Below are 72,089 nucleotides of genomic sequence, written 5' to 3'. Positions count from 1 at the left end.
TCTGTTATGACATCATGTGTTTATACCATCCTGTTATGACATCATGTGTTTATATCCATCCTGTTATGACATCAGGTGTTTATATCCATTCTGTTATGACATCATGTGTTTATACCCATCCTGTTATGACATCATGTGTTTATATCCATTCTGTTATGGTGTTTATATCTGTTATGACATCATGTGTTTATATCCATCCTGTTATGACATCAGGTGTTTATTTATCCATTCTGTTATGACATCAGGTGTTTATACCCATCCTGTTATGACATCATGTGTTTATATCCATCCTGTTATGACATCAGGTGTTTATACCCATTCTGTTATGACATCATGTGTTTATACCCATTCTGTTATGACATCAGGTGTTTATATCCATTCTGTTATGACATCAGGTGTTTATACCCATCCTGTTATGACATCATGTGTTTATATCCATTCTGTTATGACATCATGTGTTTATATCCATCCTGTTATGACATCATGTGTTTATATCCATCCTGTTATGACATCAGGTGTTTATACCCATCCTGTTATGACATCATGTGTTTATATCCATTCTGTTATGACATCAGATGTTTATCCACCCCCCATACTCAACCAGGGTAGCATTAATTCTGAGATGATCTATAATGTATTGTTAGTAATGGGTTCACATAGTGTATCCGTTTACATAAGTAAACGTAAGGGGATAAGTAAGTGATCTTATTCCTCAACAGTTGCATAATATGTGAGTTCAGGTGTTTACATCCCATTAGAAAGTCAAGTGGACACATTGTGAGCCGTGCTGAGAATGGTTAGACAACATTTGCTGTTATTGTAACTCACATCAGGTGTTTCCCAGCTATTGAAAGCCTTCTGGGTTAGATGTAATAAAATAAACAGAGTAACAAGTCAGAGACGCAAAACTTACTTTAACCTGGATTTCCTGAATTTTGCAAAACTGTTACATCATTATCAGTTTATGGCAAACTTTAATGGACATTCTGTGAGATACAGAATCCTGCCAATTGTTTTAGTATTGAGGCATCAGGTGTTTATGAATTGGCAGTAGAAGTTACAATGCCTGAAAGACCCTGAGCTTTATGACAATTACACAGACACCATAAAGTGCCACATCTCCCATAGCACTACACTCTGTAACACAATATTAACATCAACCTGTTCAATGTGTTATGACCCATCCAATGCAACAAGGCTAATAAAGAGAATGGTTAGCATCATTACTCAAGGGATTCATTTATATTCATACTAATTCAAATGTATGCCTTTTTTACGTGCTCTGATTTAAAGGTGCAATGTAGCCATTCTTTATATCTCAATATCAAATCATTTCTGAGTAACATCTTTACTGTGAATGTTTTCAGTTTAAAAAAAAAAGCTTCTTAGCCAAGAGCAATTTCAAGCAAGAATTTTGCTAGGACTGTCTGCGAGTTGGGAGGGGGGATCCTGCTATGGCAGAAAACTAGCTGCTATTGGCCGAGAGGTTTAACTCTCATTCTTATTGGTCTATTAACATCAGGCCTAAATTCAGTCAGATCAAGCATAACCGGCGTTAACAGACAAAGCAGATGTTTTAGATCAGAGGTGGAACTGTGTTGGAGCCGTCAAATCAGTGAGCAGATGCTCTTGCAATCATTGTCACAAAACCAACACCTGTCCCACTATGAAGCTCATCAGAAAGTGTCATTAAACTGAATAATGAGAATTTCTATCATCCTAATGGAGGTGTAGATTACATCTCACATTCCACTGTTTCAACTTGTAAACAAGGCCGCATGGGATTTCTGGTTAATGTGAATCCGTGTAGCCAATGTCCACTTTAGGTATAATGCTGGTAGCGTGTGGCTTTGACAGCTCTAACGTGTTCCACCTCTGACACCGTTGGCTAAAGCGGATCTGATTGAATCAAGCCCCAATTTACCGCCTGGAGTTGAGTTGACACCAGGCAGGCCAAAATTACATCCCAACAAAACAGGCTGACATTTTCAGGGAGGGGGAGGGTAGCATTATAGCTGTAATACTAAAAGGGCATTATCGTAATTTTCACAATTTCACAGTATTACTCCAACCTCATAGTGTGGAAGTATATAAAACACAGGGTCATTGCAATGGGCCTTTAAGGACATCAGTGTTTGGTATTCAGGCTTAGCCTATGCACCTTCTTAATGAGGTTTGCAAAGTGGCTCCTTGTAACTGAGTAAATGTAATTCAACCCCAGAAAACATATTGGCCTCAATTTGATCAAGGAGTTTTTATTCAATTTGTTTTTCTGAAAGATATACACAATACCAGCCAACTCCTTCTTTCTATATTTGGAACTTAGGTCAGCTATACCCCATTCCAGTGGGAAACACGAACTATCCAAAGATGGGACTTACAGTTACCTCATACAAGTACTTGGGAATGGTTAGACAACACTGTCCTTCTCTCAGCACATATCAAAGCTGCAGGCTAAAGTTAAATCTAGACTTGATTTCCTATATCGTAATCGCTATCTTTCACCTCAGCTGCCAAACTAACCCTGATTCAGATGACCATCCTACCCATGCTAGACTACAGAGATTTAATTTATAGATCTGCAGGTAAGGGTGTAATAAATGTTCTTTACCATTTGGCCTTCAGATTTGCCTCCAATGCTCCTTATAAAGGACACATCACTGTGCTCTATACTCCTCTGTAAACTGGTCATCTCTGTTTACCCTTTAAGACCCACTGGTTGTTGCTTATATAAAACCCTCTTAGAATTTTTTAAATTTACTGTTATCCAGGCGACACAAATGCATTATTCAGTTTATCCAGGGAACAGCCACTTTACAATAGTGCATCAAATCATTAAGGGGGGGGTGGTGAGAAGGATTACAGATCCTATCCTAGGTATTCCTTGAAGAGGTGGGGTTTCAGGTGTTCCGGAAGGTGGTGATTGACTCCGCTGTCCTGGCAGCAATGGTGAAGTTTGTTCCACCATTGGGGGGCCAGAGCAGCGAACAGTTTTGACTGGGCTGAGCGGGAACTGTACTTCCTCAATGGTAGGGAGGCGAGCAGGCCAGAAGTGCCCTTGCTTGGGTGTATGGCCTGAAGAGCCTGGAGGTACTGCCTGCCGCTTTACAGCTCCGGCAAGCACCATGGTAGCGGATGCGAGCTTCAACTGGAAGCCCAGTGGAGAGAGCGGAGGAAAGAGAGACATCTTGAACACCAGACGGGCTGCGGCGTTCTGGATGAGTTGTAGGGGTTTAATGGCACAGGCAGGGAGCAGCCAACAGCGAGTTGCAGTAGACAGATGATAAGTGCCTGGATTAACCTGCGCCGCTTCCTGTGTGACAGGGTCTGTTCATGTTGTAGAGCATGAACCTCCAGGAACGGGCCACCGCCATGATGCAACAAGAGAAAAGACAGGGTGTTGTCCAGGATCACATTCTTAGCGCTCTGGGAGGAGGACACAATGGAGTTGTCAACCGTGATGGCGAGATCATGGAACGGGCAGTCCTGGGAGGAAGAAGGTCTTGCAAGGTTCAGCTTGATTGATCCGTTTATATCTCAATATGCAAATCATTTGGTCTGAGTAAAATGAAGTACGTCTTACAATGATGGAATGTTTTCAGTTTAAAAAAGGAGAGGGCCTTCACCAGTGGTAGCCAAGAGACAGATTCTCGCCAGCCACCTGGTAGGAGCGACCTGTCAGGTTGCTAGGACTGTGGGCTGCGCCGGAGATGCCCAACTGGAGAGGGTGGAGACTGATGGTTCACAGTATCGAAGGCAGCCGATAGGTCTAGAAGGATGAGAGCAGAGGAGAGAGAGTTAGCTTTAAAAGAAGAGCAGTCTCAGTTGAATGACTAGTCTTGAAACCTGACTGATTTGGATCAAGAAGGTCATTCTGAGAGAGATTGGCCGAGAGAGTTTTGGAGAAAAAGAAAGAAGGGATACTGGTCTGTAGTTATTGGTCATTAATCGAAGGCCTTTCAGTCAGATCAAGCATAAGACGGAAGGGACGTAACAGACAAAGTCAGATGTTTTGAGGTCTCCGGAAATGGTCTGGAGAAGAGGGAACGGGCAGGTTGTTGGGCGGCCGTCAAATCAGTGAGCAGATTTCATCTGGAGAGAGAGGGGAGAAAGAGGTCAATTGTGAGCAGAACCAGCGGTGTCGTTTGACTTAGCAAACGAGGATCGGATGTCGTCCCACTTTTCAAAATGGTTGAGAAGTCATCTGCAGAACGAGAAAGTGTCATTAAAGGGAATAATGGCAGAATTTCTAGGGTTAGAGGCATGCTTGGAATGGAGTGGTAGATTACATCTCACATTCCACTGTTTCAACTTGTAAACAAGGCCGCATGGGATTTCCGCTGGAGCTTGTTCTGTGAGCTGTGAGTCATCGAGCCACGGAGCGGGGAGGGGAGGACCGAGCCGGCCTGGAGGATAGGGGACATAGAGAGTCAAAGGATGCAGAAAGGGAAGAGAGGAGGGTTGAGGAGGCAGAATCAGGAGAAAGGTTGGAGAAGGTATGAGCAGAGGGAAGAGATGATAGGATGGAAGAGGAGAGAGTAGCGGGGGGAGAATCAAGCAATGTCCACTTTAGGTAAGGTTGGGACGGCAGGCCAAAATTACATCCTAACAAAACAAGTGTTGGATGAGGGAGAGGGAAAAGGGCTAGGTAGTGGTCGGAGACTTGGAGGGGAGTTGCATGAGGTGTGGAAGAACAGCATCTAGTAAAGATGAGGTCATTATTGCGCCTTGTGAGTTGAGAGGGTGAGGTCAAAATTGAGTCAAAGGTCCCGTGGGGAGGTTACAAACTGTGAGAGGTGAGCCGTGGAAAGGAGCTTATCATCAAGCTCATTGATGAACAGGGAACCTGGAGGGCGATAAATGATAAGGATGTTAAGCTTGAAAGGGCTGGTAACTGTGAAAGCATGGAATTCAAAGGAGGCGATAGATAGATGGGTAAGGGGAGAGAGAGAGAATGACCACTTGGGAGAGATGAGGATCCCGGTGCCACCACCCCGCTGACCAGAAGCTCTCGGGGTGTGCGAGAACACGTGGGCGGACAGTGTTATCTGTGGTGATCCATGTTTCCGTCAGTGCCAGGAAGTCGAGGACTGGAGGGAGGCATAGGCTGAGATGAACTCTGGTTGGCCGCAGATCGGCAGTTCCAAGTGGAGACCAGAACTCCACGTGGGTCGTGCACGCTGGGACCACCAGATAAATGTAATTCAATGGTCCAGAAGGAGAGAACATCACATAGTTGACAGGGTACAGGCTACGCTAATGCAAAGGAGATTGATGACAAGTGGACTACACGTTTGTTAGAAAGTTCAATTTGTCTTATTGACTAAAATGATAAATGATACAGTACTGCTGGAGTAGGCCAGCTGGTAGTGGCTGCGATGTTGACACTACACTAATCAAGTCGTTGAACTCAGTGTAATAGTTTCTACAGTGCTGTTTTTAGCTGGCTAGCTAACACGTTAAAAAGAACGACAATAGCTGGCCAAAGAAAATCGGGCTACTTGTCTTAGATACAAAGACGGCTTGTAGCTAGCTCTACGATCAAACAAAACAAACCGTACTGTGGTGCTGCTATTCGGTAGCTGGCTAGCTACGTTAAAAGAACGACAATAGTCCAGCTAACCTAGAAAATCGCTCTAGGCTACACAATTGTCTTAGATACAAAGACGGCTAGTAGCTAGCTAGCTACGATCAAACAAAACAAACCGTTGTACTTGATAGTTACTACAGTGCTGCTATTCGGGGGCTTGGCTCTACGTTAAAAGAACGACAATAGCTGGCAGCTAACCTAAAAATCGCTCTAGACTACACAATTGTCTTAGATACAAAGACGGCTGACTGGCAGATACGATCAAACAAATCAAACCCTGTAATGAGGTGAAATAAAATGTGATACTACAGAGATTTAATTGGAGTTCATAGATCTGCAGGTAAGGGTGCTACGTTAAGGACGACAAATAGCTGGCTAGATGTTTAAGATAATCACTTAAGTCTACCATTTGGCAATTATCTTGGATACAGATTTGCCTGACACACGCTAATCGAGTCGTTCAGTTAGTGTAAAGGACACATCACAGTGGATGCTCTATACTGCCTCTGCTAAACTGGTCATCTCTGTTGATACAAAGACCTTGTAGCTAGCTAAGAAGAAATTGCTAAGATTAGACAAATTGTACTTATATAAAACCCTCTTAGGCCTCACTCTCCCCTATCTGAGATATCTACTGCAGCCCTCATCCTCCACATACAACACTCGCAAACAACTTTTGGAATGCTCATTTTCTGAGCAAGCTGTTCAAAAACTATGGTCCACAGATCTAATTGAATCTGAAAAAACCCTTTAAATTTTATTTGACCTTTATTTAACTAGGCAAATCAGTTAAGAACAAATTCTTATTTTCAATGACAGCCTAGAAACAGTGGGTTAACTGCCTGTTCGGGGGCAGAAAGAGAGATTTGTACCTTGTCAGCTCGGGGGATATGAGCTTGCAACCTTTCAGTTACTAGTCCAACGCTCTAATCACTAGGCTACCCTGCCGCCTCCACACTCTAACCACTAGGCGACCCTGCCGCCTCTACACTCTAACCACTAGGCGACCCTGCCGCCTCTACACTCTAACCACTAGGCTACCTGCCACCTCTACAGTCTACCCCCTAGGCTACCCTGCCGCCTCTATACTCTAACCACTAGGCGACCCTGACGCCCCTACACTCTAACCACTAGGCTTCCCTGCCCCCTCTACACTCTAACCACTAGGCTACCCTGCCGCCTCTACACTCTAACCACTAGGCGACCCTGCCGCCTCTATACTCTAACCACTAGGCGACCCTGCCGCCTCTACACTCTAACCACTAGGCGACCCTGCCGCCTCTATACTCTAACCACTAGGCGACCCTGCCGCCTCTACACTCTAACCACTAGGCTACCCTGCCACCTCTACACTCTAACCACTAGGCTACCCTGCCACCTCTACACTCTAACCACTAGGCGACCCTGCCGCCTCTATACTCTAACCACTAGGCAACCCTGCCGCCTCTACACTCTAACCACTTGGCGACCCTGCCGCCTCTACACTCTAACCACTAGGCTACCCTGCCACCTCTACACTCTAACCACTAGGCTACCCTGCCACCTCTACACTCTAACCACTAGGCAACCCTGCCGCCTCTATACTCTAACCACTAGGCGACCCTGCCGCCTCTACACTCTAACCACTAGGCGACCCTGCCGCCCCAAATGTAAGGATCCAATCCCGATGTAGGAATGTATGCCTTTCCTACACACTTGTCAGTATTTGGTATTGAGACCTGCCTTCTTCAGTCACGTAAGACACTGCACTTGCGCATTCAACTGCTGAAAAGCCTTCCACTTTACTAGTCGACAGATGTTATTGTGGAGTTTTTTATTCAACGGGGTTTTTCAGTACATTTATCTTAAGCCATCCCTTTTAAATACGGTGCACCTTTAATTATAATTTTGTCCACAGACTCAGTAGAACACATTGAGAGAACGAACGGGTTCAGAATATCAGGGATTTTAATGAAAGAAATTCTAAATATATCCATCTCTGATTCAGCACCAGCTTGTAGATTTAAATGTACTCTGATCATATGGATTATTTAGGCACATTTTAGGGTTAGGAAAGCATGATGAATAATTTTTTATTTTATTTTTACCTTTATTTAACCAGGCAAGTCAGTTAAGAACATATTCTTCTTTTCAATGATGGCCTAGGAACAGTGGGTTAACTGCCTGTTCAGGGGCAGAACAACAGATTTGTACCTTGTTAGCTCGGGGGTTTGAACTCACAACCTTCCGGATACTAGTCCAACGCTCTAACCACTAGGCTACCCTGCCGCCTCTACACTCTAACCACTAGGCTACCCTGCCGCCTCTACACTCTAACCACTAGGCTACCCTACCACCTCTACACTCTAACCACTAGGCTACCCTGCCGCCTCTACACTCTAACCACTAGGCTACCCTGCCGCCTCTACACTCTAACCACTAGGCTACCCTACCGCCTCTACACTCTAACCACTAGGCTACCCTACCACCTCTACACTCTAACCACTAGGCTACCCTGCCGCCTCTACACTCTAACCACTAGGCTACCCTGCCGCCTCTACACTCTAACCACTAGGCTACCCTGCCGCCTCTACACTCTAACCACTAGGCTACCCTGCCGCCTCTACACTCTAACCACTAGGCTACCCTACCACCTCTACACTCTAACCACTAGGCTACCTGCCACCTCTACAGTCTATCCCCTTGGCTACCCTGCCTCCTCTACACTCTAACCACTAGGCTACCCTACCACCTCTACACTCTAACCACTAGGCGACCCTGCCGCCTCTACACTCTAACCACTAGGCGACCCTGCCGCCTCTACACTCTAACCACTAGGCTACCACCTCTACACTCTAACCACTAGGCTACCCTGCCGCCCCGATTCTGCCTGAAAGTTGTCATATTCAAGTTCAATCCATGAAATATTGGAAGCTGGAAAAAAGTGTGCAATGGGAGTTGAACAATAATCCTATAAATCTCCCCTAATCCTCACTAATCATGGAACTGTATGACAGCGGTCCAGTCATCATGAACCATGCGGAAGCCTCCAGGTCTACTGCTGAGTTCCATAATGATTCAAATAGACTACATCTCCCAAATTACTACACAACGTTAGCCTAGTATGATCCACTAATGCTAGTGACCTTCAGGAACAACTACACTGATGTGACAGAGGAAAGAAAGGTCAACAGAATGGACTCGTGCAAAAATAAATGCATGTGGGTATTACTAATGGTGGCTCCCGATAGTGGCTAATAGCATCAGAGTTATCCTTAGTGAACAGTTACCACAGAGATCATACATCCATATAGATAGCATCAGATCATACATCCATATAGATAGCATCAGATCATACATCCATATAGATAGCATCAGATCATACATCCATATAGATAGCATCAGATCATACATCCATATAGATAGCATCAGATCATACATCCATATAGATAGCATCAGATCATACATCCATATAGATAGCATCAGATCATACATCCATATAGATAGCATCAGATCATACATCCATATAGATAGCATCAGATCATACATCCATATAGATAGCATCAGATCATACATCCATATAGATAGCATCAGAGTCCTCTTCAGGGAACACATTTCAGTTAGATAGTAAACATGGATACTATAGTATTATTCTATCACAAATGCAATAGTCAGTCCTCTGCACACTGTGGAGAGAGAGAAACTTTTTGGCCCCTCAGAGGGGAAAGGGCAAACCGACCCGTAGGCATTGTCTTAGGCCATTTGCCATGCGGTTGGAGGTGACAGAGAGCACATAAATTAGGGCTGAGAAATCCCCAGCCTGTGTCCAATACAGGAAGAAACTGCCTGCACCACATGAGTTTGTTCTTGAATCTTCCGTCCAGCTTCTGGAAGCCCAACCTCTAGTCCTGGGGCCAATGGCAACAGGAGTGTCTTCCGCGAGTCACGCCCTGGTCGTAGTATATTGTGTTTGTCTTTATTTATTTGGTCAGGCCGGGGTGTGACATGGGTTTATTGTGGTGTGTTTTGTCTTGGGGTGTTGTTAGGGTGTTGGGTGTGTGGCTTAGTGGGGGTATCTAGCATAGTCTATGGCTGTCTGGAGTGGTTCTCAATCAGAGTCAGGTGATTATCGTTGTCTCTGATTGGGAACCATATTTAGGCAGCCATATTCTTTGAGTATTTGGTGGGTGATTGTTCCTGTCTCTGTGTTTGTTGTCACCAGATAGGCTGTATAGGTTTTCACGGTCCGTTTGTTGTTTTTGTGTCGTTAGTTATTTTCATGTCGAGTTCCTTTTCATTAAAGATCATGAATAACCACCACGCTGCATTTTGGTCCGCTTCTCCTTCGACAGACGAGAACCGTTACACCGGGGGAGCATTGACAATGAGCTTTAGACATGCAAATGTCCCTAGGTAGTATATAGTATATATATATAAATGTATAGTAGTATGTGCATAATTAAAGAATTAAAGTTACGTTAGCAGAAGCATTAAATTGTTATTTTTCCTTGAAAAAGAGAGAGGTTTGTCTTGAAAATATTGAAACCATATTCATGAAAATAAATCACCCCAAGGTCAATTCTTGAGTTTAGATGAACAGAAACAGAACACATTAATAAAAGCTAAAAGTGACAACATGTTCTGAAAAACAGTTGGAAAACAACATGAAAGGTAGTGACACAAAAGGTTTCCTACACTGGACAACTTGTTGCAACTGTTGATAAGTCATTGATAATAATCAGCAAAACATGTCCATGTCATTACATTAAGACATATGGTGGGGGGGGGGATATCTCTATATTCAATCAAATTCATGAGTTGATATGCAAATGTTTCATGGTTGGTGTCTTGACAGATGTATCCAACATTGTGTGGCATAAAACATAACTTTTCTGTCCTTGCATTTATAGCAGTGTAAGTTGTTCTTATATCATATATTAAGCATTAATCAGTTAAATTAGACGTTGAACTTGAACCCTGTAACATTCCTGGTTATAGCTGTTGGGCAGTTTTTTTGTATAAAGAGCTCAGAAATGCAGTTTAACTATGAAACATTTCATGTCTCCTTACGAATGCTTCTTCTAACACGAAAGAGTCACTTTACCTTGATACTTAGAACCTAAATCAATAAGGTCATTAACGTGGTTCAATAATTATGCATAATACTTGTTGGGTGTGCATTTGGTGCCCAGCTGATTAGTTATGCCATAATATCATCATCTGATCCAGGAAGTAATTTTCCGAATGACAGTCAAGTTGACGAACAGCTGTTGTGATACCCCAACAACAGCCCAAGTGCTGCAAAAAAAAAAACGTTTGCGAGGAATGTCCAGAATATTTTGGTGTCTCATTCATTACACCGGTGAAGCCCGTTGTACCTGGATCCACATTGGATCTAATATCCCTCAGAGACTTGATGTTGATCATCTGTTGTCTCTCTGCTTGATTTACAGCACGGTCTCATTACATTTAACAAAGAAACCACCAAGGTAATGAGTTCATGTTTTCACATGTTTTATAAATGAATTATTCTGGATATAACGACAGCTAATTAAATAGCTTAGTAGGCGTAATCACAATATAATCTGGTAAATGAAACAACATGACAAATACATTATGTTTTCCATGTGACACCTGCAATTTTAAACAATAGAATGTTCTGGAAGGTTTCTGATGGTTCTGAAGGTTCTGGAACGTGAAATTGGAACATAAATTTAAGTACTGGAATAGGCCTACCTTGAAATTCTGACATTCCATCACGTTGGTGCTTGAAAAGTTATTGTAATTATTGTAGTCAATTTATAAGTTCCACTACTGCCGTATAAATAAACTTTTTTGTTATTTTTTGAGACAATTTTGTGAGAGATGTGGCCACTTTCCCAACACTTCAATTGAAGGGGGAACTTACTGCCTTACCTGCCTAGTCTTTCTACATTTTTATCTTCATTTAACTAGGCAAGTCAGTTAAGAACAAATTCTTATTTTCAATGACAGCCTAGGAACAGTGAGTTAATTGCCTGTTCAGGGGCAGAACGACAGATTTGTAGCTCGTCAGCTCGCGATTTGAACTTGTAACCTTTCAGTTACTAGTCCAACGCTCTAACCAATAGGCTACCCTGCCGACCCAATTTGCACACACTGTATATAGATTTTTCTATTGTGTTATTGACTGTATGTTTGTTTATTCCATGTGTAACTCTGTGTTGTTTGTGTCGCAATGCTTTGCTTTATCTTTGCCAGGTCGCAGTTGGAAATGAGAACTTGTTCACAACTGGCCTACATGGTTAAATAAAGGTGAAATAAATATTTTAAAAAGTCTGCTTTTTTTAGCCCATCTACCAATAGGGGCCCTTGTTTGCGAGACATTGGAAAACCTCCCTGGTCTTTGTGGTCGAATCTGTGTTAGAAATGTTCGACTGAGGGGCAGATAATTGTATCTGTGGTGTACAGAGATGAGGTGGTCATTGCACACCGTGTTTTGTGACTTGTCAAGCACATTTTACTCCTGAATGTATTTAAGCTTTGCCTTAACAAACTGATTGAATACTTATTGACTCGAAACTTAAAGCTTTTCAAATTGTATTATTATAATATTTTTTTACGTAAAAACATATTTCCACTTTGACATTTTGGGGTATTGTGTGTAGACCTGTGGCACAACAGCTACATTTAATCCATTTCAAATTCAGGCTGTAGCACAACAAAATGTGGAAAACGGTCAAGGGGTCTAAATACTTTTTCTCAAGGCCAAAACAGTTCAAGCGTAGAAGGGAAATGCCTTTCTTCTGTGAGGTGAGAGAGGTAGATAGCAAACATTTGCTGATGGGAAATTAGTCAAGCAACTTCTACTGTCTACTCCAACGCTTTGATGCAACAATTTCAAAATCCATTTTATATTTGAAAGGGGAAAGAAATAGAACAATTTGGATGCCCACACAATCGAAACACATAATACAGGAGGAAACAAAAGAAAGCTTTTTTTCAAATGACAATCCACCGACTTCCATTTGTTTTGTCTTTTCTGTAGACCATGCCAAAAGTACCTCAACAGATTTACAAGCACGGCTGCATTTTAAAATTGAATCCCTCCTTAGTTCTCCAATAGGGCTCAACAATATAACATGGTTTTATTCCTTTATTTTATGTGACTTATCTGTCTTCTCTTAATTAGTTTAAGTAGAAGAGCTCTGCACCCAACAGTAATAGGTCCTTAAAGACCCAATTTACGAGTTTATCAATAGAAAACTCAGTTAAAATATAAACTCCCACTGATGCACAGAAGACAGGGAACACATCTAAGATCAGCTTTACTGAGGTGAGGTATGAACAGAATTCATACTGCGTTGGGATACATACTGCTCTGCCCCGCTCTGCTTTGCTTTGCACTGCCCTGCACAGCACTCCCCTGCTCTGCCCATAGACCTAAATTGCCACAGCCCATTGCCATTATAAGTGACAATTGGTGACATAAGCATTCTAGGAACGGATCTAAGCGAGTTAGAAATGCCGCGTCGCACTGAATGTAAATAAAGTTTACAGTAACTCATATTGGTTTGAAACATTATCTTTTTTCCATTAGCTCCAGTGGATACGCCGACCACAGAGAGAGACTGCATGACGTGGCTCCCAGAAGGCTTTTCTGTCTCCAGGCGTTTTAGGATCTAAGTGACTTGGGAATGCCGCATCACACTGAATGTGAATTAGGTTTACAGTATTTTTGGGTGAAAGGAAAAAAAAAACCTATGAGTATTCAGCTAAGCATAGAAAAGTCATTTTCACACTGGCTGGGCAGCCGTAGATGATGGGGATTGTTAATCTATTTCAGATATCCCTCGTACCACCAGAATTCAGTGACAGGGAAAAAGTAAAAAAAAAAAAAAGTAGATCAAAGTAATCTGTGTATGAAACAAGCCATATATCACCGATGGCCAGAGCGGGGGGGGGGTGGAGCTAGTGAGGGAGCGCAGCCATCTGTATTCCACAAAGAGAAGGAGAGGAGAGCGGGAAGAGAGACCAGCCAAAGATAACCTCTAAGGTTTAAAGGAATGGGTCATCACAGCATGGGGAAGAGATAGCATTGCCTGGGCTGAGGTGAGGCTGAGGAGTAATTGAATTCCACAGCCAGGCTATAAGGAACAGAAACAATAGGTTTTGTCCACTTCTAATCAGCCCCCTAGTGTTTCGTCCCCTATCCAGTAACCACTCCTTCACAGATTGTTGGTCTTGAATGTAATCTCAATAAATTTACCTTTAAAAAAATAATCACACAACTTTCTCTGGGCAGTGTAATGCAAAAAACTATTCCGATATGATTTCAAAATGTGTGGGGTGTAAGCGACAGTGCATGTCTTGAGGTAGGAACATGGCAGCATTGGTTTGAATTTTGACTATTGAACCTAAGCCTGATATATAAATTATACAATTGCAAATGGCTGTGTGGGCACATTAACAACATAACGCTATTTTATTGGGTATAACTGAGGAAGGGAAAATGTTTTATTTGTTTAACTAGGCAGGTCAGTTAAGAACAAATTCTCATTTACAATGACGGCTTATCCTGGCCGGCGCAGGGCCAATTGTGAGCTGCCCTATGGGACTCTCAATCACAGCCGGAGGTGATTCAGCCAGGATTCAAACCAGGGACTGCAGTGACGCCTCTTGCACTGAGATGCAGTGCCTCAGATCACTGCGCCACTCAGGAGCACAACACACAGCGTTGGTTTTGAATTCTGACTGTTGAACCTAAGCCTGATATGTACATTTTACCATTTCAAATGGCTGTGTGGGTCTCATTAACAACGTAACACTGAGGAAGACGAGGGGACATTTCTTAAACACTTCTGTGTAAGACCTAATATCTAATTGCGATTCATTTCTAATATTCTGCCACAACGCAACTCATCTGTTCTCCCACTCCCTCCCCCGGGCACCGATCGATCCGTCTCCCAAGGGGTCATACTAAAAATACACAGTCTTTATTAAATAACTCAGAGAGGGGATAAATGGAAGGGGGAAGTCATTTCGGAAGATGAAACAGAACCGAACCTCGAAGCTCGTATCCTTCCTGTTCGTCGTTCATCAAAGCGTTATAAAATGGGGACAGCGATGGAGAAGAAGTTGTGGGTAGATGGGCTGGGCAGGGCAATGTGCGTGTGCGTTTTGTGATGAGGCTGTTTGCATGGCGTGGGAGCAGTAGAGAAGAGGGGGAGGGTTGGATTAGGAGAGGTCTGAGATGCCTTATCTATATGGAGACTTCCTCATTGGTACAACACCTTCAGCTTAGGGGGGAGGGAAGTAGTATGTTATGTCTGTGTTGAACGCCGGATGAAAGAAACCCATTTTTCCCCATCAAATACGAGATGACGAAACATTAGGAATCCAGTACTGCCTATAATAAGAGGCAACTGCCTGAAGTAGCTGTCAACCAAACTTTCTTCAATCATGTTTTTATTTTATTGATACAGAACGAGGTAAATAGTATTGTAGTCCAAACATATTCATTGTATCATGATGTAACACATGTCATAGGTTTGCTTTACTACATTGTGGAATACATGGGTCAATGCTTTTAGCCACCAGACACAGCTTTGTTTAGTATAGTTTATTAGAAGCACCAATAACTGTTGCTCATGCAGTGGATATTCTTCCTGCGGTCCAATTTATGTGACAGTGCAGCAGGTAGCAGTTAGAACATTGGGCCAGTAGCCAAGTGGTCACTGGCACTGGTTCAAATACCTGAGCTGACAAGGTAAAGAAATCTGTCAATGAGCCCTTGAGCAAGGCACTTTCACCTCATTTGCTCCAGGGTTGCAATGCAACTGGGGCTGTCCCTGTAAAAACAACACATTTCACTGCACCTAACTGATGATAAAACATATTTTTAAATTGTATTTATTTATTTATTTCACCTTTATTTAACCAGGTAGGCAAGTTGAGAACAAGTTCTCATTTACAATTGCGACCTGGCCAAAATAAAGCAAAGCAGTTCGACACATACAATGACACAGAGTTACACATGGAGCAAAACAAACATACAGTCAATAATACAGTATAAACAAGTCTATATACGATGTGAGAAAATGGCAAATGAGGTGAGATAAGGGAGGTAAAGGCAAAAAAAGGCCATGGTGGCAAAGTAAATACAATATAGCAAGTAAAACACTGGAATGGTAGATTTGCAATGGAAGAATGTGCAAAGTAGAAATAAAAATAATGGGGTGCAAAGGAGCAAAATAAATAAATTAAATACAGTAGGGAAAGAGGTAGTTGTTTGGGCTAAAATATAGGTGGGCTATTAATGAAATGAATGATGTTACCACGTCCCAGTAAAAGCCAATGCAGCTCATGGTACCGGAGTATGTCAGGTTGAGCTGATCCTAAACCCTTCACAGCACTTTGCCAACCGAACCCTGAAGCTCTTCTCAAAATGGCCGCTGCCAGGCTTCATGGGGCGGCAGTGTAGCCTAGTGGTTAGAGCATTGAACTAGTAACCGAAAGGTTGCAAGTTCAAATCCCCGATCTGTCGTTCTGCCCCTGAACGTACAGTTAACCCACTGTTCCTAGGCCGTCATTGAAAATAAGAATTTGTTCTTAACTGACTTGCCTAGTAAAATAAAAAACAACCACCAAAACAACTGTGGTCTGTCACTAACTATTTGTCTGGTCAGGTAATAAACAAAAACATAAATTGCTATTCTCTATGGGGGGAATTCAGAACCTAGTTACTCGCCCGTAAATGGAACTGACTGTGATTACCTTTATATGCACATTTCTCTCTACATGTATGAACTTTAAGGTCCTGTGCAGTTATTCCATTTCCCCAGTGAAAATAGCCTTTGAATTATATTTTTGACTTTATTAAAATGTTCAGAACTTAAGAAATTGTACCTTTTATCTCATGTCTTTCAGGAAGCCTGAAAGAGCAGGCTGAGAGGGCGCGGAGCTTATATTCATGAGTTCAACTTGTCTCACAGATCTCCCTTTTGGTCGTTGCCAGGTAACAAGGTAAACAATGGGCCACATGTCATTGATGACTAGGTAAACAATGGCCCACATGTCGTTGATGACTAGGTAAACAATGGGCCACATGTCGTTGATGACGAGGTAAACAATGGGCCACATGTCGTTGATGATGAGGTAAACAATGGCCCACATGTCATTGATGACGAGGTAAACAATGGGTCACATGTCATTGATGACCAGGTAAACAATGGCCCACATGTCGTTGATGACTAGGTAAACAATGGCCCACATGTCGTCGATGACTAGGTAAACAATGGGCCACATGTCGTTGATGACTAGGTAAACAATGGCCCACATGTCGTTGATGACTAGGTAAACAATGGCCCACATGTCATTGATGACTAGGTAAACAATGGCCCACATGTCATTGATGACTAGGTAAACAATGGCCCACATGTCATTGATGACTAGGTAAACAATGGCCCACATGTCATTGATGACTAGGTAAACAATGGCCCACATGTCATTGATGACTAGGTAAACAATGGGCCACATGTCATTGATGACGAGGGAAACAATGGGCCACATGTCATTGATGACTAGGTAAACAATGGCCCACATGTCATTGATGACTAGGTAAACAATGGCCCACATGTCATTGATGACTAGGTAAACAATGGCCCACATGTCGTTGATGACTAGGTAAACAATGGGCCACATGTCGTTGATGACGAGATAAACAATGGGCCACATGTCATTGATGACTAGGTAAACAATGGCCCACATGTCATTGATGACGAGGTAAACAATGGCCCACATGTCATTGATGACGAGGTAAACAATGGGTCACATGTCATTGATGACGAGGTAAACAATGGCCCACATGTCATTGATGACCAGGTAAACAATGGCCCACATGTCATTGATGACCAGGTAAACATGTAATTCCGAGCCTAGACAGTATGCCTCAACCCATTCTCTCTGCAAAATGTTCTCATGGTCAACAGAGCTGGTCATGGACTGTTTATTTATTGGTGCCTCTGCATTATCATTATAAATGACAATATGTTCAGAATTGTATGTATTGATCAGACATTTATTTGATCATCTACAATAGGCCAGCATAGCCAAAACATTGATCAGACATTTATTTGATCATCTACAATAGGCTAGCATAGCCAAAACATTGATCAGACATTAATTTGATCATCTACAATAGGTGAGCATAGCCAAATCATTGATCAGACATTTATTTGATTATCTACAATAGGCGAGCATAGCCAAAACATTGATCAACATGAACACTCATGAGAAATGAAGGTGAGAAATAATGGGGAGACATCATTTGACAAAAAAATAATTGAGCCTAATACAGTATAGGTACCCGGCCACGCTACAGTGTGCAGGACTCATTGACTTATACAATTTGTAACACTTCTCTCACGTCTGAATGCTCGAAAAAAAAAATACAGAGTAACAATATGATGTCATATCTCATAAAAGTGTATGCTTGGAAATGCAACCCCTGTCCATCCCCAGACAGGGGTCCTGGGATGAACTGCTCAGGTCTCTCTCACTGGGCAGACAGGGGTCCTGGGATGGACAGCTCAGGTCTCTCTCACTGGGCAGACAGGGGTCCTGGGATGGACAGCTCAGGCCTCTCTCACTGGGCAGACAGGGGTCCTGGGATGGACAGCTCAGGCCTCTCTCACTGGGCAGACAGGGGTCCTGGGATGGACAGCTCAGGTCTCTCTCACTGGGCAGACAGGGGTCCTGGGATGGACAGCTCAGGTCTCTCTCACTGGGCAGACAGGGGTCCTGGGATGGACAGCTCAGGCCTCTCTCACTGGGCAGACAGGGGTCCTGGGATGGACAGCTCAGGTCTCTCACACTGGGCAGACAGGGGTCCTGGGATGGACAGCTCAGGCCTCTCTCACTGGGCAGACAGGGGTCCTGGGATGGACAGCTCAGGTCTCTCTCACTGGGCAGACAGGGGTCCTGGGATGGACAGCTCAGGTCTCTCTCACTGGGCAGACAGGGGTCCTGGGATGGACAGCTCAGGCCTCTCTCACTGGGCAGACAGGGGTCCTGGGATGAACTGCTCGAGCAGCTTCCCCACATGCGGTGCTGGATCAGGGTACCCTTGTTGGGGAGGAGATCCAGTAGACCGTCTACGTACCCTGTAATGTTTTTGAAAAGGGAAATGGAAATGGGTAGTGAATTCAATTATGATGCTGTCAATTCATCAACGTTGTAGGCTCGGCCCTAATTTATGTCCCCTCTGTTACCTCCAACCGCACGGCAAATGGCCTAAGACAATACCTAAGGGTCGGTACACCCTTTCCCCTCTGAGGGGCCAAAATGTCTCTCCCTCTCTCTCTGCAGTATGCATAGGACTGACTATTGAATAATACTATAGTATCCATGTTTACTATCTAACTGAAACGTGTTCCCTGAAGAGGACTCTGATGCTATCTATATGGATGTATGATCTCTGTGGTAGCTGTTCACTAAGGATAACCCTGACGCTATCTATATGGATGTATGATCTGATGCTATCTATATAGATGTATGATCTGATGCTATCTATATGGATGTATGATCTCTGTGGTAACTGTTCACTAAGGATAACTCTGATGCTATCTATATGGATGTATGATCTGATGCTATCTATATGGATGTATGATCTCTGTGGTAGCTGTTCACTAAGGATAACCCTGACGCTATCTATATGGATGTATGATCTGATGCTATATATATGGATGTATGATCTGATGCTATATATATGGATGTATGATCTGATGCTATATATATGGATGTATGATCTGATGCTATCTATATGGATGTATGATCTGATGCTATCTATATGGATGTATGATCTCTGTGGTAACTGTTCACTAAGGATACCTCTGATGCTATCTATATGGATGTATGATCTCTGTGGTAACTGTATCTGGACAAGGTGATCTCTGAATTATTATATGTAGGAGTTGTATCATCCTTTCAGGAATAAGCCTTTAGATGCTGTGACAACGTGTGGGTGATCAGATTACTGTAAACATGGTATCATTTGAAAGGTCAACGGTGTTTGGTTTTTGGTTTGGAAAAGTTACACCTTCAGATGTTACAAAAGGAGTGAAGGTCTGTTGTTCTCTCTCCTATCCTGTCTATTGGAGAAAGGTTGAACGATATTTTCTCATTTCCTAGGCTTCTAGGTCTCTGGTCTCGTAGGCATCTCTTTGTGAGATAATCTTAGGATCTGTGTGCTCAGAAGGATCCTTTGTTAACGTCAGCGTTGCTCTAAACTTCTTCACAACGTGTCTCATCAGAAAGGAGTTCAAAAATGCATGTATTTCCCTTCCATTCCCGGTCTTGGTGTTTGCTCAGCAAATGCACACTAACCTCTATAATTAGCTTTTTCTCTACCTCCCTTTTATGCAAGCTAATTGTTTTCCAGTAATTAAGTTTGTAATCGCTAGTGAAATTAATATTGAAATCATCCTTTTCCCTCTTGATCAGTTTTTGAGCCAGGGCACTGACAGCCTACCCCGGCCAAGCCCTAACCCAGATGACACTGGGCCAATTGTGCGCTGCTCTATGGGACTACCCTATCACGGCCAGCTGTGATACAGCCTGGAATCAAACCAGGGACTGTAGTGACACCTATTATCACTGAGATGCAGTGCCTTAGACCACTGCGCCACTCGGGAGCCCCACGTGTGGCAGACACCTTGATGTGTCTGTTCAAGAGAATATCCTTCACTAACTGGCCTTGGACCCCTCGCATGTTAGCTTTACAAACTACTGAATTAGTCATATCTGATGTACACAAGCAGTGGGTGAGCGTTGGATCTTAGTCCCAAGTTTGATTCTGAATTCTGCTTTCATCGTCATCTAATAGAAAGTGACTTGTTTAAAGATACACACTTCTTTGAATGTGATTTTCTCAGGTTTGAAATAAATGTTGTTGCGTACAACCGCTCTGTCTCCAGAGGCAGAACAGTGACTTAGTCACATACGGTTTGAGGCATGTCTAAAGACCCAGTCAAGTCTCTACTTTCTGATTGGGTTTAAACACCTTTTACTTTTCAGACCCTGTGCTGGTTTAGAAATCCGTTTGAAATGGCAATTCCTCTTACGACCTGTCGGAGGAGAGCATGGAGATAATTTCGCAACCAAATACATTCGTTTTTGAACATTTCTAATCTTGACTAATGATAATTCTCACTACACATAGACATATGGGTCTTTCTATATTATAAATAATGGGGGAAGTGCATGACATGCTGGGGATCAACATCTCAAAATGTTTTGAAAGAGTAATGAAGAGGATGTTCATACAGATTCTAGAAGAGTTAAAGTGAATAGCAGCAAACTGGCCCATAACTCCACCTATACAATAGCATCGGACGTGAACTACACATAGACATTGGCAAGTCAAATTCAAGGACTTTCAGGATATTTTTCAGGCGCTTAATTGTGATTTTCAAGGACCTCAATGTCATACAATTGTATAATTTATATAATAGTAAATATAGCCCCTAATATAGAAACCCTCCCTCCCCCCAAAGAGCATGCATGCAAAAAGTATCAAAGAAGTAGGCCATTATCACTTTAAGAATAATGATTTATTTTTTAGGCATTGCCAATGCATTGATATTCAAATTATTATTACATTCTAAAATATGTGATTATAATGACAATATGTGTGCCTGACTAAATAGATTGGATGCATGCATGGCGACGCACGCATGAATATCGGTAGCATTGATCTCACCATTTCAATCTCACCATCGCTGTTTTTATAATGAGAAAGTGACTAAAAAAAACATTTTCCTTTTTTTAATGGAAGGATTTATTTGGAAAGTGAAGTTGAAGCAAACATTAGATGTTGTCCTCCTCAACAGAACCGCACATGACTTCACCACATCAGAGTAGTGCAACACCCTTTTAAAAAGTATACATATATTTCACTAGAAAAGTCAGTTAAGAAAAAATTATTGTTTTCAATGACAGCCTAGGAACAGTGGGTTCAATGCCTGTTCAGGGGCAGAACAACAGATTTTTACCTTGTCAGCTTGGGGGTTTGAACTTTCAACCTTCCAGTTATTAGTCCAACGCTCTAACGACTAGGCTACCCTGCCACCCCAGAATGAATATCCTTTTGAGCATGGTGAAGTTATTATTTACACTTTGGGTGGTGTATCAATACACCCAGCCACTACAAAGATACAAGTGTTCTTTATAACTCAGTTGCCAGAGAGGAAGGAAACCGCTCAGCGATTTCACCTTGAGGCCAATAATGACTTTAAAACAGTTACAGAGTTTTATGGCTGTGATAGGAGCAAACTGAGGAGGGATCAACAACATTCGAATTACTCCTGAATAAAAAGCATTGTTTGGGGCAAATCCAACACAACACATCACTGAGTACCACTCTTCATATTTTTAACCATGGTGGTGGCTGCATCCTGTTATGGGTATGCTTGTCATTGGCAAGGATTAGGAAGTTTTTTAGGATACAAAATAAATGAAATAGAGCTAAGCACAGGCAAAATCCTAGAGGAAAATCTGGTTCAGTCTGCTTTCCAACACTGGGAGACAAATTCATCTTTCAGCAGGACAATTACCTAAAACACAAAGCCAAATGTACACAACATCGAATATTTCTGAGAAGCCTAGTTACAGTTTTGACCTAAATTGGCTTCAAAAATGATGGCATGAATTGAATAGGGCTGTCTAACAATGATCACAACCAACTTGACAATTTCTTAAATAATAATGTGCAAATATTGTACAATCCAGGTTTGCAAAGCTCTTAGAGACTTACCCAGAAAGACTGACAGCTGTACTCACTGCCAAATGTGATTCTAACATGTATTGACTCAGGGGTGTGAATGCTTATGTAAATTAGACATTTCTGCACTTAATTTTTAATACATACAATTTCTAAAAACATGTTTTCACTTTGTCATTATGGGGTATTGTGTGTAGATGGGTGTGATTTTAGAAACCTGTAAAATCCATTTAGAATTCAGGCTGTAACAGAACAACGTGTGGAGTAAGTGATTATTTTTCTTTTGAATTCAATGGGATACATTCAGATTTTTTATTTTTTATATTCATTTTGTGTCGTTCATTCATTGTCATACTTTATTTGCACAGTCCATCTGTAGATGTTCTAAAGGTGGTCATACTATCAACAAACTGTTGATAAGCAACTGCTTCCTAAGGTTAAGGGTTACGGTAAGGTTTGGAATAATATTTAGCATTTTATTAGAATCCCCAGTAGCCAAAGCTGCAGCTATGTTTCAGGGGTCCACACACACACACAAAACATGACATCATAAATAACATTAATAGACAACTACAGCTGAAGGACGGAACTACATAAAATGGCAATACATTGCCTTATTAGACAGGTACAGAACTACATAAATGTATAAAAAAATAGAAAATACAATAAATTGCATTAATAGACAGGTACAGAACTACATAAATGTAATAAAAAATAGAAAATACAATAAATTGCATTAATAGACAGGTACAGAACTACATACATTTAAAATTAGAATACACACTTTCATATTCTCATGCCTTAGCAATCCATGTAACGTGTACTCATATAATAACGTCTAAACTGCAGTCATCCATTTTGTTGCAGTTGCTTACTGTTACAATTGCAGGTCCTGATTCTGATCTCTCAGAAACAGTTGTTCTGTATCCACTTGGGAGAATCTCACAACATTAGGAACCACCCGTGTCCTTGGTTCTCCCATTTAATGTCAATACTATTCATCATAATAATGTGATTCATTGATCCTACTGAATTCAAGTGTGACAATGGAATCGCAACAATTCCTTCAGGTAAGGCTTCAACCTCTGTTTTCACCCTAACAACCGTGCCATTCAGCTCATACATTTATTTATAAATATTATTTTTTTTAATTTCACCTTTATTTCACCAGGTAGGCTAGTTGAGAACAAGTTCTCATTTACAACTGCGACCTGGCTAAGATAAGGCAAAGCAGTGTGACACTAACTACAACACAGAGTTACACATGGAATAAACAAACACTCAGTCAATAACACAATTGAAAATACTCTATATACAGTGTATGCAAATGAGGTAAGATAAGGGAGGTAAGGCAATAAATAGGCCATAGTGGCAAAATAATTACAATTTAGCAATTAAACACTGGAGTGATAAATGTGCAGAAGGTGAATGTGCAAGTAGAGATACTGGAGTGCAAAGGAGCAAAAAATAGAAATAACAGTAAGGGGATGAGGTAGTTGGATGGGCTATTTACAGATGGGCTATGTACAGGTGCAGTGATCTGTGAGCTGTTCTGACAGCTGAGTTAGTGAGAGAGATATGAGTCTCCAATTCAATGATTTTTGCAATTCGTTCCAGTCATTGGTAGCAGAAAACTGGAAGGAAAGGTGGCCAAAGGAGGAATTGGCTTTGGGGGTGACCAGTGAGATATATACCTGCTGGAGCGTGTGCTACGAGTGCGTGCCGCTATGGTGACCTTGAGCCTGTGGGTTTGGCGACGAATATGAAGCGAGGGCCAGCCAACAAGAGCATACAGGTCGCAGTGGTGGGTAGTATATGGGGCTTTGGTGACAAAACGGATGGCACTGTGATAGACTACATCCAATTTGTTGAGTAGAGTGTTGGAGGTTATTTTGTAAATGACATCGCCGAAGTCAAGGATTGGCAGGATAGTCAGATTTACGAGGGTATGTTTGGCAGGCATGATTGAAGGATGCTTTGTTGCAAAATAGGAAGACGATTCTAGATTACATTTTTGATTGGAGATGCTTAATGTGAGTCTGGAAGGAGAGTTTACAGTCTAACCAGACACCTAGGTATTTGTAGTTGTCCACATATTCTAAGTCAGAACCGACCAGAGTAGTGATGCTGGACGGGCGGGCAGGTGAGGAAGCGATCGGTTGAAGAACATGCATTTAGTTTTACTTGCATTTAGAGCAGTTGGAGGCCACGGAAGAGATTTGTATGATATTGAAGCTCATCTGGAGGTTAGTTAACACAGTGTCCAAACAAGGGCCAGAAGTATACAGAATGGTGTTGTCTGCGTAGAGGTGTATCAGAGAATCACCAGCAGCAAGAGCGACATTATTGATGTATACAGAGAAAGGAGTGGGCCCGAGAATTGAACCCTGTGGTACCCCCATAGAGACTGCCAGAGGTCCGGACAACAGGCCCTCCGATTTGACACACTGAACTCTGTCTGAGAAGTAGTTGGTGAACCAGGCGAGACAGTCATTTGAGAAACCAAGGCTGTTGAGTCTGTCCATAAGAATGTGATGATTGACAGAGTAGAAAGCCTTGGCCAGGTCGATGAATAAAACTGCACAGTATAGTCTCTTATTGATGGCGATTATGATATTGTTTAGGACCTTGAGCTTGGCTGAGGTGCACCCATGACCATCTCGGAAACCAGATTGCATAGTTGAGAAGGTACGGTGGGATTCGAAATGGTCGGTGATCTGTTTGTTAACTTGATTTTCGAAGACGTTAGAAAGGCAGGGTAGGATAGACATAGGTCTGTAGCAGTTTGGGTCTAGAGTGTCTCCCCCTTTGAAGAGGGGGATGACCGCGACAACTTTCCACTCTTTGGGAATCTCAGATAAAACGAAAGATAGGTTGAACAGGCTATTAATAGGGGTTGCAACAATTTCAGATGATCTTTTTAGAATGAGAAGGTCCATATTGTCAAGCCCTGCTGATTTGTAGGGGTCCAGATTTTGCAGCTCTTTCAGAACATCAGCTATCTGGATTTGGGTGAGGGAGAAATTGGGAGGCTTGGGCAAGTTGCTGTGGGGGGTGCAGGACTGTTGACCAGGGTAGTGGCGGCCAGGTGGAAAGCATGGCCAGCCATAGAAAAATGCTTCTTGAAATTCTCAATTATTGTAGATTTATCGGTGGTGACAGTGTTTCCTAGCTTCAGTGCAGTGGGCAGATGGGAGGAGGTGCTATTATTCTCCATGGACTTTACAGTGACCCAGAAAGGTAAAGGTATGTTAGGATGTGAATACAGTTGAAATAAACCTAGGCATTGAGTGACGATGAGATAGGTATTGTCTCTAGAGACATCAATTAAACCAGGTCACTGCATGTGTGGGAGGTGGGACACGAGGGTTAGCTGAGGCATATTGAGCAGGGCTGGAGGCTCGACAGTGAAATAAGACAATAATCACTAACCAAAACATCAATGGACAAGGCATATTGACATTAGGGAGAGGCATGCGAAGCCGAGTGATCATAGGGGTCCAGTGAGTGGTTGGTCTGGCTGGAGACACGGCGATTCAGACAGCTAGAGGGCCGGGGATAGCAGGCTAGCAGAAGGGCCTTAGAGGGACGTCGCGATGAAAGAAGTCTGTTGTAGCCCCCTCGTGATGTTACGTCGACAGATCAGTCATGGTGGATCAGCAGGGGTCCGTGAAGTAAAAGGGTCCAGGCCAATTGGAAAAATAGGTATAGTAGCCCAAGAAATTGACTGATGGACCACTTCAGCTAACAGTCTGGTATGCTCTAGACAGCTAGCGGGCCACGGATAGCAGAAGGGCATTCAGGGGACGTCGCGACGGAGGAGGCTTTTGAAAACCCCCTCGGGCGGATTACGTCGGTAGTCCAGTCATGATGGATTGGCGGGGCTCCGTATCAGCAATAAAAGGGGTCCAGGCCAATTGGTAAAATAGGTATTGTAGCCCGAGGAGTGGCTGATGGACCTCTTCAGCTAGCCGGGGGATGGGCCTAGCATAGTCTAGCTCCAGGCTAATTGGTGCTTGCTTCGGGATGGAGACATTAGCCAGGAGAAGCCAATCGGATAGCAGCTAGCTAGCTGCGATGATCCAGGTGAAGAGGTACAGAGCGGAGAAATGGAGAAAAAGGAGTCTGATAAGCTCTGGGTTGAATCACGCTGTGCAGACTGGCAGGAGTTGTCCGGGCTAAAGGTTAGCTGATTACCACTAGCCGCTAGCAGTGGCTAGTTAGCTGGCTAACTTCTGTTTCTGGGTTCCGGTTCTAAAGTAAAGAAAATAGCAGATCAATACCACATTGGGTGAGGCGGGTTGCATGAGAGTATGTTAAAGTTGGCGTTAAGAAAAATATAAAAAATATATGCGAAGAAAAAAGTTATACAAATATATAAATAAAGATATATACGCGGACACGACAAGATAAAGACAAATGATGCCTGACTGCTATGCCACCTTGGAGAAAAATTTACTACAGATGGAGTTTCCTCCAGCTAAAGTTTCAATTTAATCCTTTACTTTAGTTACATATGTGGTCTTTTTAGAGATCCATCCCTTGACTCACATACCTTAAGGGAACATTTTGACAATCACCGTATGGTTAGTGAGAAAGTCCCTATTGGAACTGTACGGTCCCTTACTAGACGTCCGAAAACATTTTAAAAATTCGGGGACGGCGTCGGGCCGAGCGGCAGGGCCAGACCTACCGGGAAGTCATCAAATGAACTTTGTCGGACATTCGGTTTTCGTTTAATAAAATAAACAAATTTTGGCCCATTTTTGCGCTATGCCGGAATATCCCACAAGAGGGCATAAGCAATCATATTGCTATTGGACAAAACATCCCGAATCACGACGTGCCATATCTCGAAAACTGAAAATATTTCGAAGCCGAAACTTGGTGAGCGTAGGTTTGGCATTATGGGAAGATGGCCCCGAACAAAATGGCGTCTAGGCCTCAACGGTTTTTGAGTTATGGCCATATTTCTGGGATTAAAGGTCCAAAATGAAAATAGAGAAAAGATTTTTTCACTTCACGTCAAAGTCAAGGAGCCTCCGGTGTCAATTTAAAAAAAATCGGCCATTTATCTATCGTCATTTAAGAGAAATCGTACGATGACCAGATCGTGATGTTCAGATATAGGTGTTTTTTTTTTTCAACGGTTACAGATCCAGTTGCAGGGTGTTCATACGAATATTTTTAAAATGTGCTGCGGAGCTCTGCGACATTTCTGTGATTTTCTATGATTTTCTGAAATAACACACACTCACTAAACCCTCCGTAAATAACTCAGTTCTTAACGTAAAGACTTAAAACTCAGGATTCTGTAAAGGCATACCCCAATGAGGATATGAGTTTATTTATAGCTTCCTGTGCCAACCGGAAGTGCCATAATTGGTGTCTCAGGGGCTGTTTGGAAGGGTTAAAAAAATCAGATCTGTCCAAAACTTCATATGTGTGATTAGACAACACCCATGAACTGTAAATCAGTCATTTTTCCCAACAGATGTCAAAGAAAAGCTCTCACACACACACACAGCAAGGATGGAGTGACAAAGCGTGGTGTTTAAAGACACAGAGAGCAGGCAATGGCATAAACATAATCCCAAGGCCGTGCCGAGTCCAACGAGGTGCCCCGCTTGACCGTAGCTCGCTCGGTCTGAGCGCAGCGACCATGAGAAAAATAGGCCCACAATGAAGCCTGCACCACAATGTCATTTGATTTTGGGTGACAGCGGCGGAACCGTTAGGTTTAGAAAGACAATTCAACCACAGGAATGTTCCTAAGGTCCTCCTGATCTGTCCAAGCCTATCCTTGACCGTGTGACATTAACCCTTCACAGTCAAAAGAAGGTGTTTACATAAAAACAGTGTGCATTGACTTCTCTCCCCATAGGAATACATTGCCTGCTCCCCTAAATACAACCTGGAGTCTATATGGGTTATGAATGCTGTATGAACCTGTCTTCTATGACATTCCATCAGACCACTATGAGGTCTACCTGTGTCAATTCTAAGCTTCCTGGAGCAACCGGAAGTGGTTAAATTGACCCAAAAGGTATTTGGATGTACATCACCTCGAAAGGTGACAAGGCCTCTGCATTATTCAACCCTGTGTAGATCAGTCAATTCTCAACTTAAAGACTTAAAACTCAGGATTCCCTAGGTTTCTATGTCAGTCAAGACATGTGTGTATTTATATAGCTTCCTGTGCCAACCGGAAGTGCCATAATTGGTGTCTCAGGGGCTGTTTGGAAGGGTTAAAAAAATCAGATCTGTCCAAAACTTCATCTGTGTGATTAGACAACCCCCATGAACTGTAAATCAGTCATTTTTCCCAACAGATGTCAAAGAAAAGCTCTCACACACACACACAGCAAGGATGGAGTGACAAAGCGTGGTGTTTAAAGACACAGAGAGCAGGCAATGGCATAAACATAATCCCAAGGCCGTGCCGAGTCCAACGAGGTGCCCCGCTTGACCGTAGCTCGCTCGGTCTGAGCGCAGCGACCATGAGAAAAATAGGCCCACAATGATGCCTGCACCACAATGTCATTGGATTTTGGGTGACAGCGGCGGAACCGTTAGGTTTAGAAGGACAATTCAAACACAGGACTGTTCCTACGGTCCTCCCGATCTGTGCAAGCCTAACCTTGACTGTGTGGCATTAACCTTTCACAGTTAAAAGAAGGTGTTTACAAAAAAACAGTGTGCATTGACTTCTCTCCCCATAGGAATACATTGCCTGCTCCCCTAAATACAACCTGGAGTCTATATGGGTTATGAATGCTGTATGAACCTGTCTTCTATGACATTCCATCAGACCACTATGAGGTCTACCTGTGTCGATTCTAAGCTTCCTGGAGCAACCGGAAGTGGTTAAATTGACCCAAAAGGTATTTGGATGTACATCACCTCGAAAGGTGACAAGGCCTCTGCATTATTCAACCCTGTGTAGATCAGTCAATTCTCAACTTAAAGACTTAAAACTCAGGATTCCCTAGGTTTCTATGTCAGTCAAGACATGTGTGTATTTATAGCTTCCTGTGCCAACCGGAAGTGCCATAATTGGTGTCTCAGGGGCTGTTTGGAAGGGTTAAAAAAATCAGATCTGTCCAAAACTTCATCTGTGTGATTAGACAACCCCCATGAACTGTAAATCAGTCATTTTTCCCAACAGATGTCAAAGAAAAGCTCTCACACACACACACAGCAAGGATGGAGTGACAAAGCGTGGTGTTTAAAGACACAGAGAGCAGGCAATGGCATAAACATAATCCCAAGGCCGTGCCGAGTCCAACGAGGTGCCCCGCTGACCGTAGCTCGCTCGGTCTGAGCGCAGCGACCATGAGAAAAATAGGCCCACAATGATGCCTGCACCACAATGTCATTGGATTTTGGGTGACAGCGGCGGAACCGTTAGGTTTAGAAGGACAATTCAAACACAGGACTGTTCCTAAGGTCCTCCCGATCTGTGCAAGCCTAACTTTGACTGCGTGGCATTAACCTTTCACAGTTAAAAGAAGGTGTTTACAAAAAAACAGTGTGCATTGACTTCTCTCCCCATAGGAATACATTGCCTGCTCCCCTAAATACAACCTGGAGTCTATATGGGTTATGAATGCTGTATGAACCTGTCTTCTATGACATTCCATCAGACCACTATGATGTCTACCTGTGTCGATTCTAAGCTTCCTGGAGCAACCGGAAGTGGTTAAATTGACCCAAAAGGTATTTGGATGTACATCACCTCGAAAGGTGGAAAGGCCTCTGCATTATTCAACCCTGTGTAGATCAGTCAATTCTCAACTTAAAGACTTAAAACTCAGGATTCCCTAGGTTTCTATGTCAGTCAAGACATGTGTGTATTTATAGCTTCCTGTGCCAACCGGAAGTGCCATAATTGGTGTCTCAGGGGCTGTTTGGAAGGGTTAAAAAATCAGATCTGTCCAAAACTTCATATGTGTGATTAGACAACCCCCATGAACTGTAAATCAGTCATTTTTCCCATAAAAATTCAAAGGAAAAATAAATCACACAGATACACAACTTGGATGGAGGGACGTATTGGGGTGTGTAGAGACTGACAGTGCCTCCAATAGTTAGCTTTGTTCGAGCTAAAAAAGAACCGTCAGACCTAGAGTTCCGAAACTTTAGAATCCTGTTCTAGACCTCAGGTAGATAGTGCGTGGTGAGTTACGGCGCTCTAGGAGGTTCTCGGACCGAGAAACAGCGTCGAACATTTGCAATGACTTCAATTCATTTTGACCATTACAAAAATGGCGACATTTAGAAATGTCCCAGAGACACAAGACTAGGTGCATTGTGACCGTCTCGGCCCATAGAGACAGAACCCAACATCTCGGTCCGATAGCTCATTCAAGGACCCCGTAGCAAGGCATGGAAAAAAGTGGATTTTCAGCACCAATTAGGCTTTTACTCGGACACCAAATGACCTATCGAGCCGAAACTCGGGATTCGGGGTCGCCTCACATAGGACTACACATAATGTCCGAACTGGCCCCGCAGCTAGAAAGTAACTATGTGTTTTATGGTTTTTTAATGTTTTGTACCGAAGGCCTTGTGAATTTTGGGCCAGCTCTGAAGTATGTTATACTTGGCTCCTAAATGAGTTGGGAAAAGTGGGTTTGGTGTCAGTTTGTATCAGTTTGGTGTCAGAATGATATCAAATTGACTGATGGACGGTGACTTGCAGGTGACTCTTGTCCATTAGCAATATGTTTAAGCGGTGAGGTACCATCACCAAAAGCGACATTCTGAAATCAACCCAAACGAGCGATGGAGAGGTACCAGTATCACTGCCCAGCCATCCCTATGTCATCGGGCCAGTCAATTTGGCATTCCTGCATGATTTTTATGGCATGACAAATTGGTGATGGTGAATGCCCAGTTAACCATATGGCAAATGCACAGTGACTTTGAAAGAGTGAGAAAACATTACCAAATGGACATTCTGAAATCAACCCTAATGAGCGATGGAGAGGTACCAGAATCACTGCCGAGCCATCCCGAGTTCATCGGGCCAGTCAATTTGGCATTCCTGCACAAATTTTCAGTGACTTTGCAAAAGTAAGGAACATTTGCAATATGTTTTAACAGTGAGGTACCATCACCAAAAGCGACATTCTGAAATCAACTCAAACGAGCGATGGAGAGGTACCAGAATCACTGCCGAGCCATCCCGAGTTCATCGGGCCAGTCAATTTGGCATTCCTGCACAAATTTTCAGTGACTTTGCAAAAGTAAGGAACATTTGCAATATGTTTTAACAGTGAGGTACCATCACCAAAAGTGACATTCTGAAATCAACCCAAACGAGCGATGGAGAGGTACCAGTATCACTGCCCAGACATCCCTATGTCATCGGGCCAGTCAATTTGGCATTCCTGCATGATTTTTATGGCATGACAAATTGGTGATGGTGAATGCCCAGTTAACCATATGGCAAATGCACAGTGACTTTGAAAGAGTGAGAAAAATCACCAAATGGACATTCTGGAATCAACCCTAACGAGCGATGGAGAGGTACCAGAATCACTGCCAAGCCATCCCGACTTCATCGGGCCAGTCAATTTGGCATTCCTGCACAAATTTTCAGTGACTTTGCAAAAGTAAGGAACATTTGCAATATGTTTAAGCGGTGAGGTACCATCACCAAAATCGACATTCTGAAATCAACCCAAACGAGCGATGGAGAGGTACCAGTATCACTGCCCAGACATCCCTATGTCATCGGGCCAGTCAATTTGGCATTCCTGCATGATTTTTATGGCATGACAAATTGGTGATGGTGAATGCCCAGTTAACCATATGGCAAATGCACAGTGACTTTGAAAGAGTGAGAAAAATCACCAAATGGACATTCTGGAATCAACCCTAACGAGCGATGGAGAGGTACCAGAATCACTGCCAAGCCATCCCGACTTCATCGGGCCAGTCAATTTGGCATTCCTGCACAAATTTTCAGTGACTTTGCAAAAGTAAGGAACATTTGCAATATGTTTTAACAGTGAGGTACCATCACCAAAAGCGACATTCTGAAATCAACCCAAACGAGCGATGGAGAGGTACCAGTATCACTGCCCAGCCATCCCGAGGTCATCGGGCCAGTCAATTTGGCATTCCTGCATGATTTTTATAGCATGACAAATTGGTAATGGTGACTGCCCAGTTAACCATATGGCAAATGCACAGTGACTTTGAAAGAGTGAGAAAAATCACCAAATGGACATTCTGGAATCAACCCTAACGAGTGATGGAGAGGTACCAGAATCACTGCCAAGCCATCCCGAGTTCATCGGGCCAGTCAATTTGGCATTCCTGCACAAATTTTCAGTGACTTTGCAAAAGTGAGAAACTTTGCAATATGTTTTAACAGTGAGGTACCATCACCAAAAGCGACATTCTGAAATCAACCCAAACGAGCGATGGAGAGGTACCAAAATCACTGCCCAGCCATCCCTATGTCATCGGGCCAGTCAATTTGGCATTCCTGCATGATTTTTATGGCATGACAAATTGGTGATGGTGACTGCCCAGTTAACCATATGGCAAATGCACAGTGACTTTGCAAAAGTGAGAAAACATGACCAAATGGACATTCTGAAATCAACACAAACAATGGCATGACCATAGTGTCCAGACTGTGCCGAGTCCAACGAGGTGCCCCGCTGACCGTAGCTCGCTCGGTCTGAGCGCAGCGACCATGAGAAAAATAGGCCCAATATGAAGCCTGCACCAGTACGTCATTTGATTTTGGGTGACAGCGGCGGAACCGTTAGGTTTAGAAAGACAATTCAACCACAGGACTGTTCCTAAGGTCCTCCTGATCTGTCCAAGCCTATCCTTGACCGTGTGACATTAACCCTTCACAGTCAAAAGAAGGTGTTTACATAAAAACAGTGTTCATTGACTTCTCTCCCCATAGGAATACATTGGCTGCTCCACTAAATACAACCTGGAGTCTATATGGGTTATGAATGTTGTATGAACCTGTCTTCGGTACCAGTCCATCAGACCACTATAAGGTCTACCTGTGTCGATTCTAGGCTTCCTGGGCCAACCGGAAGTGGTTCAAATCACCCTAAAAGTGTATATCCATACACTGCCTGCAATTTGATGGACATAGTGCATTGAACCCTGTGTAAATCAGTCAATTCTTAACGTAAAGACTTAAAACTCAGGATTCTGTAATAGAATACCCCAATGAGGATGTGTGTTGAGTTATAGCTTCCTGTGCCAACCGGAAGTGCCATAATTGGTGTCTCATGGGCTGTTTGGAGGGGTTAAAAAAATCAGATCTTTCCAAAACTTCATATATATGATTAGGCAACCCCCATGAACTGTAAACCAGTCATTTTTCCCATAAAAATTCAAAGGAAAAATAAATCACTCAGATTCACAACTTGGATGGAGGGACGTATTGGGGTGTGTAGAGACTGACAGTGCCTCCAATAGTTAGCTTTGTTTGAGCTAAAAAAGAACCGTCAGACCTAGAGTTCCGAAACTTTAGAATCCTGTTCTAGACCTCAGGTAGATAGTGTGTGGTGAGTTACGGCGCTCTAGAATGTTCTCGGACCGAGAAACAGCGTCGAACATTTGCAATGACTTCAATTCATTTTGACCATTATGAAAATGGCGACATTTAGAAATGTCCCAGAGACACAAGACTAGGTGCATTGTGACCGTCTCGGCCCATAGAGACAGAACCCAACATCTCGGTCCGATAGCTCATTCAAGGACCCCGTAGCAAGGCATTGAAAAAAGTGGATTTTCAGCACCAATTAGGCTTTTACTCGGACACCAAATGACCTATCGAGCCGAAACTCGGGATTCGGGGTCGCCTCACATAGGACTACACATAATGTCCGAACTGGCCCCGCAGCTAGAAAGTAACTATGTGTTTTATGTTTTTTTTATGTTTTGTACCGAAGGCGTTGTGAATTTTGGGCCAGCTCTGAAGTATGTTATACTTGGCTCCTAAACGAGTTGGGAAAAGTGGGTTTGGTGTCAGTTTGTATCAGTTTGGTGTCAGAATGATGTCAAATTGACTGATGGACGGTGACTTGCAGGTGACTCTTGTCCATTAGCAATATGTTTAAGCGGTGAGGTACCATCACCAAAAGCGACATTCTGAAATCAACCCAAACGAGCGATGGAGAGGTACCAGAATCACTGCCAAGCCATCCCGAGTTCATCGGTTCAGTCAATTTGGCATTCCTGCATGATTTTTATAGCATGACAAATTGGTAATGGTGACTGCCCAGTTAACCATATGGCAAATGCACAGTGACTTTGCAAAAGTGAGACAACATTTGCAATATGTTTTAACAGTGAGGTACCATCACCAAAAGCGACAATCTGAAATCAACCCAAACGAGCGATGGAGAGGTACCAAAATCACTGCCCAGCCATCCCGAGTTCATCGGTTCAGTCAATTTGGCATTCCTGCATGATTTTTATAGCATGACAAATTGGTAATGGTGACTGCCCAGTTAAACATATGGCAAATGCACAGTGACTTTCAAAGAGTGAGAAAAATCACCAAATGGACATTCTGGAATCAACCCTAACGAGCGATGGAGAGGTACCAAAATCACTGCCAAGCCATCCCGAGTTCATCGGGCCAGTCAATTTGGCATTCCTGCACAAATTTTCAGTGACTTTGCAAAAGTGAGAAAACATTTGCAATATGTTTTAACAGTGAGGTACCATCACCAAAAGCGACATTCTGAAATCAAGCCAAACGAGCGATGGAGAGGTTCCAGAATCACTGCCCAGCCATCCCGAGTTCATCGGGCCAGTCAATTTGGCATTCCTGCATGATTTTTATGGCATGACAAATTGGTGATGGTGACTGCCCAGTTAACCATATGGCAAATGCACAGTGACTTTGAAAGAGTGAGAAAAATCACCAAATGGACATTCTGGAATCAACCCTAACGAGCGATGGAGAGGTACCAGAATCACTGCCAAGCCATCCCGAGTTCATCGGGCCAGTCAATTTGGCATTCCTGCACAAATTTTCAGTGACTTTGCAAAAGTGAGAAAACATTTGCAATATGTTTTAACAGTGAGGTACCATCACCAAAAGCGACATTCTGAAATCAAGCCAAACGAGCGATGGAGAGGTTCCAGAATCACTGCCCAGCCATCCCGAGTTCATCGGGCCAGTCAATTTGGCATTCCTGCATGATTTTTATGGCATGACAAATTGGTGATGGTGACTGCCCAGTTAACCATATGGCAAATGCACAGTGACTTTGAAAGAGTGAGAAAAATCACCAAATGGACATTCTGGAATCAACCCTAACGAGCGATGGAGAGGTACCAGAATCACTGCCAAGCCATCCCGAGTTCATCGGGCCAGTCAATTTGGCATTCCTGCACAAATTTTCAGTGACTTTGCAAAAGTGAGAAAACATTTGCAATATGTTTTAACAGTGAGGTACCATCACCAAAAGCGACATTCTGAAATCAAGCCAAACGAGCGATGGAGAGGTTCCAGAATCACTGCCCAGCCATCCCGAGTTCATCGGGCCAGTCAATTTGGCATTCCTGCATGATTTTTATGGCATGACAAATTGGTGATGGTGACTGCCCAGTTAACCATATGGCAAATGCACAGTGACTTTGCAAAAGTGAGACAACATTTGCAATATGTTTTAACAGTGAGGTACCATCACCAAAAGCGACATTCTGAAATCAACCCAAACGAGCGATGGAGAGGTACCAGAATCACTGCCAAGCCATCCCGAGTTCATCGGGCCAGTCAATTTGGCATTCCTGCATGATTTTTATAGCATGACAAATTGGTGATGGTGAATGCCCAGTTAACCATATGGCAAATGCACAGTGACTTTGAAAGAGTGAGAAAAATCACCAAATGGACATTCTGGAATCAACCCAAACGAGCGATGGAGAGGTACCAGAATCACTGCCCAGCCATCCCGAGTTCATCGGGCCAGTCAATTTGGCATTCCTGCATGATTTTTATGGCATGACAAATTGGTGATGGTGAATGCCCAGTTAACCATATGGCAAATGCACAGTGACTTTGCAAAAGTGAGAAAACATAAACAAATGGACATGATGAAATCAACACCACGAGTGATTGAAAGGAACAACAATCACTGCCCGGCCATCCCGAGTTCATCAGGCCAGTCAATTTTGCATTTCTGAAGGATTTTTGAGCATGTCAAATTTCTTATGACATTTGGCCCCCACAAAACATATGCCTTATGCACAAGCAAAAAAAAAAAACATTATGATAATAAAATATGACTAAAGTATGTTGATACCGTTCTTATACTTGTGTAACTGACACAAAATTCGAAAATTTTTCGAAAAACGGTCCAGAAAGCACTTTTTTAGGGGTGTGTGAAGTTTTTTATGAAATTTAATAATTTTTGACTTTTGACTTCTGACTTCCTATGAAATCATATTGCAGATGGACAAAACACATGCAATAATGCGCAAGTAAAAAAAAAAAAAAAAATTATGATAATAAAATATGACTAAAGTATGTTGATACAGTTCTTATACGTGTGTAACTGACACAAAATGCGAAAAAATTTCGAAAAACGGTCCAGAAAGCACTTTTTTAGGGGTGTGTGAAGTTTTTTATGAAATTTAATAATTTTTGACTTTTGACTTCTGACTTCCTATGAAATCATATTGCAGATGGAGAAAACACATGCAATAATGCGCAAGTAAAAAAAATAAAAAAATAATGATAATAAAATATGACTAAAGTATGTTGATACAGTTCTTATACGTGTGTAACTGACACAAAATGCGAAAAAATTTCGAAAAACGGTCCAGAAAGCACTTTTTTAGGGGTGTGTGAAGTTTTTTATGAAATTTAATAATTTTTGACTTTTGACTTTGACTTCCTATGAAATCATATTGCAGATGGACAAAACATATGCAATAATGCGCAAGTAAAAAAAGTAAAAAAATTATGATAATAAAATTGGACAAAAGTATTTTCATACAGTTCTTATACATGTGTAATTGTCAAAAAAAGCGAAAGAATTTCGAAAAACGGTCCAGAAAGCACTTTTTTAAGGGGTGATACGTTTTTTTCAAAAAATTCATTTTTTCAAAATTTGGCTTTTGGATGTTGACTTGGAGTCCAATATCAATATGAAAAACCATGGTGGAGCGCAATCGCCACCTGTTGGATTTTTGAAGTGTTACAACTGGCAATAGCCATATGGCAATTGAAGTAAACTTTGCATGAATCAACGCCGCTTTGGGTGGTATTGGCAAATGTGTACATGGTTTGTCCTATGCCAATAATTTGCCATTCATTTTTGTCCACTACGGGGGTGAATTCCCTTACATCAGATTGGGGCTTCTGCAAAGTCTTTCATCCCCTGCTCATAGATGGAGTTTCCTCCATCCTAAGGCTTCAATTTTATCCTTCACCTGAGCAACTGTGTTTGACTTTCCTCCAGCTAAATTTCAATTTAATCCTTCAGTTTAGCTATATACGTGGATTTTTTAGAGATCCAACACCATGCAATAAATTGAACAGAGTTATCATTATTATCAGATGGGCGTCACACTGTCTAGTGTAGAGACTAGTCTACTAATCTACTGTAGAAATGAACTAAACCAAACATTTACCATGTTACAGTCTACCGCCAGTAGAGGGTTAGCTAAGTTATAGTGTGTGGCCTTTGGCCTTTGAATCAAGTCCCCTTGATATGGAGCTTCCTCCGGTTCTCTTACAGAGTTTCCTCCGGTTCTCTTACGGAGTTTCCTCCTGTTCTCTTACGGAGTTTCCTCCGGTTCTCTTACGGAGTTTCCTCCGGTTCTCTTACGGAGTTTCCTCCTGTTATCTTACGGAGTTTTTCCTCCGGTTCTCTTACGGAGTTTTTCCTCTGGTTCTCTTACGGAGTTTTTCCTCTGGTTCTCTTACGGAGTTTCCTCCGGTTCTCTTACGGAGTTTTCCCTCCGGTTCTCTTACGGAGTTTCCTCAGGTTCTCTTATGGAGTTTCCTCCAGTTCTCATTAACTTGTTTTGCATTTTCATTTCCATTCGCATCACACTCCCTGATATCCTGATGCCAAGGCCATATCTTATCTTGCACCCAAACACCAGATGTGCTCAGGAGGGTGATGTTACAGACTATTTAGATCAGAGGTGTTGTGCTGTGATGCTCTGTTTGATTCATTATTTTTTTTTAAGTGATTTGAGACGTCAGGGAGTTCCATGCTATAATGGCTCTATGTATTGCTGTGCATTGCCTTGAATTAATTTTTGCTTTAGGGACCATGAAGAGACCTATAGTTGCATGCCCTGTGGAAGATTAATGTCTGTCAGAGCTGTATGTTAGTTATTCATGAAGTAGGTGACTAATGTGGTGAACTCTTCAATGCCATTGGATCAATTATGGAACATATTCCAGTCAGTGCTAGTAAATGAGTCCTGTAGTGTAGCATCCGCTTCATCAGACCACTTCTGTATTGAGCTCTTCACTGGTACTTCCTGTTTGAGTTTTTCCTTGTAAGCAGGAATCAGGAGGATATAGTTATGGTAGGATTTGCCAAATAGAGGGATTAATAACCTGAACCAGATTACAGGCATTGGTTACAGTGAGCAGCTTCTTTTTTTTTTTGAGTGGACAGCTTGATGAAAACCAGTTCATGTCACCCAGAAAATAAGACCACTCTTATTTAAAATCACACACACTGTGAAGCATTTCACACATATTATCCAAATACTGACTGTTAGCACTTGGTGGCAGGTGAAAAAAAGAACCCAAAAGAACAGGCTTGAGATGTGGCAGGAGAACCTAAAACCACAACACTTCCATAACCTTTGACATGAGCTTCACAGGAACTTGTCTCTGAACTTGTCTCTCTCTACGGGATCCCTAGATCCTTAAGCTTTGGACAGTTGTTGCTCAATATGCGAAAATGTGACTGGAATGATGTTGAAAATAACATTCAACTTTCCAGGGACATAGACATGTCTTATATGGACAGAAAGCTTAACGTGTAGTCAATCTAACTGCAGTGTCCAATTTACAGCAGCTATTAGAGCAAAAAACAACAACGTTGTTTGAGGATAGTGCAGAGTAGCAAAACACTTTTATCATGGCAACTCGTTTGATACATTCACCTCTGAAGGTAAATAATGTACTTACTTTCAGTAATCTTACTCTAATTTGTCATCCTGAGGGTCCCAGGTTGTACAATTTGACCCCACTGCTGTCTCTGGCTCCTCAGCCACAGGCAGTTAGATTTGGGTAATGTAATTTTAGGTCGGAAATTCGGAAGTCCGATTCTTAAAAGGACATATAGCGACACCTCTCCCATATCTATTCCTGTCTCTTCTGTGAATGTTTTGTGAGATTTGGAAGGTATTCCTTGACTCCTTGACTTTTTCCACATTTTGTTACATACACTGTATTCTAAAATGTATAAAATTAACATCAATCTACACACAATAACCCCATACTGACAAAGTGAAAAAAAGATTTTTAGAAATGTTTTCAAGTTTATTAAAAATAAGAAATACCTTATTCAGAAATACCTCATTCAGAGCATTTGCTGTGATACTCGAAATTCAGCTCAGGTGCATCCTGTTTCCATTTATGATGCTTGAGATGTTTCTACAACTTGATTGTAAATTCAATTGATTGGACATGATTTGGAAAGGCTAACACCTGTCTATATAAGGTCCCACAGATGACAATGCATGTCAGAGCAGAAACCAAGCCAAGAGGTCAAAGGAATTGTCCGTCGAGCTCCGCAACAGGATTGGATGGAGGCACAGATCAAGGGAAGGTTACCAAAAAAGTGTGTGCAGCATAGGAGGTCTGAAAGAACACAGTGGCCTCCATCATTTTTAAATGGAAGTTTTGAACCACCAATACTCTTCTTAGAGCTGTCCGCCCGGCCAAACTGAGCAATTTTGGGAGAAGGGGCTTGGTCAGGGAGGTGACCAAGAACCTGATGGTCACTCTGACAGAGCTACAGAGTTCCTCTGTGGAGATTGGAGAACCTTCCAGAAGGACAACCATCTCTGCAGCCTTCCACCAATCCGGCATTTGTGATAGAGTGGCCAGACCCCGAAGCAAAAGGCACATGACAGCCCACTTGGAGTTTGCCAAAAGGCACCTAAAGACTCTCAGACCATAAGAAACAAGATTCTCTGATCTGATGAAACCACGATTGAACTCTTTGGCCTGAATGCCAAGCATCACATCTGGAAGAAACTTGGCACCATTGCTACGGTGAAGCAAGGTGGTGACAGCATCATGCTGTGGGGATGTTTTTCAGCGGTAGGGTCTGGGAGACTAGGCAGGATTGAGGGAGAGATGAACAGAGCAAAGTACAGAGAGCTCCTTGATTAAAACCTGCTCCACTCAGGACCTCAGACTGGGCGAAGGTTCACATTCCAACCCTAAGCACACAGCCAAGACAATGCAGGAGTGTCTTCAAGACAAGTCTCTGAAGGTCCTTGAGTGGCCCAGCCAGAGCCCGGACTTGAACCCGATCAAACATCTCTGGCGAGATCTGAAAATAGCTATGTAGTGACGCTCTCCATCCAACCTGACAGATCTTGAGATGATCTGCTTAGAGGAATGTGAGAAACTCCCCAAATACAGGTGTGCCAAGCATGTAGCGTCATACCCAAGACGTCTCGAGCCTGTATTCGCTGCCAAAGGTACTGAGTAAATGGTCTAAATACTTATGTAAATGTGATATAACTGTAGCTATTTGATTAGATGTTCAGGAGTCTTAATGGTTTGGGAGGAGAAGCTGTTATAGAGAGACCAAGAACTAGAAAGGAACCAGCATCTTCCTCAACGAGGATCTTGCTGAAATTGTACACCAAAGACGAAGAGAACTGGTCCCGGCCATGAAAGCTGCCAGAGAGCATGGAGACATTGCTTACATCCATTATGAAAGGCTCTCTGCAATTGGTGAAAGATCCGAGCAGATGGGTTCATATGCTAATCCCTGCACTCTGATGGCTTTTGTTTGTGGTTTTCCATTTTATGCTCATCTCTAATAAACTATCCAGGAAAGGGCCAAAAGTAGCCCATATTAATACAGGGCTTTCGGGAAGTATTCAGACCTCTTGACTTGTTCCACATTTTGTTACGTTACAGCCTTATTCCACTCCCAGAGTGCTAGTTATGTTTTTTTGCCTTAGAAATGACTCTTACTAAGAAAGTATTTTTGTTTGTTTTCAATTAAAATTGTCAAAAATAATCACAAAAATAATCACAGGTTCAATCATCAAGACGCTGTTCTTCAGAGGAGCTAGCCAACAACACAGCTAACACAATTACTTCAAACTGAAGATGGAAAGAAACAACTAGCTGCGCTCTTTAACTTTTTTCCACTGACGTTTCTTTGTATATATCAGTAAAAATGATGCCATCTGATTCATGATTTCGCCTGGCTGATAAACACTGCCTTTCTGCCTGTCTGTCTTGTCCCAATGCCCGACAGGTTCATTACTATGGAACAGCTGGAGATCAAATTTGAATATCGAATGTTTATACAGATCTCCGTTGTTGAAACCTAACTGTTAGTCAAAAAGAAATGTGAAATAATGTCTACATTTTATAGTGGAGATCAAGTGTATAATGTGCCTGCCTGGGCTGATGAGACAGTGGGGATTCAGATGGACCAGAGGAAATAGGCATTTTAACATCATAGATTTTGCTAGTGGTAACTTGTGGAATAGACACAGGCTGGAATGCAGTTTTAACCAATGATAGACTATGATACTACCATGCAAAGCAAAAAGGACAGTGTCACACTTGCGCAGGTGAAATAACTTCTTAATGCTTTAAATGCTTTGTCCAAATACTGGTAGGCTGAACAAACAAAATAATGAATGACCTGACCAGAGATCAGATAATTCATAGTCCCTGTGCTCCCTCTGCAACTGGATCCTGCACTTCCTGACGGACCGCCCCCAGGTGGTAAGGGTAGGTAACAACACATTCGCCACATGGATCGTCAACACAGGGGCCCCTCAGGGGTGCGTGCTCAGTCCCCTCCTGTACTCCTTGTTCACTCATGACTGCACGGCCAGGCACGACTCCAATACCATCATTAAATTTGCCAATGACACAACAGCCTGATCACCGACAATGACGAGACAACCTATAGGGGAGGAGGTCAGAGACCTGGCCGTGTGGTGCCAGGATAACAACCTCTCCCTCAACGTGATCAAGACAAAGGAGATGATTGTGGACTCCAAGAAAAAGAAGACCAAGCACGCCCCCATTCTCATCGACGGGGCTGCAGTGGAGCAGGTTGAGAGCTTCACGTCACCCCGCTCCTCCGCTCTCTCCACTGGCTTCCAGTTGAAGCTCGCATCCGCTACAAGACCATGGTGCTTGCCTACGGAGCTGTGAGGGGAACGGCACCGCAGTACCTCCAGGCTCTGATCAGGCCCTACACCCAAACAAGGGCACTGCGTTCATCCACCTCTGGCCTGCTCGCCTCCCTACCACTGAGGAAGTACAGTTCCCGCTCAGCCCAGTCAAAACTGTTCGCTGCTCTGGCCCCCCAATGGTGGAACAAACTCCCTCACGACGCCAGGACAGCGGAGTCAATCACCACCTTCCGGAGACACCTGAAACCCCACCTCTTTAAGGAATACCTAGGATAGGATAAAGTAATCCTTCTCACCCCCCCCCCTTAAATGATTTAGATGCACTATTGTAAAGTGGCTGTTCCACTGGATGTCATAAGGTGAATTCACCAATTTGTAAGTCGCTCTGGATAAGAGCGTCTGCCAAATGACTTAAATGTAATGTAAATGTTCAAGTTCCTTGGCGTCCACACCACCAACAAACTAACATGGTCCAAGCACACCAAGACAGTTGTGAAGAGGGCACGACAAAACCTATTCCCCCTCCAGAGACTGAAAAGAATTGCCATGGGTCCTCAGATCCTAAAAAGGTTTTACAGCTGCACCACCGAGAGCATCTGACGGATTGCATCACTGCCTGGTATGGCAACTGCTCGGCCTCCGACCGCAAGGCAATACAGAGGGTAGTGCGAACTGCCCGGTACATCACCGGGGCCAAGCTTCTTGCCATCCAGGTGGTGTCAGAAGAAGGCCCTAAAAATGGTCAAAGACTCCAGCCACTCTAGTCATAGATTGTTCTCCCTGCTACCACACGGCAAGCGATAGCGGAGCGCCAAGTCTAGGTCAAAGAGGCTTCTAAACAGCTTCTAACTTCTAAAAATCTAATCTAATCAAATGTTATTTGTCACATATACATGCATATACATGGTTAGCAGATGTTAATGCAAGTGTAGCGAAATGCTTGTGCTTCTAGTTCCGACCATTGAGTAATATCTAACAAGTAATCTAACAATTTCACAACACCTACCTTATACACACAAGTGTACATGTGACAAATACATGTTTATTTGATTTGATTTAGTTAGTTGAAATGTTATACTGATTAATAAATTGTTACCTAATTCATTTTCAGAGTTTTAACATATGTTCTCTATGAAAATGATATTGCTGATGGGTAGACCCCTTTAAATGTAATGGACAATGTAACTTCCATTTAAACAAGTTTTACTTCCTGAAAAATAGCTTGATAATTAGATATTGCAGTCATTCCCATGCTAGGCTTTGCACGCTGTTTCTCTGGCCAAACTTGTACATTTCTCTGCCCGCAGCCGATATTACATAATCAAAACCTAACACGGAGCCTAATCATCGCATCATCTCTCCCAGAGCGTATGTCCAGCAGATTGTGTCCAATCTGTATGAATGTACACTCTAGTGCTACACTGTCTAGATTTCCCAAAGTATGAGTTGGCCCCCAATCCTCCTCTGTGAACCTTGACTCTCATCTCTCTGGGTAAGACATCTCTACCTCCTCCGTGAATCTTGACTCTAATCTCTCTGGGCAAGACATCTCTACCTCTGTGAATCTTGACTCTTATCTCTCTGGGCAAAACATCTCTACCTCCTCCGTGAATCTTGACTCTAATCTCTGTGGGCAAGACATCTCTACCTCCTCTGTGAATCTTGACTCTTATCTCTCTGGGCAAGACATCTCTACCTCCTCCGTGAATCTTGACTCTTATCTCTCTTGGCAAGACATCTCTACCTGGCGGTCTCCTGCGCCCGCCTAGGAGATAGCATCGCCCCTGAGTCATTGTGATTCTTCCCACTTCCCTTTCCTCACTCTATTGCTCTCTCTCTCTTCTTTGCCTTCTCTCTTGCCTCTATCTCTCTCTGTGGGTTTTCAAATGCATGAAGGCTCTCAGACTGTTTCTTGCTTGCATTCAAGGCCCATTCTTTACACAGGTGAATAATGGCAGGCCAGAACAATGGCCTCCCAAGTATTATTGGGCAACCGAGCTCTCTCGCTCCCTTTCTCTCTGTCTGTGTCTCTCTCCGGCTCTCTTTCTTTCTCCTGTCTGCTCAATATATAATCAATATATAATCCGTTGGGGACAAGGGGAGGAGGGGAAAGGGTGGCTCTCGTTGTGGGTCTCGTGAATAATGAGCCATCGTCTTAACGCTTTAATCAATGCTTGATTAATATTTATTCATTTTCCTCTTCCAGGAAGGCCATTTTAATGGAATCACTCTTCTGTTTCCTCTCTGGATGGATTATGTGTGAAGAAGAAGGGCAAATGCACCACACAGACCCTGCCCTTAACTCAGACATTTACACCCAACACACCACACAGAACCTGCCCTTAACTCAGATATTAATTAACCTTCATATAACCTTTATTTAACACTTTTGTAATATTTCCTTAACCTGTATTGAACTTGAATTTAACATTTATTGAAGCTTTATTTAACCAGGACAAGACTCTTAAGGGTTAGAACACCTCTTTTGAGAGGGAGACCTGACAAAACCCCTTTCCTAACACGGCATCATTAGTCTCCTCAGTCACCTCCAATCCCAGGAATAGCATGGAAATATACAGTCCTGCCAGGCTGGTTAGGAGGAGTTTGTAGAGAGCCACTGGTTAGGAGGAGTTAGTAGAGAGCCACTGGTTAGGAGGAGTTAGTAGAGAGCCACTGGTTAGGAGGAGTTTGTAGAGAGCCACTGGTTAGGAGGAGTTTGTAGAGAGCCACTGGTTAGGAGGAGTTTGTAGAGAGCCACTGGTTAGGAGGAGTTTGTAGAGAGCCACTGGTTAGGAGGAGTTAGTAGAGAGCCACTGGTTAGGAGGAGTTTGTAGAGAGCCACTGGTTAGGAGGAGTTTGTAGAGAGCCACTGGTTAGGAGGAGTTTGTAGAGAGCCACTGGTTAGGAGGAGTTAGTAGAGAGCCACTGGTTAGGAGGAGTTAGTAGAGAGCCACTGGTTAGGAGGAGTTTGTAGAGAGCCACTGGTTAGGAGGAGTTTGTAGAGAGCCACTGGTTAGGAGGAGTTTGTAGAGAGCCACTGGTTAGGAGGAGTTTGTAGAGAGCCACTGGTTAGGAGGAGTTTGTAGAGAGCCACTGGTTAGGAGGAGTTTGTAGAGAGCCACTGGTTAGGAGGAGTTTGTAGAGAGCCACTGGTTAGGAGGAGTTTGTAGAGAGCCACTGGTTAGGAGGAGTTTGTAGAGAGCCACTGGTTAGGAGGAGTTTGTAGAGAGCCACTGGTTAGGAGGAGTTTGTAGAGAGCCACTGGTTAGGAGGAGTTTGTAGAGAGCCACTGGTTAGGAGGAGTTTGTAGAGAGCCACTGGTTAGGAGGAGTTTGTAGAGAGCCACTGGTTAGGAGGAGTTTGTAGAGAGCCACGTGCCACTGTGGCTGGCTTCCTTATCGGTAGACAGAGTTCTTACCAGCCCCATGCCGCTCCAGGCTGCTTTTCTCTCCACCTCCTCCTTCTTCATTCTGTATCATACAGCTGATTAACGACGTGACCTTGAGATGTCACAGGGATGAAAACTGTTTGAAGATTTAAAGATTAGACCGTTTTTTTTTTTGTTTTGTTTTTTTTAACCTCTGGGCAATTTTTAATAGACCGTCTTTATGGAGGTGAGACACGTTTATTGGGCCGGCAGATACAGGCAGTAGGAGTGACGTATAACATATTTTTTCTTGCTCTCTTTGTCTTTTGTCTTATCTTCACTGTGTCTATATTACTCTCACCTGACGTGATCACACTCTATCCTTCTGCTTCCCCTTATCTACACCGCTTTCAGAAAGTATTCACACCCCTTGACTTTTTCCGCATTTTGTTGTGTTACAAGGTGGGATTAAAATGTATTTAATTTTTATTTGTTTTATCAACTATCTACACAGAACACTAAACTCTAACATTTCTAAACAATTTATGAAAAATAAATATATGTTGATTACTATTCAACCTCCTGAGTCAATACATGTAGAATCACCTTTGGCAGCTATTACAGCTGTGAGTCTTCCTGGGTAAGTGTCCAAGACCATTGCACACCTGGATTGTACAATATTTGCACATGATTTATTTTTAAAAGTCTTGAAAATCTATCAAGTTGGTTATCTATCATTGCTAGGCAGCCATTTCAAGTCTTGTCATAGATTTTAAAGCCGATTTAATTAAATCAAGTCCTTTTAAACTTTACATTTTCTTTACCGCTCTACACAGTGCCTCAATGCTGAAACCCCTTATCTTAAAGGAGAAACTAATTCATGCCAAAATCAGTAGGAAGACGGAAAGCAGGAGTGTCACGAACGTTGTTGTAAGAATCGGACCAAGGCACAGTGTATGTAGAGTTCCACATGTTTAATAAATGAAACTCACCAAACAATACAGAACAAACAGAGCGTGAAGTAAATGCAGTGCTCAACAGCAACTACACAAAAACAAGATCCCACAACAAACCGGTGGGAAAAGACTGCCTAAATATGATCCCCAATCAGAGACAACGATAGATAGCTGCCTCTGATTGGGAACCATACCAAGCCAACGTAGAAATAAAGAAACTAGAATGCCCACCCTAGTCACACCACTAACCAAAATAGAGAATAAAGGATCTCTAAGGTCAGGGAGTTACAGGGAGGTACTGTAGGACTCCAACTCCTACCTCCCGCTTTCCCTCTTCCCACTGTTTTTGGAGGTGTCTGCTCCAATCACTCTTTGTATTTTTCAGCCTCTCGTTGTTTTTTTAACATAACAAATAGCTGGCCATTCCACAATACTGTTACTCATCTGAAAAAAATGATAAAAATTGAAATATCACCATGATGGAGCAGAGAGGGTTGTTTCAATGCATCACTTCAGTGTGTGTGTGTGTGTGTGTGTGTGTGTGTGTGTGTGTGTGTGTGTGTGTGTGTGTGTGTGTGTGTGTGTGTGTGTGTGGCGTGTGACGTATTCGCATAATGTTTGTGTGTGTGCATATGCACATTGAACGTGCATACATGCGCACGGCTTTCCAAGACCACATCTATTTACAGTTGTGTCATTTTTATTTAATTTATTTAGTTAACCTTTATTTAACTGTGGCAAGCATCTATCCATTCTCAGTCCCTGCGTAGCCCTGTGGCGGTGCTTGAAATTCTGTCAAGCAAATAACTGCCAGTGTCATGGAAACTGCCTCTATGAAAACTTTTAGCACCCCCTGGTTACCACACAAGTCAATGATGCAGACTTTCGGAACATCTACATTTGAAAAAGTCCAACAAAACCATTTAATATAGCCTACACCATCATAATTTAATCCATTAGTTATTTTAGACAAGTCTAAAGAAACACAATGTGAAGAAAATGTAGTCTATTTCAGAAGAACTTAATAGCATACTCTGAGTTGCCCTTATGTTAGTTCTGTGGAATTATTTGTATATTATTTTAATGTATGAAGAATTGAATATTGCTGACTAAAATAGAAAGAATATTTTCTCCAAATGATTTGAGGGAGTGTAACGGCTGTTTGAAAAAGAGGACCAAGGTGCAGCGTGGTACATGTTCATGATTTTTATAAAACTGAACACTAGAACAAAAAAGAAGAAAGAGGAACAAATGAAACAGTTCTGTCTGGTACAGACACACAAACAGAAAATAACTACCCATAAAACACAGGTGGGAAAAGGCTACCTAAGTTTGGTTCTCAATCAGAGACAACGATCGACAGCTGCCTCTGAATGAGAACCACACCCGGCCAAACACACAGAAATAGAAAACATACAACACAAAACAACGAATGCTCACCCCAACTCACGCCCTGACCAAACCAAAATAGAGACATAAAAAGGATCTCAAGGTCAGGGCATGACAGGGAGTGTGCACATGCTATTTTGTGTTAACAAAGACACTGGTACTCCTATATGCTTAATTTAGAGTTATTTTTGAAACTTTAGTTTTAATTTTGGGCTATATGTTTGATTTTTAATAGGCTATATTCTAAGGCTGCATGATGATTTCAAAATATTTACATGAAAGGCATGAGCTCAGATGTATTTAATTTTTGCACATGCTGCACACACTTCATCAATCTCTCATTCACAAAGTGACAAGCACTTGATAATGCCTCAAATGACCCGGCGGCATCCCCTTTGTGTGACCGTAATGCCGCCTAAAAATTCCATGTCTTTTGTGGCCAGTTGCCGTTGTGCCCTTGGGCTGAATATAATAATTGGAATTCGCTTCTCCCGCCTGCGTGCTCCGAAGCACCTCTCAATCACATGGCTCTCGCAAATATTTCAATTCTTATTAGACAATACCCGTCACGTAATTGGGTCCTTCTCACAGTCTACAAGTGAAGACCGACACATCGGGGACAAAACATATTGAAGAAGTTTACTTTTTGTCAGCCAACAAGATGAGCAGGCCTAATGAACAACAAAAGCACTAGCCTATGTCAATCTACTATCCACAATAGTACAAAAGTTGACCTATTCTATTGACCAACTTGTCCTTCTGTATGAGAAAGGAATATTCCAAACATAGTCTGGGACAGTTGTGGGATGAAATATATCCCAAAGCTTCCCCCCCCAAAATGTTTAAAAGCATTGAGGCTGATGCAACAGATCAGAACGATTAGCATAAAATGTTGATAAACTATTAGGCTATTTCTTCACGTTACAAGCGTAGCAATGCGCACAAGGCAGTGGGCTGTAAGGATGAATGTTCCAAAATGTAATGAAATAGCGGAAAACACCATTCTCAAAAGTGACGCAAATGCAGGATTCTAGCCTAGTTACCGTGACTAAACGGTCACATGGAATTTGACAGAGGTCATGACTCATGACCGCCGGTGTGGCGGTAATACAGCCGCCATAGCAGCCATATCGCTGCACACTTGAAGAAAAAGTAAAAAAAATCCTTGTCTTTGCTATAACCTGGATCTTCTGGTGTTTTTGAAACATATAAAGCCTCCTTTTCATGTTGAAAATGAGGATGTGTGCTGTCCATTTTAGGATAGCCTCAATCTCAGCAGTACTTTTTTTTCAATCTCCATAGGAAATCCTGCTGTCCAACATAAGAATGTGATCCATGGAGATACAGAATGAGGAGAAATATGCCATGATGTGGTGATGATGATGATGAGCTTTTTCTCCCAGGTGCTCCCTGAAGGCCTGATGAACTCAATGGTTGAGCGACATAAACATGAGCCTCTAATCTGAGACAATGTTCATAAAGCTGTTCTGGCTTCCGGATGACTCATAAAGTCCATTTGAGGAGAGATGTGACAAATGTTTCCATTTCAAAATGAATTAATTTGGCTGCTCCATATTTCTGAACAAAGCAGGGGATGACAATATCAAATTGTAAACAGATTAATTCCATGCAGGCTTCACATTTCTCGGACTGACTAAACAGCTTGTTTCTGTTCTAAAAAAAGGATGTTGCCAAGTAAACGTTGCATGAACAGCGATACAAGTCCCTCATAAATTATTCAAAGCACTTGACTTTTTCCTCATTTTGTTATGTTACAGCCTGAATTTAAAATGCATTAAATTGAGATTTTGTGTCACTGGCCAACAAACAATACCCCAAATTAATAAAAAATGAAAATCTGAAATGTCTTGAGTCAATAAGTATTCAACCCCTTTGTTATGGCAAGCCTAAATATGTCAAATCAAATCAAAGTTTATTTGTCACGTTCGCCGAATACAACAGTAAAAAGACATTTGAAAATAACAGTAGCAAGGCTATATACAGATACCAGTTAGTCAGGTTTATTGAGGTAGTATGTACACGTAGGTATGGTTAAAGTGACTATGCATATATGATGTACAGAGAGTAGCAGTAGCGTAAAAAGAGGGGTTGGCGGGTGGTGGGACACAATGCAGATAGCCCAGTTAGCCAATGTGCGGGAGCACTGGTTGGTCGGGCCAAATGAGGTAGAATGTATATGAATGTATATTAAAGGGGCACACACTGCAAATAGTCCGGGTAACCATTTGGTTACCTGTTCAGGAGTCTTATGGCTTGGGGGTAAAAACTGTTGAGAAGCGTTTTTGTACTAGACTTGGCACTCCGGTACCGCTTGCCATGCGGTAGTAGAGAGAAGTCTATGACTGGGGTGGCTGGGGTCTTTGACAATTTTTAGGGCCTTCCTCTGACACATTCTGGTGTAAAGGTCCTGGATGGCAGGCAGCTTTGCCCCAGTGATGTACTGGGCTGTACGCACTACCCTCTGAAGTGCCTTGCGGTCGGAGGCCGAGCAATTGCCGTACCAGGCAGTGATGCAACTGGTCAGGACGCTCTCGATGTTGCAGCTGTAGAACCTTTTGAGGATCTCAGGAACCATGCCAAATCGTTTTAGTTTCCTGAGGGGGAATAGGCTTTGTCGTACCCTCTTCATGACTGTCTTGGTGTGTTTGGACCATTCTAGTTTGTTGTTGATGTGGACACCAAGGAACTTGAAGCTCTCAACTTGCTCCACTACTGCCCCATCGATGAGAATGGGGGCGTGCTCGGTGCTCCTTTTCTTTAGTCCACAATCTTCTCCTTAGTCTTGGTTATGTTGAGGGATAGGTTGTTATTCTGTTACCATCCGGCCAGGTCTCTGACCTCCTCCCTATAGGCTGTCTCATTGTTGTTGGTGATCAGGCCAACCACTGTTGTGTTGTCAGCAAACTTAATGATGGTGTTGGAGTCGTGCCTGACCATGCAGTCGTGAGTGAACAAAGAGTACAGGAGGGGACTGAGCACGCACCCCTGGGGAGCTCCAGTGTTGAGGATCAGCGTGGCAGATGTGTTGCAACCTACCCTCACCACCTGGGGGCGGCCCGTCAGGAAGTCCAGGATCCAGTTGCAGAGGGAGGTGTTTAGTCCCAGGTGCCTTAGCTTAGTGATGAGCTCTGAGGGTACTATGGCATTGAACGCTGAGCTGTAGTCAATGAACAGCATTCTCACATAGGTGTTCCTTTTGTCCAGGTGGGAAGGGCAGTGTGGAGTGCAATAGAGATTGCATCATCTGTGGATCTGTTTGGGTGCTATGCAAATTGGAGTGGGTCTAGGGTTTCTGGGATAATGGTGTTGATGTGAGCCATTGCCAGCCTTTCAAAGCACTTCATTTACATTTACATTTAAGTCATTTAGCAGACGCTCTTATCCAGAGCGACTTACAAATTGGTGAATTCACCTTCTGACATCCAGTGGAACAGTGCTACGGGTCTGTAGTCATTTAGACAGGTTCCCTTTATGTTCTTGGGCTCAGGGACTATGGTGGTCTGCTTGAAACATGTTGGTATTACAGACTCAATCAGGGACATGTTGAAAATGTCAGTGAAGACACCTGCCAGTTGGTCAGCACCTGCCCGGAGCACACGTCCTGGTAATCCGTCTGGCCCCGCAGCCTTGTGTATGTTGACCTGTTTAAAGGTCTTACTCACGTCGGCTACGGAGAGCGTGATCACCCAGTCGTCCGGAACAGCTGATGCTCTCATGCATGCCTCAGTGTTGCTTGCCTCGAAGTGAGCATAGAAGTGATTTAGCTTGTCTGGTAGGCTCGTGTCACTGGGCAGCTCACGGCTGTGCTTCCCTTTGTTATCTGTAATAGTTTACAAGCCCTGCCACATCTGACGAGTGTCGGAGCCGGTGTAGTTTGATTAGTCCTGTAATGACGCTTTGCCTGTTTGATGTCTCGTCGCAGGGCATAGCGGGATTTCTTGTAAGCTACCATTCAGGAGTAAGCATGTGCTTAACAAATCACATAATAAATTGCATGGACTCACTCTGTGTGCAATAATAGTGCTTATCATGATTTTTGAATGACTACCTCATCTCTGTTCCCCACACAGTACAGTGTATTCGGAAAGTATTCATACTCCTTGACTTTTTACACATTTTGTTACGTTACAGCCTTGTTCAAAAATGGATAAAAAATAGTATTCAGACCCTTTGCCAAGAGACTTGAAATTGAGCTCAGGTCCATCCTATTTCCAATGATCATCGTTGAGATATTTCTACAACTTGATTGGAGTCCACCTGTGGTAAATTCAATTGATTGGACATGATTTGGAAAGGCACACATCTGTCAATGTAAGGTGTCATAGTTGACAGGTGCATGTCAGAGCAAAAACCAACCCATTAGGTCGAATGAATTGTCCGTAGAGCTCAGAGACAGGATTGTGTCGAGGCACAGATCTGGGGAAGGCTACCAAAAAATGTCTGGAGCATTGAAGGTCCCCAAGAACACAGTGGCCTTCATCATCATGGAAGAAGTTTGGAACGACCAAGACTTTTCCTAGAGCTGGCCACCCGGCCAAACTTAGCAATCGGGAGAGAAGGACCTTGGTCAGGGAGGTGACCAAGAAAACCGATGTTCACTCTGTGGAAATTGGAGAACCTTCCAGAAGGACAACCATCTCTGCAGCACTCCACCAATCAGGCCTTTATGGTAGAGTGACTAAACCGAAGCCACTCCTCAGTAAAAGGCACATGACAGCCTGCGTGGCATTTGCCAAAGGCACCTAAAGACTGTCAGACCATGAGAAACAAGACTATCTGGTCTGATGAAACCAAGATTGAACTTTGTGGCCTGAATGTCAAGCGTCACACCTGGAGGACACCTAGCACTATCCCTACGGTGAAGCATGGTGGTGGCAGTATCATTCTGTGGGGATGGGAGTCAGAATCGAGGCAAAGATTAACGGAGCAAAGTACAGAGAGATCCTTGATGAAAACCTGCTCCAGAACGCTCAGGACCTTAGACTGGGATGAAGTTTCATCTTCCAACAGGACAACAACCTTAAGCACACAGCCAAGACAACACAGAAGTGGATTCGGGGTCTTTGAATGTCCTTGAGTTGCCCAGCCAGAGCCCAGACTTGAACCCGACCGAACATCTCTGGAGAGATCTAAAAATAGCTGTACAGCAACGCTCCCCATCCAACCTGACAGAGTTTGAGATGATCTGCAAAGAAGAATGGGAGAAACTCCCCAAGTATGCCAAGCTTGTAGCATCATACCCAAGAAGACTCGAGGCTGTAATCGCTGCCAAAGGTGCTTCAACAAAGTACTGTGTAAAGAGTCTGAATACTTTTGTAAATGTGATATTTCCATAAACTAGCAAACATTTCTAGAAATCTGTTTTTGCTTTGTCATTATGGTGTATTGCGTGTAGATTGATGAGGAAAGAAACAATTTAATCAATTTTAGAATAAGTCCGTAACACAACAATATGTGGAAAAAGTCAAGGGGTCAGAATATATTCCAAATGCATTGTATATGTAAGGTTCCTCAGTGAAGCAGTGAATTTCAATCATATGTTCAACCACAAAGACCAGGGAGGTTTTCTAATGCCTGACATTATCCCTTTGAGCATGGTGAAGTTATTAATTACACGTAGGATGGTGTATCAATAAATCCAGTCACTACAAATATATAGGCATCCTTCCTAATTCAGCTGCCAAAGAGGAAAGGAACCACTCAAGGATTTCACGAGGAAGCCTTTAAAAAACAGTTACAATGTTTAATGTTTGTGATAGGAGAGAACAGAGGAGAAGATTGTTGTTACTCCACAATGCTAATTGTGTAATTGTAATTGAGAGTGAAAATAAGGGAGCCTGTGCATAATATTAATATTCCAAAACATGTATGTTTGCAATAAGGCACTAAAGTAAAACTGCAAAAATGTGTTAAAGAAATGAATTCATGTACAAAGCGTCATATTTTGGAGCAAATCTTATACAACACATCACTGTGTACCAATCTTCATATTTTCAAGCGTGGTTATGGGTATGCTTGTCACTGGCAAGGACCAGGGAGTTTTTTTTATTTGATTAAAAGAAACGGAATAGAGCTAAGCACAGGCGAAATCCTAGAAGAAAATCTGGTTCAGTCTGCTTTTCAACAGACATTGGGAGACAAAGTTCCCTTTCAGCAGGACGATAACCTAAAATACAAGGCCAAATATACATTGGAGCTGCTTTCCAAGACGACATTGAATGTTCCTGAGTGGCCTAGTTACAGTTTTGACTTAGATTCGCTTGAAATCTTGATAATGACTGTCTAGCAATGATCAACAACCAACTTGACAGAGCATGAACAATAAAAATATAAACAATGTGGAAATATTGTACAATCCAGGTGTGCAAAGCTTACATATGACATATTTTCTAAAACATTTATTAGATAAAGTGTTTATATTTTATATTCAAAATAACGACAAATGCTGTGTCGTTGTAGCTGATTTTTCACGTTGTTAGTACATAATAAAAGGCAGTAATTCTTTTTTATAAAAATCTATTTTGATGGCGCTAGCTCTAAGTACCTTATGGTCTTCATAACAACTTATTTTGTGTCGGATCAAAGTGTAAAATTCTCCCAGGGTGCAACAGTCGGTCTTGGTAGCTCGGCCTGCATGGCAATGCTCGTTGTGATTAAGATGCTGTTTTATTGCCTATCAGGGACAGAAGGGACATTTGTAGTTAATCAGTTTATTAGGAGAATAGTTTGTGTCCCAAACGCCACCCTATTCCCTCTAATTTGACATACAGCTCTCGTCAAAAATAGTACACTTTATAGGTAATAGTATAACATTTGGGACACGGCCGTAATGTATTGCGCCAGGGGTAATTAAAAGTGTTTTGGACGCTACCTAACTCCGATTTTATAAATATGCTTGTTTTTTCATTAATGCAAATTGTGTATTATATAGTCATTAACACCGTGTGTTATCCTAAAGCGGGCGGCTGGATGATACCCACGATGTATTGAATGGAACACTCAGCACTGAGCAGTCAGTCTCTCTCCGTATGAATGGCTGCTCTGGGATTGTTTTGTGTTTACACTGAAATTACAATTTTTCCCATATGAGCAACACTATGTAAAACACCGTTTCACTGTAGTCTGTAAAATATGATAAGACAGACAGAGATGACAGACAGCTCGACAGCTAGACAGACAGAGATGAGAGAGACGAGAGAGACGAGAGAGAGACAGAGAGAGAGAGACAGAAAGAGAGAGACAGAGAGAGAGAGAGAGAGAGACGAGAGAGACAGAGACAGAGAGAGAGACAGAGAGAGACAGAGACAGAGACAGAGAGAGAGACAGAGAGAGACACAGGGAGAGAGAGAGAGACGAGAGAGACGAGAGAGACAGAGACAGACGAGAGAGAGAGAGACAGAGAGAGAGAGAGACAGAGAGAGACGAGAGAGAGAGAGACAGAGAGAGAGAGAGACAGAGAGAGACACAGAGAGAGAGAGACAGAGAGACGAGAGAGAGAGAGAGACAGAGAGACGAGAGAGAGAGACAGAGAGAGAGAGAGACGAGAGAGAGAGAGAGAGAGAGAGAGACAGAGACGAGAGAGACAGAGAGAGAGAGAGACAGAGAGAGAGAGAAACAGAGAGAGAGAGACAGAGACAGAGAGAGACACAGAGAGATAGAGAGACGAGAGAGACGAGAGAGAGAGACAGAGAGAGAAAGACAGAGAGAGAGAGAGAGAGAGACGAGAGCGACGAGAGAGACAGAGAGAGAGAGACAGAGGGAGACACAGCGAGAGAGAGAGACAGAGACGAGAGAGACGAGAGAGACAGAGAGAGAGAGAGACAGAGAGAGAGAGAGAGACAGAGAGAGAGAGAGAGAGAGAGAGAGAGACAGAGACAGAGGGAGAGAGACAGAGTGAGACAGAGACAGAGAGACAGAGACAGAGAGACAGAGAGAGAGAGAGAGAGAGACAGCGCGAGAGACAGAGAGACAGAGAGAGAGACAGACAGAGAGAGACAGAGACAGACAGAGAGAGAGAGAGACAGAGAGAGAGAGAGAGAGAGACAGAGAGAGAGAGAGACAGAGAGAGAGAGAGAGGGAGAGACAGAGAGAGACAGAAAGAGAAAGACAGAGAGAGAAAGACAGAGAGAGAGAGAGAGAGAGACAGACAGAGAGAGACAGAGACAGACAGAGAGAGAGAGAGAGAGACAGAGAGAGAGAGAGAGAAAGACAGAGAGAGAAAGACAGAGAGAGATTAAAAAAATAAACATGGTGGGTGGACAGTCATCCATCAAAAAAGAGAGATATAAAACGTTCCAGTGTTAGAACTCAATTTGACTGTCAATTCCTAGACTCTTCGCTTGTCTAACATCATATATGCAATAACATAGAGAGCTAATCATTATAATCCCTGCCTTTGATAGGTGACATTGGGGACAATTTGTCACTCTTCAAGGACTAAAATGTCAGGAGTACCTTTCCATTCCGTTTCCTACTTGACTCATTTTCACAACTTTTAAAGCAGTGTTTTTCACTGGCCTACGATCATTTGTTGCAACTGTAGTACTCTAGAATTAAGACAGAGGCAGGTGGAATATACAAATTACCTTTAAAATGTCTGGCACTGATAAAATACAGAGGGTCTGCTTGTTTTGCAAGTTGACGGACATGGGCCCACAGAACAGGTTGACATTGACTGTAAGATACTGGTCTGCACTTAACCATGTTCTGAAGTCTATTTTCCACAGGATAAAAGCAGCTTCACCTGAACCAAGGGGAGGACAGCTTCACAAATTGCAGCCAGGCAATTGGGTGGTCATCACCGGTCCATCACCGGTCCATTCCAGGTGCTCCTGACGACCCAGACAGCAGTGAAGGTTGCAGAGTGTTCGACGTGGGGTTCATGCCAGCCACTGCAGGATGGCGCCCCACAACACAAGGGGATGATGTATCAGCCGACGACCCCAGTGGCCTTGGGGGAAACAGGACTGGACTCTACACATCATGTTTGTTGCTTTTTGTGGTCAGTCTTCTCATTGCAACTTCGGTATGGGTCCTGGGAGAAGCGGACCAACACAGAGCGGTAAATGAAACCAGTCCAGTTGAAAGAAACGCCAGCATAGTCCCATGGAGGTATTTAAATAACAGCCATTCCAGCTCGAGCCAACAGCAGAGGCTCAGTACGGGAATCCAGCAAACAGTAGCCGCTCCACTGCAAGACGAAGTAGACGATCCAGTACCTGGTAAAACCGTAATGGAGCAGCAGGGCACACTGGCAGAAGCAGCGTTATTCCTGTAGTCTTGACCGGTGAGGAACCTTCATGCGGAACGATAGCATTAGGAACATTAAGCATTGTGATGCTGCAAGTAGTGTTGAGTGTTCTGTGAATGGTTCCCAAGCCCTCGAAGACACAGGCATAGAAGCTAATGATAGAAGGCAGTGAGGGAGAAAGTCTTACCCCTTTCTTACGTGAGTTCCAAATATCTCTAACAGTCGTGCCCAGCGTGAGTTTTCTTTATGGCCCCACCTGATGTCACAATGTGCTCACTGTTCCAAAATGTGATTGTTACAAAACAGGAAAGTTGATCGGCGGTGCCCTCAAACCAAGGCACGCTGGCCGTGTTCATTTGCCTATAGGCTGTTTCAACTTGTTAATTTCAATCGATTTTCAAACTAGTTTTTAATTTTCTAACAGCAGTTTGAATTGAGGTGTGTTCCGCCTTCTTATTAATGCACATAAAAGTAGTCCATTTCACTTTTGTGGACAGTTTATTTTTTTAGGCATTACTGAACCGGACAAACTTCCCCAAGCACCAATTGTTTTTCCGTCTGGTGCCCGCATCGCATTCATTGTTGTTCTCATTACTACATGGTAAAAACTTCGGAAATGTGTGCGTTTTTATCAAAGTACGTGTCATTTCTACGGTAGCTCACTATGTATGGAGCATAGTATATTTGTATATTTATTCCTTATAACCGCAGACACGTGAGGTAACGTTACTCATTTCATAATCTTTATGGTGTTATTTTCAATCATGCTTATGTAGCTAGCTACATTCTTCTATTAGCTCTGTAAAACAACGCTAATTGCGTCAGAGAAGTATTAGCTTGTGTTGTATTTTGAAGCTACCCAGGTCTTATGACCATGGCTTGTTTTAGTTTGGCCTGCTTAGCATAGTTCTGTTCTGCCCTGCCCCCTTGTGGAGCTCAACAGTTACTGTTCCTTACTGTTATAACTCATATTTGTGATTTTGTCAATGCAAGATATATTTTTTTTATAGCAGTGTTTATTATGTTACTTCTTTGTAATATTGTTTAATTGCTTTATCCTGATATTATACTCTCATTACTAATAATTCCTGATTATTCTGTACTTTCAGAAACCACACATGCAAACAGTATTTGCCAATATCATAACTGTAGCTGGACATGTTTGGAGCTGAAGACTGAGGCCAGTTTTTGTATGCTAGCGGACACTCCTTAACAGTTGGACTGGATGAAAACGCAGCAAGAGAACACATAGACCAATAATAGGTAATAGTCATCTATTGTATTGAAGTATTGGTGATGGTTGAACAACAACAACAACAACTTGTTTTACTAGAGAGAAAAAAAATGGGAATATGCATAACCCATATTTCATACTCAAGCAGCAATCGAACATCAAGTGTTGTTCCCCCCCCCCACCTCTAAATGCATATTATCATGGCAGGTCATCTCTCAGGTCATTTCTCAGGTCATCTCTCAGGTCATCTCTCAGGTCACCTCTCAGGTCATCTCTCAGGTCATCTCTCAGGTCATCTCTCAGGTCACCTCTCAGGTCACCTCTCAGGTCACCTCTCAGGTCACCTGTCAGGTCATCTCTCAAGTCACCTCTCAGGTCATCTCTCAGGTCATCTCTCAGGTCACCTGTCCGGTCACCTCTCAGGTCATCTCTCAGGTCACCTCTCAGGTCATCTCTCAGGTCACCTGTCCGGTCACCTCTCAGGTCATCTCTCAGGTCACCTCTCAGGTCACCTCTCAGGTCACCTGTCCGGTCACCTCTCAGGTCACCTGTCCGGTCACCTGTCAGGTCAGTCAGTCACTAATGGCTGCAGATGTGCTCAATAAGGCTTGAGCATATGATACTCCCCAAAGCATGGTGAAACACATAGAGGTGAAACACAGAGAGGTGAAACACAGAGAGGTGAAACACAGAGAGGTGAAACACAGAGAGGTGAAACACAGAGAGGTGAAACACAGAGAGGTGAAACACAGAGGTGAAACACATAGAGGTGAAGCACATAGAGGTGAAACACAGAGAGGTGAAACACATAGAGGTGAAACACAAGCTAAACACATGTACTTTGTTAACCTCCTCTGCTTACTCCGGACAGGCAGACTTTGACTCCACGTGCGACTATTCTGAGGAGCGGTTATTCTACAATGTAGAAAATAGTACAAAATAAAGGAAACCCATTGAATGAGTAGGTGTTCTGAAACTCTTGACCACTAGTGTACAACAAAACACTTCTCTCTGACATGAATCAACTCTACTCATGCCATTTCCATCTGCAACATTTGACAATGTTTGGCTACTGAACAGTATAACCTCATCAGGAACATAAGCAGGTGGTGAGAGCTCCCCCCACACAATCCACTCTGTTGTCAACATTATCCACTCCGTTGACAACATTATCCACACCGTTGCCAACATTATCCACTCCGTTGTCAACCTGATCCACTCCGTTGTCGACATTATCCACTCCGTTGTCGACACGATCCACTCCCTTGTCGACACGATCCACTCCCTTGTCGACACGATCCACTCCCTTGTCGACACGATCCACTCCCTTGTCGACACTATCCACTCCCTTGTCGACACTATCCACTCCCTTGTCGACACTATCCACTCCCTTGTCGACACTATCCACTCCCTTGTCGACACTATCCACTCCCTTGTCGACACTATCCACTCCGTTGTCGACACTATCCACTCCGTTGTCGACACTATCCACTCCGTTGTCGACACTATCCACTCCGTTGTCGACACTATCCACTCCGTTGTCGACACTATCCACTCCGTTGTCGACACTATCCACTCCGTTGTCGACACTATCCACTCCGTTGTCGACACTATCCACTCCGTTGTCGACACTATCCACTCCGTTGTCGACACTATCCACTCCGTTGTCGACACTATCCACTCCGTTGTCGACACTATCCACTCCGTTGTCGACACTATCCACTCCGTTGTCGACACTATCCACTACGTTGTCGACACTATCCACTCCGTTGTCGACACTATCCACTCCGTTGTCGACACTATCCACTCCGTTATCGACACTATCCACTCCGTTGTCGACACTATCCACTCCGTTATCGACACTATCCACTCCGTTGTCGACACTATCCACTCCGTTATCGACACTATCCACTCCGTTGTCGACACTATCCACTCCGTTGTCGACACTATCCACTCCGTTGTCGACACTATCCACTCCGTTGTCAACACTATCCACTCCGTTGTCAACACTATCCACTCCGTTGTCAACACTATCCACTCCGTTGTCAACACTATCCACTCCGTTGTCAACACTATCCACTCCGTTGTCAACACTATCCACTCCGTTGTCAACACTATCCACTCCGTTGTCAACACTATCCACTCCGTTGTCAACACTATCCACTCCGTTGTCAACACTATCCACTCCGTTGTCAACATCATCCACTCCGTTGTCAACATCATCCACTCCGTTGTCAACATCATCCACTCCGTTGTCAACATCATCCACTCCGTTGTCAACATCATCCACTCCGTTGTCAACATCATCCACTCCGTTGTCAACATCATCCACTCCGTTGTCAACATCATCCACTCCGTTGTCAACATCATCCACTCCGTTGTCAACATCATCCACTCCGTTGTCAACATCATCCACTCCGTTGTCAACATCATCCACTCCGTTGTCAACACGATCCAACCAGTTGCCATCTCTAAGGTAACAAAACCCCTCCAGATTCTACTTCTTTACATTGGAACCAATGAGCAACCTACAATCAACCCACCACACCCTGCCTCCACAGTGCAGAACAATTAGGCAGATGATTAAGAGATATGAATAACTTGGACAGTCACCAGTAGTCACAGTACCTGGCATCTCTCGTTTGCACAAAGCATGCAACTTGATCATGACTTGGAGGGATCATTGAAATTCAATTCCTTGGAATTCATTTGGAGCAAATTAATTAGCTAAATCTACAGCTGGAAGTGAGGGATATACAATGTATAAGCTTGTTGTACCCAGAATCATCGTATTCCTTGTGTTTCTGTCTGAAATACGTATAACCAACATATATATTGTTTATATACTGTAGCATCTGAAGCCCCTTCGAATCAACAGCTCTTTTCAATTTTTTGCTGAGATGTTTAGTGTTATAATTTAGAGCTTAGTTAAATTGTTTCTGATTGGCTGAAACTTGAAAGGGGCAAATGCTGATGATTGCTCTTTCTTGTGACAGGCCCCTAGCATCATTAGGGACTCGGTATGCCGACAGCGTGACAATGTGTCATTTTGCATGGCTACCAATTGGGCTGAGTGTCACCTGAAATCATACTTTTCTAATCAAAGGCTGCCTTGGAGGAGCGCTCTCTCTGATGATCAAAATAAGTCAATCTCTTTATAAACACAGAGGCACACATACCTAGAGCACACACCACAGGCGGCTGGTGGCACATTAATTGGGGAGTGGAATTAATTAAATGTTTTTTTTTTGTGTGTGTTTGATACCATTCCATTCACTCAATTGCAGACATTATTAGGAGCCATCCTAACCCTCACCAGCCTCCGGTGCACACACACTTGTACGCATTTGCACGCACACAAACACACAATTGCAGCCATAAAACACACACACACACACACACACACACACACACACACACACACACACACACACACACACACACACACACACCTTGAAAAGTTCCCTGGGACAATATACTGTTCACATGTATGTGTTTAAGATAAGTGACTTCTAAATGAGCTGTTCCTCACTCCTTTGAACCAGAAAGGAATAAAGCAGGTATTGATTATCCAATATTTATGTGTAAGTCCTCAGTTATATGAAATATAGGGTTGTTCAAAGCAAGCATATACTTCAATCATGACACACAGCACACAAAGAGTTCCTTTTACAAACAGAGACTATGATTCAATGCAACCCACATTTATAGTAAGGTTGACATTTAAAGGTAATTTCCGATTGAGCCAACAGATGCCGCATTTACTTTGAATACTGTTTCCGTGAACGCGGGGACATTACCTTTAAAAGGCACATTGTCTACAGCGCTCTACGGATTGAATACTGGCGTATGTATTACTCTTTGGTTTTCAAAGTATTTGTCCTTTTGCATATGCGTAGAGACATTCCGAACATTCATTATTTCAATAAAAATGCCAAGTAAAATTTTTTTTTCGAACCTGGGGTCTATTGTACTGTAACCCATTGGTATCAATTGAAGCTTGTGTTCAGATTACTTAGAAATGTGTCTATAATTTGAATTAATGTGGTTGAAATTCTTAGAAATATGCAGCTTTTAACCTGAAAATGGAGAGGACATAACATTGTCAATGTGACTTTGTGTTAAATTGAAGATTCACACTGAACACGCATTTAAGATGCGGAAAAACGAAAGGCTATTCAAACTTTTCATTTGATTGATTTACTTGCCTGAGAAAAATTATGACCGAGTTCTAGAAGTCATTACTGAAGTGGCCAGGATCACCTGAGGTAGCCAGGATCATCTGAGGTGACCAGGATCATCTGAGGTGGCCAGGATCATCTGAGGTGGCCAGGATCATCTGAGGTGGCCAGGATCATCTGAGGTGGCCAGGATCATCTGAGGTGGCCAGGATCATCTGAGGTGGCCAGGATCTAACCAGGATCATCTGAGGTGGCCAGGATCATCTGAAGTAGCCAGGATCTAACCAGCATCACCTGAGGTGGCCAGGATCTAACCAGGATCACCTGAGGTGGCCAGGATCTAACCAGGATCACCTGAGGTGGCCAGGATCTAACCAGGATCACCTGAGGTGGCCAGGATCTAACCAGGATCATCTGAGGTGGCCAGGATCATCTGAAGTAGCCAGGATCTAACCAGCATCACCTGAGGTGGCCAGGATCTAACCAGGATCATCTGAGGTGGCCAGGATCATCTGAGGTGGCCAGGATCTAACCAGGATCACATGAGGTAGCCAGGATCATCTGAGGTGGCCAGGGTCTAACCAGGATCATCTGAGGTGGCCAGGATCTAACCAGGATCATCTGAGGTGGCCAGGATCATCTGAGGTGGCCAGGATCTAACCAGGATCATCTGAGGTGGCCAGGATCATCTGAGGTGGCCAGGGTCTAACCAGGATCATCTGAGGTGGCCAGGGTCTAACCAGGATCATCTGAGGTGGCCAGGGTCTAACCAGGATCATCTGAGGTGGCCAGGATCTAACCAGGATCATCTGAGGTAGCCAGGATCTAACCAGGATCATCTGAGGTGGCCAGGATCATCATGTTAAAAAAAATCTAATCAAATGTTATTTGTAGTCTACTGCTCTTCCCAATAGGACACTTTGAGTCGTCTACTATCTTTGGAACACTGGGTGCATGCCCACTTTATAGCATTCCCAAACTGTAAATGGCCAATGAGACCCACACATTAATAACATGCACAGCATACATGGGAAATAGCCAATCACTACAGTATCAGAAATATGTCATAAATATCATGATGTGTGTGTGTGTGTGTGTGTGTGTGTGTGTGTGTGTGTGTGTGTGTGTGTGTGTGTGTGTGTGTGTGTGTGTGTGTGTGTGTGTGTGTGTATTTGTGTGTGTGTGTGTGTGTGTGTGTGTGTATTTGTGTGTGTGTGTATTTGTGTGTGTGTGTGTGTGTGTGTGTGTGTGTGTGTGTGTGTGTGTGTGTGTGTGTGCGCGTGTGTGTGTGTGTGTGTGTGTGTGCATATGTGTGTGTGTGCGGGCATGCATGTGTTTCTTTTCCTCCTATTCCCATAATGTGGTTAGCATTAAAGCCATGGTACACCTAGTGGCCCTCAGAGGCTCTGTTGATACCTGGCATGGAGAGCAGGATGGTGGGAGGTAGTTGGAGAGAGAGGTAGAGAGAGAAGTAGAGAGGGAGAGAGAGGTAGAGAGGTAGGAAGGAGAGAGAGGTAGAGAGGTAGGAAGAAGAGAGGGGTAGAGAGAGAAGTAGAGAGAGAAAGAGGTAGAGGGAGAGAGAGGTAGAAAGTTAGAGGGAGAGAGAGTTAGAGGGAGAGAGAGGTAGAGGGAGAAAGAGGTAGAGGGAGAGATGTAGAGGGAGAGAGAGGTAGAGGGAGATATGTAGAGGGAGAGAGAGGGAGAGAGGGAGAGCGAGGGAGAGAGTGAAAGAGGTAGAGAGAGAGAAACATTGCTTTGGCAATGTTAACACATGTTTCCCATGCCATTAAAGCCCCTTGAATTGAATTGAGAGAGGTAGAGAGAGAAAGACCAAATTGAGACTCTGCACGCAGAATTCTGCAAAAATATCCTCCGTGTACAACGTAGAACACCAAATAATGCATGCAGAGCAGAATTAGGCCGATACCCACTAATTATCAAAATCCAGAAAAGAGCTGTTAAATTCTATAACCACCTAAAAGGAAGCGATTCCCAAACCTTCCACAACAAAGCCATCAACTACAGAGAGATGAACCTGGAGAAGAGTCCACTAAGCAAGCTGGTCCTGGGGCTCTGTTCACAAACACACCCTACAGAGCCCCAGGACAGCAGCACAATTAGACCCAACCAAATCATGAGAAAACAAAAAGATAATTACTTGACACATTGGAAAGAATTAACAAAAAAACAGAGCAAACTAGAATGCTATTTGGCCCTACACAGAGAGTACACAGCGGCAGAATACCTGACCACTGTGACAGACCCAAAATGAAGGAAAGCTTTGACTATGTACAGACTCAGCGAGCATAGCCTTGCTATTGAGAAAGGCCGCCGTAGGCAGACATGGCTCTCAAGAGAAGACAGGCTATGTGCTCACTGCCCACAAAATGAGGTGGAAACTGAGCTGCACTTCCTAACCTCCTGCCCAATGTATGACCATATTTGAGAGACATATTTCCCTCAGATTACACAGATCCACAAAGAGTTTGAAAACAAATCCAATTTTGAAAAACTCACATATCTACTGGGTGAAATTCCACAGTGTGCCATCAGAGCAGCAAGATTTGTGACCTGTTGCCATGAGAAAAGGGCAACCAGTGAGGAACAAACACCATTGTAACTACAACCCATATCTATGCTTATTTATTTTATCTTGTGTCCCTTACCATTTGTACCTTGTAAAAACACTGTATATATATATATATATATATATATATATATATATAATATGACATTTGTAATGTCTTTGTTTTGAAACTTCTGTATGTGTGATGTCTACTGTTAATTTTTATTGTTTACCTTACTTGCTTTGGCAATGTTAACACGTTTCCCATGCCAATAAAGCCCCTTGAATTGAATTGATTCTGAGAGACCAGAGAGAGAGAGGGATGGATGATTCTGAGAGACCAGAGAGAGAGGGATGATTCTGAGAGACCAGAGAGAGAGAGGGATGATTCTCAGAGACCAGAGAGAGAGAGAGGGATGATTCTGAGAGACCGGAGAGAGAGAGGGATGATTATGAGAGACCAGAGAGACAGAGAGGGATGATTATGAGAGACCAGAGAGAGAGAGAGGGATGATTCTGAGACCAGAGAGAGAGAGAGAGAGGGATGATTCTGAGAGACCAGAGAGAGAGAGGGATGGATGATTCTGAGAGACCAGAGAGAGAGAGGGATGATTCTGAGAGACCAGAGAGAGGGAGAGGGATGATTCTGAGAGACCAGAGAGAGAGAGGGATGATTATGAGAGACCAGAGAGAGAGAGGGATGATTCTGAGAGACCAGAGAGAGAGAGAGGGATGATTCTGAGAGACCAGAGAGAGAGAGAGGGATGATTCTGAGAGACCAGAGAGAGAGAGAGGGATGATTCTGAGAGACCAGAGAGAGAGAGAGGGATGATTCTGAGAGACCAGAGAGAGAGAGAGGGATGATTCTGAGAGACCAGAGAGAGAGAGAGGGGGATGATTCTGAGAGACCAGAGAGAGATGGATGATTCTGAGAGACCAGAGAGAGAGGGATGATTCTGAGAGACCAGAGAGAGAGGGGGATGATTCTGAGAGACCAGAGAGAGAGAGAGAGGGATGATTCTGAGAGACCAGAGAGAGAGAGAGAGGGATGATTCTGAGAGACCAGAGAGAGAGAGAGAGGGATGATTCTGAGAGACCAGAGAGAGAGAGAGGGATGATTCTGAGAGACCAGAGAGAGAGAGGGATGATTCTGAGAGACCAGAGAGAGAGAGGGATGATTCTGAGAGACCAGAGAGAGAGAGGGATGATTCTGAGAGACCAGAGAGAGAGAGGGATGATTGTGAGAGACCAGCGAGAGAGAGGGATGATTCTGAGAGACCAGAGAGAGGGAGAGGGATGATTCTGAGAGACCAGAGAGAGAGAGGGATGATTATGAGAGACCAGAGAGAGAGAGAGAGATGATTCTGAGAGACCAGAGAGAGAGAGAGGGATGATTCTGAGAGACCAGAGAGAGAGGGGGGGATGATTCTCAGAGACCAGAGAGAGAGAGAGAGGGGGATGATTCTGAGAGACCAGAGAGAGAGAGATGGATGATTCTGAGAGACCAGAGAGAGAGGGATGATTCTGAGAGACCAGAGAAAGAGGGGGAGATGATTCTGAGAGACCAGAGAGAGAGAGAGAGGGATGATTCTGAGAGACCAGAGAGAGAGAGAGGGATGATTCTGAGAGACCGGAGATAAAGAGAGATGGATGAATCTGAGAGACCAGAGAGAGAGAGAGAGATGGATGTTTCTGAGAGACCAGAGAGAGGGAGAGGGATGATTCTGAGAGACCAGAGAGAGGGAGAGGGATGATTCTGAGAGACCAGAGAGAGAGGGATGATCATGAGAGACCAGAGAGAGAGGGATGATTCTGAGAGACCATAGAGAGAGAGAGATTGATGATTCTGAGAGACCAGAGAGAGAGAGAGAGATGGATGATTCTGAGAGACCAGAGAGAGGGAGAGGGATGATTCTGAGAGACCAGAGATAAAGAGAGATGGATGAATCTGAGAGACCAGAGAGAGAGAGAGAGATGGATGTTTCTGAGAGACCAGAGAAAGAGAGAGGGATGATTCTGAGAGACCAGAGAGAGGGAGAGGGATGATTCTGAGAGACCAGAGAGAGAGAGAGAGATGATTCTGAGAGACCAGAGAGAGAGAGAGGGATGATTCTGAGAGACCAGAGAGAGGGAGAGAGATGATTCTCAGAGACCAGAGAGAGAGAGAGATGATTTTGAGAGACCAGAGATAGAGAGAGGGATGATTCTGAGAGACCAGAGAGAGAGAGAGAGAGATGATTCTGAGAGACCAGAGAGAGGGATGATTCTGAGAGACCAGAGAGAGGGAGAGGGATGATTCTGATAGACCAGAGAGAGAGAGAGGGATGATTCTGAGAGACCAGAGAGAGAGAGAGAGAGATGATTCTGAGAGACCAGAGAGAGGGATGATTCTGAGAGACCAGAGAGAGGGAGAGGGATGATTCTGATAGACCAGAGAGAGAGAGAGGGATGATTATGAGAGACCAGAGAGAGAGAGAGAGATGATTCTGAGAGACCAGAGAGAGAGAGGGATGATTCTGAGAGACCAGAGATAGAGAGAGGGATGATTGTGAGAGACCAGCGAGAGAGAGAGGGATGATTCTGAGAGACCGGAGAGAGGGAGAGGGATGATTCTGAGAGACCAGAGAGAGAGGGGGATGATTATGAGAGACCAGAGAGAGAGAGAGAGATGATTCTGAGAGACCAGAGAGAGAGAGAGGGGGATGATTCTCAGAGACCAGAGAGAGAGGGGGGGATAACTCTGAGAGACCAGAGATAGAGAGAGGGATGATTGTGAGAGACCAGCGAGAGAGAGAGGGATGATTCTGAGAGACCAGAGAGAGGGATGATTCTGAGAGACCAGAGAGAGAGAGGGATGATTATGAGAGACCAGAGAGAGAGAGAGAGAGGGAGGGGGGTGATTATGAGAGACCAGAGAGAGAGAGGGATGATTCTGAGAGACCAGAGAGAGAGAGAGAGAGAGGGGGGGGTGATTCTGAGAGACCAGAGAGAGAGAGAGGGATGATTCTGAGAGACCAGAGAGAGAGAGAGGGATGATTCTGAGAGACCAGAGAGAGAGAGAGGGATGATTATGAGAGACCAGCGAGAGAGAGAGGGATGATTCTGAGAGACCAGAGAGAGAGAGAGGGATGATTCTGAGAGACCAGAGAGAGAGGGATGATTGTGAGAGACCAGTGAGAGAGAGAGGGATGATTCTGAGAGACCAGAGAGAGAGAGAGGGATGATTCTGAGAGACCAGAGAGAGAGAGGGATGATTCTGAGAGACCAGAGAGAGAGAGGGATGGATGATTCTGAGAGACCAGAGAGAGAGAGAGGGATGATTCTGAGAGACCAGAGAGAGAGAGGGATGGATGATTCTGAGAGACCAGAGAGAGAGAGAGGGATGATTCTGAGAGACCAGAGAGAGAGAGGGATGGATGATTCTGAGAGACCAGAGAGAGAGAAAGATGGATGATTCTGAGAGACCAGAGAGAGAGAAAGATGGATGATTCTGAGAGACCAGAGAGAGAGGGATGGATGATTCTGAGAGACCAGAGAGAGAGAAAGATGGATGATTCTGAGAGACCAGAGAGAGAGAAAGATGGATGATTCTGAGAGACCAGAGATAGAGAGGGATGATTCTGAGAGACCAGAGAGAGAGAGAGGGATGATTCTGAGAGACCAGAGAGAGAGAGAGAGAGGGATGATTCTGAGAGACCAGAGAGAGGGATGATTCTGAGAGACCAGAGAGAGAGAGAGGGATGATTCTGAGAGACCAGAGAGAGGGAGAGGGATGATTCTGAGAGACCAGAGAGAGAGAAAGATGGATGATTCTGAGAGACCAGAGAGAGAGAGGGATGATTCTGAGAGACCAGAGAGAGAGAAAGATGGATGATTCTGAGAGACCAGAGAGAGAGAGGGATGATTCTGAGAGACCAGAGAGAGAGAGGGATGATTCTGAGAGACCAGAGAGAGGGAGAGGGATGATTCTGAGAGACCAGAGAGAGAGGGATGATTCTGAGAGACCAGAGAGAGAGAGAGGGATGATTCTGAGAGACCAGAGAGAGAGAGGGATGATTCTGAGAGACCAGAGAGAGAGAGGGATGATTCTGAGAGACCAGAGATATAGGGCTCAAAACTGCACCATTTGATGGATTGTCCATAATGTGTCCTGAAAAGGTTACCCAGAGAGTGAAGAATGATCTGAAATCGAGTTACCTGTCAATAGCAATCTAGCCCTTATTAATGTTATCATATATTTTACACACTTGGATCTGTCAACGTGTTCGAATGTGTCACAAGGACACATTCTACATTTTACACCAATGCATCGCAAGCCAAATATTGTCAGAAGACATAACAACAAATCTTGAATGTAGAGTTTACTTATGGTGATCAATATGGTGGACAATCAATGCCATATAGCCTCGATTTAAAAAGTGTGCTGCAATTATCATTTTGGACTGAAGGGAGTCTGTGTTTAGGCACTCTAGTCAGAAGTGGTGATGAGGGTGACTGTTCCCAGAGAGGAAAAAGTGTTGAAATGGAGCGGTCCAGATATGGACACCATACCAGAGTGGTGTACACTACCGGTCAAAAGGTTTGTGCAACGCTGTCAACAAGGCGAAGGGTGGCTACCATGAAGAATCTCAAATATAACATATATTTTGTTTTGTTTAAGACTTTTTTTGGTTACGACATGATTTATTTCATAGTATTGATGTCTTCACTATTATTCTATAAATGTAGAAAATAGTAAAAAATAAGGAAAAACCATTGAATGAGTAAGGTGTTCTAAAACTCTTGACCGGTAGTGTACATGAAAGAATATCACGACCTAGAGAGATGTACCACTACCCAGGGTTGCCATCATGCCTAGTGTCGTAGAACTTTAGTCCTGAGAGAGACTTGGTCATTTCTTCAAACAATCATCTTTATTTAATATCGATTAATTATTACAATAATGAGGCTGGTTGACCCCCCCCCCTACATCCTGTCTATGTAATGCAGTTTTTAACTCATTTGTCAGCTCAAGCCATCTCCAGTAACAGGACAGAAATGTCTTACTGTGAGCTAAATATTAACTCTTAACTAGTAAAATCAAATAAACCAGGTGAATAAGTCATTTTTGCATTTCCCCCATTTTAAGAATTCTCTCAACTTAAAAGTCAAATTACACTGTTTAAAAATACATTTCTTCCATTTTGTCCCAGGACAAGCATCCCACTATGTATAATGGGATGCGATGTCATCTACAAAATACCTTCCAATACTCTACTCAGCAAACTGGATGCAGTTTCACAGTGCCATCCGTTTTGTTACTAAAGCACCCACCACTGCGACCTGTATGCTCTAGTCGGCTGGCCCTCGCTACATATTCATCGACAGCCCCACTGGCTCTAGGTCATCTACAAGTCCATGCTAGGTAAAGCTCCGCCTTATCTCAGTTCACTGGTCACGATGGCAACACCCACCCATAGCACGCGCTCCAGCACTGATCATCCCTAAAGCCAACACCTCATTTGGCCGCCTTTCCTTCCAGTTCTCTGCTGCCTGTGACTGGAACGAATTGCAAACATCGCTGAAGTTGGAGACTTTTATCTCCCTCACCAACTTTAAACATCTGCTATTTGAGCAGCTATCTGATCACTGCAGCTGTACATAGTCCATCGGTAAATAGCCCACCCAATTGACCTACCTCATCCCCATACTGTTTTTATTTATTTACTTATCTGCTCTTTTGCACACCAGTATCTCTACCTGCACATGACCATCTGATCATTTATCACTCCAGTGTTAATCTGCTAAATTGTAATTAATCGCCTACCTCCTCATGCCTTTTGCACACAATGTATATAGACTCTTTTTTTTCTACTGTGTTATTGACTTGTTTATTGTTTACTCCATGTGTAACTCTGTGTTGTTGTCTGTTCACACTGATATGCTTTATCTTGGCCAGGTTGCAGTTGTAAATGAGAACTTGTTCTCAACTAGCCTACCTGGTTAAATAAAGGTGAAATTTAAAAATGTAATAAAATAAGGCATTACCTATGGACTCCTTGTTTCGTTAGCATAAACCTGCTATAGTTCCTGAGCATTATCAACTTTTCAGTTTGGTAATGATAAGAGTTCACCCCTCCATTCACCAAGGCTGAGAATAGTTATTGGTCAACATTGTCAGCATACAACAACCTCTTTACATATGTCACAATCAGCTTAACAACAATCAAAACAATCAATCAATAATACACTAATTGCTCCACTCATATCGTTTTTTAACATACTAAAACTTACTCAAATCAATCAGACAGTTTTTAAAAAATCATCCAGTTTCCAAATCATAATTCAAAGCCCAATTAATTATCCAGCCAAAATGTTGAATGACATTGCTCAGTGATTCACATTGGTTCTATCATTCAAAATTAAACCCCTC

The sequence above is a fragment of the Oncorhynchus masou genome, chromosome 1 (genome assembly GCF_036934945.1).
Source record: "Oncorhynchus masou masou isolate Uvic2021 chromosome 1, UVic_Omas_1.1, whole genome shotgun sequence".
In the NCBI taxonomy this organism is placed as follows: domain Eukaryota; kingdom Metazoa; phylum Chordata; class Actinopteri; order Salmoniformes; family Salmonidae; genus Oncorhynchus; species Oncorhynchus masou.
Note: the sequence above shows the minus strand (reverse complement) of the source record.